General features: G+C 39.9%; 2 protein-coding genes across 10 annotated transcripts in view; one reads left to right on the top strand and one right to left on the bottom strand.

The window, feature by feature from the left end:
- The window catches only part of Eif2s3 (eukaryotic translation initiation factor 2 subunit gamma), a 21569-nt gene extending 19537 nt beyond the window's left edge, over positions 1–2032 (bottom strand). Inside the window, exons 1-2 of the mRNA XM_003466408.5 lie at positions 1832–2032; positions 1061–1124 (exon numbers count right to left, since the gene is read on the bottom strand). Coding sequence (XP_003466456.3) covers positions 1061–1124; positions 1832–1900 — 133 coding nt within the window. The 5' untranslated portion in view covers positions 1901–2032. The remainder of the gene's footprint in view (positions 1–1060; positions 1125–1831) is intronic.
- A 16470-nt stretch (positions 2033–18502) lies between these two features.
- Positions 18503–59892, top strand: Klhl15 (kelch like family member 15). Of its 9 annotated transcripts, none has more exons than XM_063243033.1 (5): positions 18503–18993; positions 25263–25306; positions 27363–27464; positions 34704–35415; positions 53999–59892. In XM_063243033.1, the coding sequence occupies exons 4-5, from the start codon at positions 34711–34713 to the stop codon at positions 55106–55108; spliced, it is 1815 nt and encodes a 604-aa protein (XP_063099103.1). In that variant the 5' UTR covers positions 18503–18993; positions 25263–25306; positions 27363–27464; positions 34704–34710; the 3' UTR covers positions 55109–59892. The 9 variants fall into 9 exon arrangements, with proteins under 9 accessions (XP_063099103.1, XP_063099102.1, XP_063099100.1 ...); XM_063243032.1 differs by having other exon boundaries at positions 27359–27464; XM_063243030.1 differs by having other exon boundaries at positions 25263–25424; positions 27359–27464.
- The last annotated feature ends 12197 nt before the right edge of the window (positions 59893–72089 follow it).

Below are 72089 nucleotides of genomic sequence, written 5' to 3'. Positions count from 1 at the left end.
AGCTGGGCGGGGTTGTGCATGCCTACAATCCCAGCACTTGGCAGGCTGAGTGAGGAGGATCACCAAGAGTTCAAGCATTAGCATGAACTGCATGAAACCCTGTCTCAAAAAAAAAAAAAAAAAAAAAAAAAAAAAAAAAAAAGGTATGAGAAGCTCTGACACAACAAAAAGGAATTCTTGAAACCAATAAAACAACCCAAATTTATTTACCATAATGCTATCAAGGATGGCACATAATTTATAGCATTTTCACATTCTCACAGTAAAGGATTTTTTTTTTAAAACAGCATCTCACCATGTTGTCCAGGCTGGCCTCAAACTCACAACTCTCAAGTAGCTGGGATTATAATCGTGCATCATGGTAACTGGCTGAATTTTACTTTTATCTACCTTGTACCGAACTGTTTGTAGACTCAAAATGCCCAAAACTTACTCAACATAATCTCTCTTTTAATGTTCTAGGTGCCAATTAAAAAAAAACCTTAATCATAGCTTCTACATTAAATAAAAATTTTATAAACTGCCCTTTCAATAATCCTGCATGACAAGTAGAGCTACATTTTCACCACTTCCTTCAGCTCCTGCCACATGATTGCATACTGCCTTATGCTATTAGACATTCCATATGTCTATATCTTTTCTTCTCATCTAATCTGTAAACTATACACCAGCAGCCGTTTCTTTCACCCCCCACCCCTAAAATTCTACTAGATGGTTTGCTGCCAAGGGCTCAAAAACAAAAGTTCTGGGGGCTGGGGATACAGCTCAGGGGACAGTATCCGCCTGGAAAATGCAAGGTTCTGCAAATGCAAAGTTCAATTCCCCTAAAAGAAAACAAAGTTCTTTGTTATTTTGTTGTTGTTTTCTGGACACACAGTTGCAGTATGATGCTTAGACTCGCCTCAAACTCTTGGGTTCAAACAATCCTCCCCCCTCAGACTTCCTAAGTAGCTGGGACTACAGGTGTGCAATCAGCTTCAACATCTACTCTTGAATATTTAAATTCTCATATTATTACACAAAAGGAGAGATTACTTAGAAACCTGAGTTATTATCTTACCTATATTAATTGTGGCTTGTCTGCTGATAACTTCATGTGAAAGTGGCGTCAACTTGGTGACATCCTGCAACAAAATATATCTACTTTAAAACATGATAGACAAACCAGAACTTTTCCTTTGTACTTTTTTTTTTTTTTTGTCTGAGACAGGGTCTCACTATGCAGTTCAGGCTGGCCTTGAGCTCACTTCGTAGCCTAGGCTGGTCTCGAACTCTCAACGATCATCTTGCCTCAGCCTCCCGAGTGTTGGGATCACAAGTGTGAGCCACCACGCCCGGCTTCCTTTGTACACCTGCTATGTACTGTACACCGCCATCGGTATAGCTCTCCTCTACTTTGAAAGCACCTTCCTCCTATAAGCAATTTTATATTCTGAAGGTAGTGAAGTCCTAAAAGGCCCTCATCGTTAGAAACCAGGAACCCATGCTCATTAAAGGAGGTCAGGGGGAGGGAGCCCCCAATCCTGGAGCTTTAGAGTGTCTTCGGTGTCCTACACTTACAGTGTAGACACCGTGTTCCCGGCCTTTCACAGGTAAAAACCTTAATGACATTTAACACCAAGGCCTAGCCGAATCTCAAGAGATCCAGATCCCCGGGTCGCACACCCCGATGCCCAGCTAGCTGCATGGCCTAACAGCAGGCGGCTTTCGCGCCTGGCTCCGGAGTTTCTTTCTACCCATGCTCCCAATAATTTGGCACTGCCCCGTCCTCCGGGAGGCTCAACCATCCCTACTACAGAGCTCACTACACTCTCTCAGTACGAAACCTCACCAAGGTGGCGAGATCCTGGCGAGAAAGGTGCGGCTGCCCCAGAGTCACTCCAGCCTCACCCCCAGCCATCTTGCCCAGAGAGGACGGAACTTCCTGCGGCCACCGCCTGACAGTACTCAGGCCCCCGCGGGCGGTGCGAGGAGGCGGAGGCGGAGAAGGCGACAAAGCCGAGGCCTGGAAAGGATACGGGTGCAACCGCAGCCGCACTATCCGGAATTCTACTTGCTTCGAGTTGTTCAGTCTGTCTGCAGGCTTATTTAAAGACACAGTGCTAAGATTCGCGTCTCTTTGTTACAGATTTGTTAGGTATTTGTACAGGCAGTGCTGAGGGCAGCCCCGCAAGAGGCCCCTGCGAGGCGGGTAAAACTACGCGATACTTGCGCTGACAAGGGAGAAGCCATTTCCGGTTCCTGTGGGGGTGGCTCAAGGAGTTTCTCGGAATTTGGGAATCTTAGGTTGTAAAAGTAGAAAGAGGGAATGTCCCTTATTAATTAATTTATTTTCCACTTCAATACTTTAATAAAGCAAGATCCACTTGGGGCCTTCTTTGGCCTGCGCTGGGCTCCGGGCCGTGAGGAGGCCTCCGGTTGAGTTGGGCACGCTCATGTCGCCGCGCGGTCACCGGCGCGCGTTGGGGAGGGCGCCCTCGCGTGGAAATTTAGTGAATGGCTTAGTGGTACTTGGCTGGCTAAAGGGCAAAGGTGTGGTTGGTTCCTCGTTAGGACTGTGTTCGAATGTTTTGCAACAGGTGGAAACTAGGTGTAGTGAGAGTGTCCCAAGTTTTTGTTTTTGTTAAGCCAGATCCTAGAAAACTCACTTCTTCAATGGAAAGATTATTAGTAAATCACTATTGGAGGGAAGGGGATGAAAAAAGAATTTTTTATACTTTTTTTTTTTTTTTTGGATACAGGATCTCCCTATGTAATTCAAGCAGGTCCTGAATTCACTGTGTCGCCCAGGTTGACCTGGAACTCCTGGCGATCCACTTGCCTCAGCCGCCAGAATTGCTGAGATTATAGCCATACGCCCAATGCCTGGATTGAATGAGTTTTATTTGGTAAATTTTAGGTACAGCAGTTTACCTAAAACAAGAAGTTATATTTTAATAAGTGCATTCATTGATTAAGTGCTGATAGAAACTACAAGCTAGTACTTTGGTGTAGGTCTTTATTTGGCTTTATTTTACCTTTCCTGCAGGTTTTTTGTATATATTTATAAAAAATAAGTACATTCATCGCTGGAAATTGGTAGATATACATATCACATCTTGATCTTTGTTTTTTTTAACTTCCCCTTCCTGTCTTCTCCCTTCTGTCTCTTTACATCCCCAGGTCCCTTTCCATTCTAAATAGTTACACCAGCCTGGGGTGGTGGCATATACTTGTTACTCCAGCACTCTGGGAGGGTAAGGCAGGAGGATGGAAAATTTGAGCCCAAGTGGACAAATTAGAAATTTGTCTCAAAAAAAAAAAAAATCAAGGTCATGAAAATACTCCAGTTAGTCCAGGGATTTAGCTCAACAGCATAAGCTCCTGCCTGCCAAGCGCAAGGTCCCTGAGTTCAATCTCTGATACAAAAAAAAAAAAAAAAAAAAAAAGACTCCAGTTAGACAGAGGTGATGGTTGCATATCCTCTGCAAATGTACTAAAAACTAATTAATTGTGTGAAGTTTCACAGGATGAATTTTTTGTTTCTTTTGAGGCGTTTTTTGTGTTTTGTTTTGTTTTTTGTCTGTTTTGAGATAGGGTCTCATTTTGTATTGCAGCCTGGCCTTGAGCTCACTGTGTAGCCCAGGCTGCCGTCAAACTCTCAGGGGATTACAGGTCTGTGTCATCACACTCAGCTAGGATGAATCTTTTTTTTTTTTTTTTTTTTTTGTCTTTTTTTTTTTTTAATCGGTACCGGGGATCGAACTCACGACCACACACTTGCAAGGCAGGTACTTATGCCGCTGAGCTAAATCCCCAGCCCTTGGGTGAATCTTAAAATATATGAATTACATCTCAAACAAATCCTTTGACAGTAAATAGGACATAAAACACTTTATTATCAGAAACCTATTAAAAGTAGAAACACAACAGTAAATAATGTTTATTAATAAAAATACTTTAAAGCCTATAATCTCAGCCTGCTCCAGAGACAGGGGCAGGTGGATTCCTCTAGCCCAGGAATTCAAGGCTAGCCTCAGCAACATAGCAAGACCTCACCTCTTTTTTTTTTTTGGCTTTTTCATTTCTATCGGTACCGGGGATCAAACTCACGACCGCCTGCTTGCAAGGCAGGTACTTATGCCGCTGAGCTAAATCCCCAGCCCCAACCTCACCTCTTTAAAAAAATTTTTTTTATTTTAAAGAGATTAAGACAAAAGAGGACAGAACAAAACATCAGAACAGAACAATGTAAGTAACACTGTACTTCACAAGACAAGCGCCGGTATTAACAGTAAGTAGGTGCCACAATGTCTCTTTGAGCATACCTTTACATACAGTAGTATCAAATATAACAAAATAGTATAAAACCATTCAAGAGAATGAAAGTATTATAGGACATTCAGAACTAAATAACCGAAGAGGAACAATGGCTCCTATATTATCTCATTTTCCATAAAAAATTTGTTTGTACTATCACACATAATAAAATCCAATAAGATACAACATGATAGAACCAATGAAAACAGAAGAACAAAAGCATGGTAGGACTTCAAAGCAAGATGATATTAAATCAGCAATGGCGTATTATATCTTGTTTTCTTCAAAAATAGCTGTTCATACCATCACAGATAATAAAATCAAACCAGAATAAACCATTCCAACTAAAAGACCTCACCTCTTTTAAAAAAGTTAACATTTTGCAGATCCAACTAAACGCATACTAACTTTTATTTGATCCAACAATCCAGTGAGATAAAGAATAGTCCCATTTTACCAGTGAGAAAATTAAATTCTAGAAACACTGAATAACACATACAAGCTCCCACATCTAGTAAATAGTAGAGCTGGGATTCAGAACAAAATATGAATACACTTTTTAAAAACTCAGATTTATTAGGGTGTGGTATCTCACATCTGTAATCCCAGCTATTCTGGAGGTTGAGGCAGAAGGACGGTGAGTTTCTAGGTCAGCCTGGACAATATAGTGGGAGCCCATCTAAAAAAAATCAAATTTATATATTTTATAAGATTACTGATTTTGAATATAGGATTCAATTAATTTTAATAAATTTACAGATATGTGCAACCATCATCATAATCAGATTATAAACATTTCCTTCACATCAAAGAGGTACCTGGTGTCTATTTTTGGGAGGAGGGAGGGTTGAGACAGGTTCTTGCTGTGTAATTCAGACTGGCCTTGAACTCACTATGTAGACTAGGCTGGCCTCAAACTTGTGGCGATCCTCTTGCCTCAGCCTCTCAAGTGCCAGGGTTACAAGTATATGCCTCTACATCCTCTTGGTGTCTATTTTCAATTAACCACTGTTCCCTTCTCCAGCCCCAGGCAATTATTGATGAACTCCCTATCTCTAGATTTCATTTTTCTGGACGTTTCATTTAAACAGAATCACAACTTGTGATGTTTTGCATATGGCTTCTTTCACTTAGCATAATGGTTTTGAAGTTCATTCCTTTTTCTATTGAATACAGTTGCATATCACATTTTATTGACCCACTCACTAATATTCTACTTCTTGAGTATTGTAAATAATGCTGCTGCTAATGAACATTTGTGTACGAGTTTTCATGACAACATATTTTCATGTCTGTTGGTATATACTTAGTGTAATTACTTAGTCCTGTTGTAAATCTATGTTTAACATTTTGAGATACATTTAAACTGTTTCCTAGGATTATAGGCATGGGCCATCATACCCGGCTGCTTTGCTGGCAATATTTTCTTCTTTGTGTCAATGTAATTTTTTTTTTTTTTGTACCAGGAATTGACCTCATGACCTTGGGCTTGCCAGACAGGTGCTTTGCCACTGAGCTATATCCCTGGCCCCTAATTCCTATCAAGTGACATGAAATATCCTTGTGTGTGATCCTGTGGACTGTACCCAGGGAGCACTGAGCTACATCCCCAGCCTTTTAAATCTGAGACAAGGTCTTGGTAAATTGCCCAGGCTGGCTTCAAATTGGCGATCCTCCTACCTCAGCCTCTCCAGCAACCGGGATTACAGAAATGAGCCACCATGCCCAGTTTCTTTTTAAATTTATTTTATTACAAACATCTCAGCATTGGTTAACTTTTACCCAGACCATTACTAATCACGCAAATAAATTTAACAGTCATTTGGAAAAAATATAAACTCCTCAAAAGGCTGCACCATTTTACATTCCCACCGGTGAGGTGCAAGGGTTCGGATTTCACCACTTGAAGCGGGCTGTAGGTGACTTCTTTTATTAGAGCCCTTCTAGTGCCTGTGGCTGTAATTTGAATTGCCCTAGTGCTAATGGGTGCTGAGGGTTGTTATCTAACCCAGGGCTAGGCTCAGGCGCTGCTAAACTCTGGTTGAGGTGTCTTTTCATGGCTTTATTGACCATTCTTATCTCTTCTTTGGTACAATTATCTATTCTGATGGGTTGGTCATCTTTTCACTGTTGATGGTGGTAGTGGTACTGGGGATTTAACCCAAAGCCTCCTGCCTGCCTGCTCTAAAACTGGGCCAGGCTCCCAACCCCTGCTTATCTTTCATTTTGTTTTATTTTGTTTTGGTTGTGAGAGTTCTTCCGATTGTGAATACACGTCCTTTTTTAAAAAAGTTGGTTCACATCTTTGTTTTTATTTGGGCATATTAGTTATACAGATAATGAAGTTTCATTTTGAATACAAATCCTTTATCAGATGTATAACTTGCAGCTGTTTTCTCACAATGTGTAATTCGATTTTACACTTTCATTGTTCTTTTTTTGTTTGTTTGTCTTTTTCGGTACCAGGGATCGAACTCAGACTGCCTGCTTGCAAGGCAGGCACTTATGCCCGTGAGCTAAATCCCCAGCCCCTATTTTATTCTTTCTTCTTGGTGTATTTGGAGTTTTGTTGTTGCTTCTGTTTGTTTTATGGTATTGGGGATTGGACCCAGGGCCTACCCTAACCTACATCCCCAGCCCTTTTTAATTTTTTTCTTTTGTGGCTGGGGATTTAGCTCAGTGGTAGAGAGCTTATCTGGTATATACAAGACCCTAGGTTCAACTCCCAGTGCCACAATAAGATAAAATTTTTATTTTGAGGCAGGATTGTGTTAAGTGAACTAAATTCGAAGGCTGGCCTGAAACTTCTGACGCACCTACCTCCCAAGGAGCTGGGATTGCCGGTGTGCACTGCCACATATGCTTTATTGTTATATGTGAAGAGCAAAAGTTTTTAACTTTGGCCAAGTTCAATTTATATATATTTTTTCTTTCATGTATCATGCTTTTTAGTGTCATCTAAGAACACTTTGCTCAACCCAAGGTCACAAAGATTTACTCCTGTTTTCTTCTTTAGGTTTATAGTTTTAGCTCTTACATTTAGATCAGTGAAATTAATTTTTGTGTACGGCAAAGGTATAACTTCATCTTTTATGCATGTGGTTATCCAGTAGTACTAGCACGATTTGGTATAAAGATTACCCTTTCCCTATTGAATTGCCTTCACACCTTTGTCAAAAATAAATTGACCTGGGCTTCATAGTAGGTGTTTGTGTCTCTCTTTTTTTAATCGGTACCAGGGATCGAACTCATGACCACACACTTGCAAAGCAGGCACTGATGCCGCTGAGTTAAATCCCCAGCCCTAAGGTGTCTGTCTATGTGCAAGGTCATAAGTTTGATTCCCAGCACTTAATTATAATAATAATGGTAACAATGATGACAATAATTGTATAAGTAAATTGACCCCAAATTAAAGGGTGTAGTACCCTCATTTCTGTTCCACGGATTCATATATCTACTCTTTTTCTCTTCTTTCTTTTTTCTCTTTTCTTTTCTTTTCTTTTGAGATAGGGCGTCCACTACATAGTTTTCAGGCTGGCCTTGAACTCACTACGTAGCCCAGGCTGGCCTGGAACATGCAGCAATCCTCCTTCCTCAGCCTCCCAAGTACTGCGATTCATACGTCTATCTTTTACCGGTACTACAATGTTTGCTTTTTGTAATTTTACACTATTTAGGAGAGGATTTTGCTGTTTCCTTATCTTCCTTCTTTTCTTTTCTTTTTTTAAACAAGGTCTCATTATATAGTCATAACTGCCTTTGAACTTGCTATATAGCCCATGCTGGTCTCGAACTTAAGAGCCTCCTACCCCAGTCTTCCAAGTTCTGAGATTTCACATGTTGCTTACATTTTGAAATCAAGAAGTGTAAGTCCTATGTTTTGGCTATTCTAGGGTGTTTCCATTTCCATATCAATTTTATTTTATATTTTTCCTTATCAATTTTAGGATCTGTTATGAATTTGTACTCCAAAACCCCTGCTAGTTTCTTTTTTCTAATTGTAGTAAAAAAAAAACCATAAAATGTACTGTTTTTACCCATTTTAAGTGTACAGTGGAGTAGTATTAACTGTATGCACATTGTGCAACAGTATCTAGAACTTTTTTTTTGTTTACAAAGAACAGTTTTCCAAACTGTTACATCCAGAACAATCTTTACAAAAGTGAAACTCTACCCACTTCTGTTGGTTTTTGAATAGGAATTGTTTACTTTTCTTTTTCTTTGTGCTAGGAGTTGAACCCAGGGCCTTGTGCTTGCTAAGCATACACTCTACCCCTGAACTGTACTCCCAACCTGACAGAGATAAGTTTGGTTTTTTTGTTTGCTTGATTTCTTTTGTTTTGTTTTTTTGAGACAAGGTCTTTCTAAGTAGTTTAGGCTGGCTCTGAACTCACTATGTGGCCCAGGCTGGCCTTGAACTAACAGTGATCCTTCTGCCTCAGCCTCCAAAGTGCTAAGACTCCAGGTGTGCACCACCATAGCCAAACTGATCATTTTGAATCTACAGATCAGTCTGGGAAGGACTGCCATCTGACAGCAGCAATTCCAGAGGGTATCTGCCTGATCTGTGCCTAGCACTCTATACCATCCTTCTGATGGTACAGATACAGTGCCACCAGTCCTGGGACTGCAGGGAGCTGCCTTCCTTCAACCAGGCCTGGGCCAACATTCATGTTTGAAGCTATCTGGTCAGCTCCCCCATCCCACACTGAGGTGGCCCAAACTGACTCACTTAACATCCCCTCTGCTCTGTATCTGCCGTTTTACCTTGAGATAATTATGTGATTACCATTTTTAAAGGTTTTTTTTGGTCTTTTTCCTTTTTATCGGTACCAGGGATCGAACTCATGACTGCCTGCTTGCAAGGCAGGTGCTTATGCTGCTGAGCTAAATCTCCAGCCCCTTAAGTTATTTTTTTAGCACCAATAAATTACTCCAGAGTCTACCTTGAGTCCTGTTTCTATACTTAACTACAGTTCCCAAACCCTAGAATTGTGCTGCTGGCAGCAGCAATTACTGGAGGCTTTTTTCTACTTCCTTTCATTGTGTATCACTGCACAGCAACTCTTCAAGCTACCATCCCTGGACTCTGGGACTCACACTACTCACACTTGGCCTGCATGTGTGTGTATGTGAGAGCGAGACAGAGAGACAGAGAGACAGGGAGACAGAGAGACAGAGAGACTGTGTATGTGGGGGGTGTGTGTGTATTTGCCTCCACATCTGAAGTGCAATATTCATGAATCAGTGTTATTTCCAGTAGTGGTGGTGCACACCTGTAACCCCAGCACTCTGGAGGATAGGCAAGAGGATCACCATGAGTTGAAGACTAGCCTGGGCTACACAGTGAGACCCTATCTCAAAAATAAATTAAATAAATAAATAAAAGAATAGTGTTATTTGCCTTAGGCCATAAAGTGCCAATGATTAACTTTTTTCTGTGGCGCTAGGATTAACCCCAAGGTTTTGTGCACACTAGGGAGGTACTTGAGCACTGCACCACAACCTAAGGGTTGTTCTTTTTAATATTTTTGTTTATAAGCAGGCACCGTCTATGTTATGTTCTAAGTGAAAGCAGTCAGTTAAAATGATGAGGCTCTTTCTGTTTTTCATTGACAATGGCCAGAACTTTTCCACCCTGCCTAGCATAGCACACTCTGTCTTACTTTTATTTCTCATGCTACTTCTTGTGTATCTCTTTGATGGTTCCCGATCTTCTTCTGAAGAATTCTCTCACACTGTACACCCCACGGCCCAGTCCAGTTACACTCAGCCCCTTGGTCATCTCATAGATACTTCTTGAACAGGTGGCTGGAATTTGGAAGCTCGGTGTTATTTTCATTGATTTATAATGAGCACAGAACATCCTTGGCTTGTTTTTAAAATGCTCTCTTTTTAAAAATTTCATTCATAAAATTCATAAAAATTTCATTCATTCATGATGTTGTCCCTATCATGTTTTGGAGAAAGTATATTCAGTAAATAAGGAGCAAAATAAAAGATAATCAGATACAGGTCTTTTGCAAAAGGGAAGGAGCCAAGAGAGGGAGAGAGGGAGGATGGAGGGAGAGGGGAGAAGGAGCTGAAAAGGAATGAGGCTGTGCAATGACCAACTCCCCAGGAGGAGTGTAGTCATTGTGTACTGCGCACATACGTACATGCACCGATCAAAACTAAAAACTGAAAACGAAAAAGAAAAAATCCAGAATGAGTACATTCCCTTTCATGGCGCCAGTCTTGAGTTGAGAGTGGATGTCTAACAACTCATAGCCGCTTTCTTTCCTGCCCCTAGCAGCCCACACTCTGTTCGGGAGGGCTCCCCATCCTTGACAGGATTAGGGTGGTCTGGTCTTTGCACTCTACCTTTCCTGCCCTCCGCCCATCAACCTGTTCCTCCTGAGATCTTCCATATCTTAGACAGCAACAAATCCATCCTATCAATTGTCCAGGCTAGAAACCTTGGCATCATCTTTGACTCTTCTTCCTTTTACCCCTATATTAGGAAGTCCTGTTGGCTGTGTTGTCAGAACATTTGCAGAGCTGGGCGTGGTAAAGCATGTCTGTGATCCCAGCACTTTGAGAGGCTGAGACAGGAGGATGGCAAATTGGAACCCAGCCCGGACAATTTAGTGAGATGCTATCTCAAAAAAGAAAAAGTGAAAATGAGTTAGGGATAAACAACAGCCTACAAGGCTTTATACAGTCAGTCTATTATCTCTTTCAGGTCAAGGCTTAAATGACTCTACCTATCCTGATTACCCCAGTTAAAAATGGAATCCCTCTCCAGTCTTTCCCACAGCACTTAGCACAGTAGAATAGGTCACATGGTTTGCTTATTTTATCACCTAACTTTTGTAAACTATAAGAGGGCAAGAATTTTCATGTTTTATACTTTGATGGATCCCCAGTGCATAAAACAGGATTTGAGAGTCAGACGTGATTACAAACGCCTATAATCCCAGCACTAGGGGGTTGAGGGGTGAGGCAGAATGACCTCTGTGAGTTTGAGGCCACCCTGGGCTACATAGTGAGACCCAGTCTCAAAAAAGCACTATGGAACCCAAAAGACAACAACAGCACTTGACACGTAGTAGGTGCTCATAAATATAGTACTTATGGAACGAATAGGTAAATGAGTGCAGTAGATTATAAATTAGTCATTTATGAAATTAAACATAAATGAAAATGCAACAATATGAAGATTATGCACCATGGTAATCAGTATAATCACATGGAAAGGGAACAAGATGAGAGGCGACATGGGCAGGTGGAAGCCCTGACTGGCACTGTCTACACCAGAAGCTGCCTGACCCTTGGCTCCTGTCCTGTCCTGTCCTGTCCTCTCACTGCACTGTGACCCTGCTCCAGCCTCAGTGCATGTCCACCGTGCCTGCTACGGCACCCAGGCCTGCAGTATATGGCCCTGGGGGTGCCTGGAACGCCTTTTTTTTGCCCCCCCCCTCTCTCTGGACTGAATTAACAGATCACTGTCTGCCTCTTCCCAGCCTGGATTACATCTTTTTTTTTTTTTTTTTTTTTTTTTTTTTACTGTAGCAAAACACTGAACTGGATTACATCTTAATACCCCATGTTGCCTAAACCTGTCACAGTGTGTTGAAGACTTTTTACATTTTGATTTCTTGTTAATATGCTGAACACTCTTGAGATACCAGGTCTGAAGGCTTCTGAGCCCTCCATGGTTGTCTGCGGGGAGCATCCAATTATTCTAACCACTGCCAGCCTGCATTTGCTTGCTAGGGCTTTAGGGATGGAAGAGAAAGAGTGAAATGCTGGGTTCCAGGACAGATCGTGTTGAGTTTTCTTGGCCATGTGGACATAAGTCAAGATGTCTTTGTTTTTCAGTACTGGGAATCAAACTCAGGTTTTCCCACAAAGCTACATCCTCAGGTGCCCCCCTTCTACATCCCCAGCCTATTAAATTTTATTTATTTATTAATTATTCTTCTTATTATTTTGGGTCTTCAGACAGGGTCTGTCTAAGTCACTAAGTTGCTGGGCCTCAAGGGAATTTGTTTTCCATGGGGAGCTCGTGTTCTATGAGACAACACAAATGGACCTCCTTCGGCACATTCTTTTCTGTGAGCAGCTCCTTCGTGTTTTTGCTTTGCCTTGTTTGATGTTTGTACCCACCTTTGGATCTTTAGGGATTTTTGTCTCCCAAGCTCAGCTCAGGGGATGGACTTGGGCCTCATGTGACTAGAGAGGAGGGCACATGGAAACAAGGATTTGCTCTTTGTCTTAATGAAATAATTCAAACGTACACACTGCAGGTGTGTTCTGCTCCTTGAACGTCTGCTCTGCAGGCTGTCTTCTTTTGTCTTATGTCTGTATCTACTTTTTGGATGTTTCAGGATTTTGTCCTCTAACGCTGAGCTCCAGGGATGAACCTGGGCCTTCTGTGATTGGAGAACAGGACAAATGGGGTGCAAGGGTCCCTGCCAAATGCCTACCGATTTGATTCAGAGATGACCAGTGCCAGGATCTGCTTAAAGAGATTAAAGCTTCTATATGATTTCTTTAGGTTTTTGCTTTGCCCAGGAAAGTGAAGTAGACAGACAGGATTGGTGAATGTGGAGAGGTGATGAGAGACGAACAGCTAGAGGTAATAGAAAGGATGCTGAGAGGAGCTAGTCTATGTGAACAATGACCAACGTGTGTAAGCATCAGGTGGGAATCCTCCAAGTCTAATAAAGAAACCAGTTTCCCAATAGTCATGCAACAGAAGGGCTCATCTTATTATCGTTAGGAATTATTTTTGCAGTGCCAGGGATTTTACCAGGGCTTTATGCATGTGACAAATAAATAATCTACCATTGAGCTATATTGTTAGCTCCAAAATTATTCTATTTGACTGTTAGTGAATATAAAAGGCAGGAACCTTAGGGCACCTTTGGACTATTTTTCTTTGCAAATCTAGACTGTGTTTTGAAGATTCTATCTGAGATAGAAACCAAGATATAATGTTTTTAGGATGATAGCAAACATCATGTTAGACTATGTTGGTGTTTACCACTTGGCATGGACCTGCAGAAGTGGGTACTGATTTGGAGGATACTAGTGGACCCTGAAGGTCAGAGGTAGACTGGATCACACAACATGCCTTAAAATTTCTAAACAATTAAGGTTTTATTGAGTGCTTGGCAAAATGGTCTTCACGAGGAACCAAAATGCATATGCAACTTCATTAGAGTTTCCTGAAGCTATCACTGTCATTCTCTGAGATTGGGGGTGCATTAGTTACCTAAAAAGTAATTACTGTAAAAAAAAAAAAAAGAAAAAAAAGTTATTACTGTGAGCTGGGTGTGGGGGTGCACATCTATAATCCCAGCCCTCTGGAGGCTGAGGCAGGTGGACCACTGCAAGTTCGAGGCCAGCCTGGGCTACAAAGTGAGTTCAAGGCCAGCCTGAACTGCATAGTGAAACTCTGTCTGGAAAACACAATAAATAAATGAATAGATTTTTTTTAAATTGGTACCGGGGATGGAACTCACAACCACATGCTTGCACGGCAGGCGTTTATACTGCTGAGCTAAATTCTCAGCCCCAATAAATAAAGTTTTAAAGGACTACTGTGACAACTCCCCTAGACTAGGTCTCTTTCTCTTTCTCTCTTTTTGGAGGTATTGGAGATTGAACCCAGGGCCTTGTATGCTAGCCAAGTGCTCTCCACTGAGCTACATTCCAACCTTTTGTATCCTTTTGTAAAAGGAGGTTTAATTTGGCTCTACCTTATTCTTGAGACAAGATCTTGCTAAATTGTCCAGGCTGGCCCGGGGACTTGCAGTTCTACCCTAAATAACTTATATTACAGGGTGTCTTCATCACACCACACCTCCATTTATGTACGCAGGAATGCATGTAATGGGGATTGAATCTAGGGCTTTTGCACTGAGCTATATAACACTTCCCCACACCTTGAGACAGAGCTCACTAAAGCACTGAATTGTCCATGCTGGGCTTGAATATGTGACTCTCCCGCCTTAGCCTAATAGGGTGCTGGGATTACAATCCTGGCACAGTCCTCTTTTTTTTTGGTACCAGGGATTGAACTCACGACCTTGCACTTGCCAGGCAGGCACTTATGCCACTGAGCTAAATCCCCAGCCCAGTCTTTTTTTTTTTTTTTTTTTAAACAAGGTTTCTATGTAGCACAGGCTGGCCTTGAAGTTGAGATCCTCCTGGTTCAACTTTGCCATTGCTGGTATTACAGGTGTGTATCATCATCCTTTGCTCAAAAGCCACAATTTATTAAAACACAAAACAACAAAACAAGGGAGCAAGGAAGAGGGAAAACTATTTTAGTTTTTGTTTTGTATTTTGAGACAGAGTCTCGCCATGTAGTTCAGGCTGGTATTGAACTCACTATATAGCCCAGGCTGGTCTCGAATTTGCAGGAATTCTCCTCCCTCAGCCTCTGGAGTGCTGGCATTACAGTCCTTATCACCATACCCTATTTTAAATCCTCAGAGCCCCCCCCCCCCTTCCAATATAACCATTCTAAAGCTTAAACATCCAACATGCCTCTGGTCATCAGACTTCCTTGCTGGCTAAAAAGCAATTGAGGAATGTGTATTCTCAAATTCTTTGGCTAGAGAGCTAGGAAATAGCTCCCACCTGCCCAGTGGTTCTCTCCCATTGTGAAACAATAGCCTCAAGGTATTTAGGAAACTCCCACCACTTTCGAACAACTGTTGAGGAGAGTACTACAGCCTGCACTTCAGAAGCACATTCCAGTCAAGGATGGGTTGTGTGACCCATCGTCTCCTAAGATTATAATGAAGCTAAAAACTTCCTATTGCCTATTGATGTTGCTGCCTAACTCGAGGAAACTCAGTAAGCAACTCACATATTTGTGGCAATGGTGACCATGCTGCCGGCAGGTCCTATGAAAGATATACAGTACATGCTACCAAGAATGGTAAGAGACCACTGAGCTAATGGTACGCATTTGCTATTCTATACATTTTATCATTGTTCTATACTCCTCCGATTGAAAACAACTGACTGTAAAACATTATGCCATGTTACCTCAGCAGCAGTCTTGGAGTCTCCTGGGTAAGGAGTCTCTTGATTACATTCAGAGGCTCGCTGAGTGACTGATCTGCTGCATCTGGGTTTGTGTAAATCTGCTCTAGGAAGTACGTGCACCGACGGAACTGCCTGCTGAGCGCTTCTCAGATCATCACCGTTGTTAAGCAACACCTGGCAGGCTGAAGACAGGAATTACTGCCGAAGAAGTTATTTATTGGAGAGTGTTTTACTTTCCTTAATACTGAAGGAGCAAAAATGTCCTTTTAACACATTAGACATTGTGTATATATCACATTGAATTTCTTGCTGGGTGTGGTGGCACATGCCTGTAATCCCAGGACTCAGGAGGTTAAGGCAGGAGGATTGTGGTGAGTTTGAGGCCAGCCTGGGATATGTAGCCTGAACTATATAGTGAGATCCTGTCTCAAAAAATTGCATTAAAAATATGAGGGCTGGGGGCTGGGGATTTAGCTCAGTGGCATAAGTACCTGCCTTGCAAGCAGGCAGTCGTGAGTTCGATCCCTGGTACCGATTAAAAAGAGAGAGAGAGAGAGAGAGAGAGAGAGAGAGAGAGAGAGAGAGAGAAAAGAATTTAAAAATATGAGGGCAAGGTTGTAGTCAGTAGTAGAGCACCTGCCTGGAATACATGAGGAAGGGGTTGATTTTCCTGTACTATAGAACAAAACAAGTTGAAGCAGCTGCACAGTTAACAATAACTTGATGGGGGTTAAACATAGAAAATATTCTGTATAGATGGACTGAAAGACAGCTTGATTTCAGAAAGAATAAATATCCCCCAAAGAGCAAACTTTGGACATAGTGAAACCTAGAAGCCACAGTGATCATGTAATGTCATAAGAGGAAGTCTCATAGGTCACAGTGCCTTGACATCACACATGGTCCCCTACTCACTGCCCAGAGCATCTCAATTCACACCTGAAGAAGGAGGTTTCACACCTGAAGGAGGTCTCTTAGGTAAGTACAGCTTACCATAGTAATGTGTAGCTTGGCTAGATGTGGGGTGTACCTATAATCCCAGCATCCTGGGAAGCTGAGGCAGGAGGATGAAAAGTTCAAGGCCAGTTTGAGCTACCTTGTATAGAAAAATAGAAAAGTGTGGGGGATTTAGTTTAGCGCAAAGGCCTTGGGTTCAATCCCCAGTAACACACACACAGCGATGTATAACTCAAAATGTTTGTCTGTTAATGTACGAAAATAAACATTCAGTGTTTTTAGATGTACAAAAATAATTGTTCAAAAGTTGAACTGTATCGGGGCTGGGGATTTAGCTCAGCGGCATAAGTGCCTGCCTTGCAAGCAGGCAGTCGTGAGTTCGATCCCTGGTACCGATAAAAAGGAAAAAGACAAAAAAAAAAAAAAAAAAAAAAAGTTGAACTGTATGATTTTTAAATTTATTTTGTTTGATTCTTTTTCATGTTGCTGGGGACTGGACCCAGGCCTTTGTACATGTTAGGCAAAGCAGCTTACCGATGAGCTACTATCCCTGCACTTACAGTTTAAGTTTTAAATTTGTTGTTTCAAGGTGATCATTTCTGAGGTAATTTGACGTGTGGTAATACATACAAACACAGCAAGATTTTTACAATAGTGAACGTAAGTATGTTAAAAGGGCTAGTGGAAAAGATGTAGAGAATGTGAACGACTTGAGAATTTCAGTTTATAGACATTTGAAACCTTACTTTATAGTTTTAGTGAGAAAAGCGGAGTTTATTTCCCTCTTTCCATAGGATTAGGGCGATTCTGTATTTTTTTTTCCCACGGTGTAGTCTACTTTAGCAAAACAGTACACCCGTGTGCTATTTTGGCCTCTTGGGAAACATGGCATGAAGCATGTTCAAGTTTGCTAGAAAGAGATAATGATCGCTTTTAGCCACACATCTCACGAAGAGTTCATCAGGATATAGGTCTAGGGAGAAAATGGCGACGGGTGGGGTGGCAGCAGGGAAGGGGGGACACAGAAATACCTCAGTTGATAAGATCAGAAATGGGCAATGGGTGACCAAATTTAGTGTTAGTTGTACAAACATTATCTTCCAACTGTGTATTTCTGACACCTACACTTTTCCCAAAAGAGATTTCATAATTTCACAAAACAGTCCTAGTGTATTTTTATTCTGAAAAAGATATAAAACCATTAGCTAAAAATTCTATAGCTGATTTGTTTAAAAACGAATAAAAATCCCTGCCCTCTTTAGGTTCTTTCTTGCATATTTTGGATGCAATCAGAAACAGAACAGCGTTTGTAGATCCAGCATTTATTTGTGAGGCGAAGGCATGCCAGTTTTTATGATTTTCCCCACCTCTGGGAAATTTATTTCTGAAACGTGTAATTGCTGTGCAATAAGCCAAGTGGAACTGTGACGCAATAACGTACTGCAAATTGCCTTACGAAAAATGATGTCATTTGGCGCAGATCTAATCACTTTTATAAGACAGAGCTATAGCAAAGCTCTTTCCTTGTCTTCGGTTTCCCATCGCGTCGCATGCGAGATGCAAAACATTTCCCGGGGCTCCTGTCAATCTACTTGTCCGCGGTGGGCGCACCTAAGTAGCTGGGGCCCACCGCTAGCGCTGGCGGGCAGGGACTGCTGAAAGGGAACGTGCAGCGCTGGGCGTCCCCAGCCCCGACGGCGGCGCTGCAGGGGAAGCCGCGTCGGGCCGGGGCCGCAGAGCTGAACTCCCTCTTTTCCTTCGTCGGCTGGGCTGCCGGGGCGGGACGGCGGCGGGGACGCAGGGTGCCACGGGCTCGGGACAGCCCTCCCCCACCCGGTTGGTTCCCACACTCGGTCCCGCTCCCGTGGCGCCGGAAATGACGCGCGCCGGGCTGAAAGATGGCGGCATTGGCGCTGTACCAGGGGGAAGGTAAACACCCGCCAGGCCCCGCACTGGCCCCCTCGGGGCGCCGGTAGGGGCCGAGCCCCCCGCCCCCCAGCTCTGGGCCTGGTCTCCACCCCGCGGCTTCCCATCCTCCGCCCCCCTCCTGGCGTGGGGGTCTTCCTTCTCCAGACTACAGAGCACTGGGCCCCCTACCGGCCGGCCCCGCCTCCCTGGGCGGGCCCCGGGCGGCTCCCCGGCCCGCAGGGGGCGCGAGGCCCGGAGCGGCCCCTGGCTTGTGGCCCCACACGCCCCGCCCCTTTCCCGCCCCTTTCCCGCCTTCCTCCACCCCCGGCGTGGGTGATCCTGAGGCTCGGCGCGCTTCGGGGCAGAAGCCCGGAGACGCCGCCGTCGACGTCGCCGCCGCCGGCGTTCCAGCCGGTGCTCACGGCCCCTTGGCCTCTTCCCCCGCCCGTGGCCCCAAGTCGGCCCTCCAGCCGAGCTCCGCCGGGCGCTGGGAGGTCCTGGCGTTGCAGAGCCGGCCCCGACGCCGTGCCGCCCCGCGCCTAGCCGCGCTGTCTGGACTCGGGGGCCGCGCTGCGCTGTCTCCTTGCCCAGGACTGGTTCCGAGGGGGTCGCGGGCGCGCAGGCTCGGCCCCGCCGGAGTGGCCCGGGAGCGGGCCCGTGTAGACGTGTGAGAAGCCTGCGGAGTGCCGTCCCGGCGCCTGCCCGCCCATCGGCCCGCCGGCCCGCTTCTTCCTGATGCAGACTGCCGTCCACTAGAGGCTGGACAGGACCCCCGAGGTGCGTAGCCGCCCCTGGCCGCCGGCCTGCCCTGCCGAGCCCGGGCTTCTTCCGTGGCCCCCAGCGAGGCACAGATGCCATGGCTCTCTCTGCACCGACCTGAGGCCAACGTTTGGTAGACGCCGGGACCCAGTGTGTCTTTGAGTTTACTTAAATTGTTTGAAATGCAATTATTTTTGTCAGAGAGAGCGAGAGAGAAAAAGGAAGAAGCATAATTCAGCCATTTTTTGCAGCACACAGCTGCAGGTACCATGATTATTTTTCCCCTAACCCATTCCTTCCCTTTAAAGATTGTATTTATGCCTGAAACAGAACTATGCGAAATGCCAGGCATAAAACGTGGAATCGGAAGGTCTGGGGTTTGCCTGGGTGACTGAGAAAACCGCGTACCAAGCATCGGTTTCCTATCTGTGAATTGTAGTCAGTAATACATCATAGGATAGTGAACACTGTATGAGGTCATATACATGAAAATAATCTATAGCTGTAAAGTGTAAAAATGCGGGACCTTTTTAAAAGTAACCTTTGCCAGACTGGTTAATGTTGTAGTGGCAACTGTTGCTGCTGCTTTATTTCTGTATTATAAGTGTAAGCAAATAAGTACAAAATAGCAAAGCTGCTGTGAATCGATAGATACATAATAGTCACGTTGCCTAGCCTTCCTCCTACGAAATGCTAACTGCTTATTTAAATAACGGTATTCTTTAACTCAAATGTTACTGTAGGGCTTTGCTTTTCATCTTTACAGGCCGCTTAGGCCCCTTTTCTTACTCAGAATATTTAACACCTTACATTTGGTTAGTCTCTTACATTTTTCGAATTTTTCTCCTTTGTTAATCTGACTTAATTGTAATTTGGAGAATGCTTTTTAGATGCATATGTCCTAATTTTAATGTCTGTTTTTCATATCTAGAGAATAGAATGCCTGAATATCCACTCATTTGAAAATTGCTTTTGAAGAGCTTATGAATGCGTTTATGTCTTTATGTATTCTTAGTAGATGTAAAAATGTATAGAAAATTTCAACTTTCAGCACTTGATGTAATATTTGCGTAATTCTTATTTTAAAAATATCGACACTTAGTAGGTGCTTTGAGTCAGTTTATCAAGTGGTAAAGGATGTTAATTTGCACTCATTACTGGTGATTAATTTGGGGAAAGAAAAGGATAATAAATATTTGTGATTTGAAAATCGAATTTATTTGCCAGAATTTTTATGTGTAACAAATTAGTATGGAATCATACTTACTTGGTACATCAAAAATGTAGTATAGTTTGGCTTACAAATGGTTCACAAAAAGTGACAAGTATTTTGGGGGATAGTTTTAGCTGACATGGTTTTCTGAATAGTTAGATATTTTATTACATTAATAATCACTTAGTCCATTATCAGTTGTCTTTTAAAGTATGGTTTTGTGTTCTGCAAAAAGGCAGAATAATTGTAAAGCAGGAGGGATTAAAATTGCAGAAGGAAGAATCAACATTCAAGTTTTTGCTTTTGGATTGATTGTCCTGAAGATAAAATTCTGGCAAATCGCTGCTTTATTGAGAATTTCAAGGTTTGACCTTTTCTCTGCTTTGATTTGGGTTATGTCCTAAAATATTGGAACTAGGGCTGGTGGGCCTCCTGGATCTTCAGAAAGGTTCCCACACTAGTTTTAGTAATTTTCAGGTAAACTGGCATTGTACAGTATAAAGGTGAATGATAAAATTTGTGCTAGTAATTTATTTAAAATTTCAATTTTTCTTAGAAACAGCAAATACCATGACAAGTCAAGAAAGATGAAAGGAAAAAATTTGATATTTTAGTGCCTTTAATGTTTTTTTCCTGCTTCTGAACAAATGATGTTACTAGCCCATTGTTAAGCTTGGCTTTTCTCAAAAGGTTTTGAGAGTGAATAACATTAACTTTGAGGAGAATGAGTCTTGATGTTGGAGGAGGATGTATGGGTTAGTTTATTAGCATATATTTTCTGTGAATTGGAATGTTCTAGCTTCAGTGTTTTTTTTTTTTTTAATTGAAGAGCAATGAAAGATAGTCACCGGTGAGGCATTCTGGATACTGACAAATCAGGAAGGTTGTGAAGTTAAGCAGACCCCAGCTCTGTAATCTTCCTGATAACTGTACCCTTGGATGAGTTAACCTCTGAGGTTTGGTTTTTCTTCTCGTTAAAACAGAAATAGTTATAGAATATGGAAGATCGTGAGGTTTAAATGTCTAAGAAGTGTTTACTAAGCACTTATTATGTGCCAAGCACAGTTCTAGGTACTGGGAATATACCAGTGAAACAAAGTATTTCAAGCAGAAAGCTAATAAATAGGTACCTTGCTGTTTAATAGACTATAGAGAAGAAGCAGAGGGAAAGGGATTGTATGAGCCATGGGGCAGATAGGTTTTGCAATTTTAAAAGAAGGTGTTTGAGGAAGGTCTGAGATTACACTGAGACAAAGCCCCCAAAGGGACCAGTGGGTACCAGTATAGAGTGATCCAGGTAGAGGGAACAGCAAATAGAGTGCCCTTAGGATGAGAGTGTGGGTGATTTTCAAGAAATAGCAGCGGTATAAGGCAGAGTAAAAGGAAATTATTACTGTCATTTAAGAATCATTGGAGCGGCTCTCACAGGTCATCTCTGCCATGGGGACATACTGCATTGCTCCTGGTTCCGAAAGTGGAAGACCATTTCAGAATTTGAGGTTTTAACTTGACAGCATGTGCGGTACTGGGGAGCGAACCCAAGGGAGCCTTTCTCATGCTAGGCAGGCACTCTATCACCGAACTACATCTGCAGTCCAGAAATTGTAACTTTGAACTAAAGAAGCCAGCAAGGGCAAAGTAGGTTCTCAGTTTTCTCTCTAATATAAGATCTTTAAAGCTCTTCTGGCTGAATCATTGAAACAAATAAGAACAGATAGAAAATTTTTCCCTTGTCCTTAATAAGATCTTTTAATTTAGTTAATGATTCTGTGTCCTGGACTTTAAAGATTTGGAGAAAGTCTATATCATAACACCAAGACCTCAGAAAGATTTAATTTAGTGATATAATTCTTGGAAAACTAAGTGCTAACGTTACATTTAGTGCTAACATTACAGGATTGGTGAATTCACCTTAGAATGTGACTTAGAAGATTTGGGGTTTTATTTCCCCATTAGAGGCTTTTCCTAGAATTCTACCTGAATGCATTCTCTCCAAGGCCAGGGAAGCTGTTTCTATGACCTCACTGTTAGACTACTACTTGTAGTGAGGAGTAAGCAGAGGAGTAAACAGAAGAGCATTCAATTATTCTTGGGGAAAAACAGCATTGAACCAGTGGGTATTTTTCTTATAAGTGTGTATTATAGGATGATGAAATGCTAAACATAACTGACAAGTGAAATCATTTGGATAATAGATGCCAACCTAGAAGTTGGAGGACCCAGAGCCTTCTTAATAGTTCAGTTAAGTGGCCATTTGCAGTTTGATGTACTGAGTTAGAAAGATATTTTGATGATAAGAATTTGCAGTAAGTATTAAATTAAAGTTATGCCGCTCTTCCTCATATTAAACTGAGTTGTTTCTCATTTTGAGTGATGTATCTAGGAGGGTAAAATGTCTGCTAACAGTTAAGTCTGTTTTCAGGGTTTTTTTTTCCTTTAGATTGGTGCTTGAGAAGTTGTCCGCTGAGATGATTGAATTTAAAATTATAAATTGTGGGGCTGGGGATTTAGCTCAGCGACATAAGCGCCTGCCTTGCAAGCATGCAGTCGTGAGTTCGATCCCCAGTACCGATAAAAATGAAAAAGACCAAAAAAAAAATTATAAATTGTGGGAAATGTTGTAATTTGGACATTAATTTTGTTTTATCCATAGTGAATCTTATATTTTTAATATGGAAATAGGACTTTTTTCATAGGCATCAGTTTTGATAGAACAGTTTAAGAATTAAAGTAGTATGAAATTTAAACTTTTCATTAGATAAGCTTATTAACCTGAGAATCTAGTTTTATTTTTTTTTCAGGGTCTTGCTTTGCAATTCAGGTTGGCCTTAAATTCACTATATAGCCCAGGTTGGCCCTGAATGCTTGGTGATCCTCCTGCCTCAGCCTCCTGAGTGCTGGAATTATAGGTGTACACCACCATGCCTGGAGAAAACCTAGTTCTTGTACAGAATAGTTTAGGGTTTCATACAAGTTTCCAGGTAACTGTGGGAAGAATGTGAAAGCAATAAATCCGTACTTATATCCTAAATATTGAGATTAATTTTGAAACAGCTTCTATTTAATTGGCTAGAATTTTGCCTTCAAATCAAAATGGCAGTCTTCTAACTAAAAAGGAAGCATTTAATTTCTTTGCCTTTAATCTGTCCAATTTTATCCCCACCCCCACCAGACTTCTTTCTTTACTGGTCAATAGAGGGTTTAAACTGTTAGAAATTTCTATGATGTAAATAGCACTAATAACCTTTCAGGCAGAGATAGGAAGAGGTTGGATAGGTGTGTATGTGTGTGTGTGATCACTTATTTCTTATTACATCTTCAGTGGTGCTAAAAAGCCTTTTGGTCCCAGGACCTCTGTGCTCTTAAAAAAATTTTGAGCCTAAAGAGCTATGATTTATGTGGGTTGTATTGATTTATAGAAATTGAAACTTTAATTATCTGTAATTCATTCTGAAAAATAATGCATTAAATGGTTACTGTCTTGGTTACTTTTCCTTCCTTGCAGCAACAAAATACCCAATACCCAAAATTAAGGAAGGAAAGGTTTATTTAGCTCACAGTTCATGGAGGTTTCAGTCCATAAGTGGCTGACTCCAAGGCAGAGTAGCGTGGCACGGGACAACAGTTCAAGGCCACAGAAGATAGCAAAAGCAGCAAGAGCACAAAGAAGGAAGCAAGCCTCTTTTCCTCCCTTATGTTGTAAGCAGGCCACCACCCCCTAGGGCAGGTGTAGCACTACCACCATCTCTGTGCCCCCCTCTTGCACAGGCTGAGGATGTTTACAAAGTAAGGACCTTGGCCCCTGCAAAGTCACTTAATGAAACTTCTAAGCTTCTCAAGTTGACACAATGAACAGCATCCTAGAGCCTAGAGGATATGTCCTCTATACCTCAGGATGTAGAACTGCCCAGTTACTTAGCTAAGCTTCTAGGCTTCTCAAGTTGACACAAGGTATCAACCATTACAGTTACTAAAGTCACATTTTTCTGAATATTTTCCAAAACAAAAACTGGAATAAAAATTGGATGAGAAGAGTAACATCATTTTATATTTTCAAAAAATTTTTTTGAGACAAGGTCTTAGTGTGTAACCCAGGTTGGCCTTGAATTCACTGTGTAGCCCAGGCTGACCTAGAACTCCTGATTCACCTGTCTCAGCCACCAGAGTGTTGGGACTACAGGCGTGGCCCGCCATGCCTGGCTTGCAAATCTTTTTAATGTGTGATTTAATAAGAGAGAGAAGGCTGCTCATCAGCTTCTGCATTCACATTATGCGAAGATACCTCAAAATCACAGAGGATAAAGGTGAAAGAGAACTTTTTAAAAAAATCATTTTGGAAATAGTAATTTTGACATTGGAAAGTCCTTTTGTGACCTTCAGTTTTCCCTGGACCACACTTCGAGAATTGTCTACTCACCATGCACAAAAATGTGAGAGTTTTTGCAAATGCTTCTACTATTGAGCCATGTCCCCAACCTTTTAAAAAAGTTTTGTCAGTGCTAAGTTGATGAAATAGGACACTCTTCAGTATTTCTTTCTTAGTATTAAAAATATACCTTGTAATTTGATCTAATATAGGTTCATGCACCTTTTGAAAAGAAATCTACCGTTTGAAATTCTGGAGATGGGCTGGGGATTTAGCTCAGTGGCACAAGGGCCTACCTGGCAAGTGCAAGGTCATTGAGTTTAATTCCGGGTTCAAAAAAAAAAAATTCTAGAGACCAAGCATACAGTGTATAAACTATCATGAAAAGTGAGGATGCAGAGTTTCTAAATGTCAAATATTGAATATCAGTAAATATTTTTTCCCAAAGTGAATTTTCCCAGCCGTCATTCATAGCTTATTTGAAGTTTATGTAAGTTTTTGTAATTATTTTTTTCTTAAGTTGTTAAAATTCTGTATTTAGAAAATTCTTATGTATAAGATTTTATGTATTTTTCTTTTTGTGATCTCACATTTTCCTTTCTCTAGTTATTTTTATTTACTTGTATGTACATTTTTGTGTTATAGTTGGTTTTGTTGTTTTAAACTTCATTCATTCTAAGTCTTTTTTTTTTTTTTTTCTTCGTCCAGGGTATGGATTGTGAACAACTTGGTTTTGGTTCACGTGTTCATTTGTAAGTTTGGTTGTTTGATGCCTTAAACCTTGATGTTACAGATTGTGCTATCCAGGAGATTTTAATGCAAGCCCCATATATAATTTTAAGTTTTCTTGTAGCTACAATTAAATAACAGGTGAGATTAATTTTAATATATTTTATTTGACCTATAAAATTATTTCCAAAATACTTCAACATGTAATTGATATAAAATTTATGAGATACTTATATTCTTTTTTTGTACAAAGCCTTCAAAATCAAGTATTTATTTTATACTTAAAGCACATCTCAATTTGCACTAGCCTCAGCTCTAATAATCTAGGGCTTTATGGCTAGTAGCTTTTAAAGTGACATAAATAATAGAGTAATTCTGGTTAGGGCAAAAAAGCCTAAGGAGCACATTAGTAAAGCTAAAAAATTATACTTGCATGATGAGAAAAAATGGAGAACAATGCCATTGCAAGACAGTGTCCAGAGTTTTGGACTGCCAGTACCTCTCTGGATCTCCTGTATACCTGCATTGTGGTACACCCGGGGGTGGCTTGTGGAAGAGTTGAAGGGCATCAAGTCTCTCTGGGCTTGTGGGTGTTAAAGAGCATTAGATAGGAGTTGGATGAAAGAGCCAGCGTTGATTGACCTCTGGAGGGGTTCCTTGCTCTGGGCTAGATATTTAATTTACATTAATTCATTCACTGCCCAACTCAGTAAGCTTGGTTTTATTAATCCTAGTGTATGAGTGGAAACCAAGATCAGAAGTTAACAAAATTTCTGAGTCACACAGGTAGTAAGTACTAATAAACATGCTGATTTTAGAGGATTCCCTCTTTCCAGCCATACTACTTTGTAATTTTTATAAATCAAATTCTAGTCTTCTCTCCCTCTCCCTCCCTCTCCCTCTTTCTTTCTCTCTTTATTTTTGTGATACTGGGGGCTATTCTACTGCTGAGCCACAGCCTCAGTCTCAGTCCTTTTAAACTTTTTAAATTTTGAGGCAGTTTTGCTAAATTGTGAAGGGTGTCCTTGAACTTGGATTTTCCTGCCTCAGCCTCCAGAGTTGCTTGATGATAGGCATAGACCGCTGCGCCTGGCTCTTTTTTTTTTTCTCAATGTTGGAGATTAAATTCATGGCCTCATGCATACTAGGCAAGGGCTTTATTGCTGAGCTAAACCTCAAGCCCTTGAATTCTATTTCTAACTAGTTGTATGACGTTGAATAAAGTCACTTCACTTGTGAACCTTTGTCTTCATCTGTGAAGTTAAGAGTTGATCTGGAGTCTGGGAATACAGCTCAGCAGCACAGCACCTGCCTGGAAAGTACAAAGTCATGAGTTCGATTCTAAGAGTTGATCTGGGTCTTGAGAACACGGGCTTTGATTAGAAGTGCTATTGCTAGGGAGGATGGTTTCTCTGAAGTTAACTGGGTCAGGTTTATTATTTAACTCCCAAGTTTAAGGTCAGGTCTACTATTTGGATTCCAGTCACACCAGGGAGAAGAGGGTGTAATGATAAGCCCTAAGATTATTGTATACTTAGGGACCATGCACAGTGCGAAGTGCTTTGCTTGTATGTATTCATTATTTAATTCTCACAACCTATGAGGTAGATTCTATTGTTTGTATCCTCTTTTTACAGATGAGGACATTAGGGCCTGGAGAGCCTAGTATTTTGCTTCAGCATTATACAGCTAATAGAGGTAGAACCAAGATTTAGTGCCTGGTACCTGGCAGCAGATTCTTACTGCTTCCTTCCGTCTGGAGAGACCTGTCATGGTGGCCAGCGGACCTTTAGAGTGTTTCACTGTTTTCTGCTTCCTTATATTGCTTCTCACAAAAAAGGAAAACCCTGTTGCTGCTGTAAAGCTGTTAGTCTTGCTGATAGGTACATTAAGCTTTTTCAGGTAGAAGTTAATGCATGTGCCCCAGCTATCACAAATTTTAGAAGTCAGTTTAAATTAAATAAATTTGATGAATGAATTGATAAGACTTTTTTTTTCTCTGTGATATTGGGGATTGATTTGAAGGCCTTCGCACTGAGTTATATCCCCAGCTCTTTTTTATTTTTGATTTCAAGACAGGGTCTCACTAAGTTGCCCAGGGTGGGCTTGAATTTGCGATTCTCCTGCCTCAGCCTCCCAGTGTTGGGATTACAGGCATGTGCCACCATGCCCAGCTTATTGGTAAGATTTTTAAAAGTAGCTATAGTTTATTTATGTTGCATATTCATATAAGTGTACTATATGTCTGTAAAATCATATAAAAAGTAGAAAAATAAATGAGAATTTTGTGAGTTAAAGTCTTGAGAGCATGTCTGATGCTCTCAGCTTTACAGGTGAAGAAAAAAGGCCAAAACCATTTAAGTATCTTAAAGATAATTTTGTTCTACAACTGTTAGAACCCTTGGTTATAAGTAGGAGAAATTAACTGCAATAGCAAAAAGAGGGAATTTAAGAATGTAAGCATTTCAGAACCAAGGACAAGTACTGAGGACTAGAGTCTGGCACTGAAAAGCACCCACTGTCCTATCATCTTGCTTTCCTTTCTCACCTGACTGCCTTTCTCTGATACTCAGCCCACATGGCAGGCAGAAGTGACTACCCACAGCTGCTCTTTGCCATGACTAATTTTAGCCATATATCGGCTCCCTCTTTGTTTTTACAAATTTTGGACAAAAGGGTGTTCACCTTGATTCATGTTCCCCATCCTGGCCTGGCCATATGTTGATTGGGCTAACACCAGGGAGTGGGAGCCTGTCTGCTAAGCCGAGAATGTATGGCAGAGGGACTCTTCTCTCCACCCCCTCCTTTCCTCTTTCCTTCCTTCATTGTCTTCTGATATCACCGTTGCCCATCTGATATTATCATCATCATATTATTGGAAACCTGGGTTACTTTTTTTTCTTTTTTGAGACAGGGTCTTGTTATGTAGTTGAAACTGGCCTTGAACTCGTGTCAATCACCCTGCCTCAGCCTCAAGAGTGCTAGGATTATAGGCATTAACCATCATGCCCAGCTAGATTACTGTGTGTGTGTGTGTGTGTGTGTGTGTGTGTGTGTGTGAGAGAGAGAGAGAGAGAGAGAGAGAGAGAGAGAGAGAGAGAAAGCATGTTGTATTTATTTATGGTGCTAGAGAGCATCTAGGTCCTTCTGCATGCTAAGCTATACTCTGTTCCCTATATGTTCGATTAAAATTTTCCATTAATGTATTTTCAGAGAGGTAATTAGCTGTTTGAGACCTTTCCAGATAGTAGTAATTGTTGGGTAGAGTGGATTACTTTAATATAAAGTGAAATATATAATACTTTAGCCACTGTCTATCTAACAGCTTAGCTGAGTGTGGTTGCACACCTGTAATCCCAGAATTTGAGGCAGGAGAAGTACTGTGAGTTCGAGGACAGCCTAGCCTACGTAGTGAGTTTAAGGACAGCCTGAACTATATAGTGAGACCCTGTCTCAACAAAACAAAACATAACAGCTTAATGGAATGTAAAGCAATGTACTCTCAGCTGTATGAGTAGCAATGTCGTCCTACCTTTTGTCACTAAATCTTTGTTAAATGTGATCAGTAGATCTTGACAAGCCAAGGTGATAACTGGTGACCTGAATGACCCTGAGTTAACAGATTTTTCATTTAGTTTAATTTGTTGTTTTTATTATTTTATTTCTCAGTACTGGTAATTAAACTCAAGGACCTTTGTACTGAGTTACATCCTTAGTACTTTTTATTTTTGATTTATAGACAAGATCCCAAGTTACCCAGGCTGGGATCCAACTTTTGATCCTCCTACCTCAGCCTCCCAACCTGTTGGGATTACAGATGTGCATCATTATTTGAATTATTTTGAGAATTGATAATTAGTTTGACAGTGAAGGCCTTCTACTAACTAGAATTCAGATATCCACATACCATACTGTGTTTCTCTTTGTTAAGTAGGTATTTTTCTACATATCTCTTATATCACTTAGAAAACTTTTAAGTTCATTAATTTTACCATTAAAACTTCAGATAGCCAGCTGTAATGGTACACATCTTTAATTCTAGCACTTTGGGAGGTTGAGGCACAAGGATCACAAATTCAAGCCCAGACTGGGCAGCTTAGCTATTCAGTGAGACCTTGTTTCAGAATTAAAAAAAGATAGGGGATGTAGCTATGAGAAGTTCCTGGATTTAATCCTCAGTACCAGAAAAAATTCAGATAAACACGACCAAATTGATAGCTTACTTTGAATGTGTTAGTAAAGTAGTTCTGACAAGCATTGGTTACATTGTATATGTTTTATATATGTAATCTGCTATATGCACACATACATTTTAAAATATATTTATATATTTCCTTGTGGGGTGTTCTAGAGATTGCACACAGGGCCATTGCAATGAGCTGTATTCCCAACACACTTTTTTTTGTAACTTTGAGGCAGGATCTAGCTAAATTGCTTAGGCTGGGCTTGAACTTGTGATCTTCTTGCCTCAGACTCTCAGAGTGCTGAGATTACAGACATGTGCTCCCCATCTGGCTTTACATGTGATGTGGTGAATGTTTAAATTGAAAAAAAAAATACAGTAAAAGCCACATTGTAGTTAGTTCCCCTCAAAATACCCCCTCTTTTTCACTTTGAATGCACCTTTCTGATCATTCTTGGCACTGTCTAAAGCAGTTCTGTAAATTTTGTGGGTTTTTTTTCTGCTACCGGAAATTGAACTCAGGATCTTGTACTTGACAGGCAGGCACTGTGCCTCAGAGCTATATTCTCAGCTAAAGCAGTCTGGAAGACCTCTTTTATGAGTGTCTTTAGTTGTGCTGTTATAGCTGCCTTGATGTCTTGGATCAGTTCAAAATATTTGTCTATTATGTCATTTTGACTTTAGGGAAGAACCAGAAGTCACACAATGCCAGATCCAGGGAATAAGGTGGATGAGGACACACCATAATATTTTACGGACTGATGGAGGATGAAACTGTTTGCTCATTTGTTGTGCTGTTTTTTTTTTACCCACATTGTTTGTTAAACACTTTAATACTGTAGTAATCCTGAGTAAAAACTGCTTTTTCTTTCTTTTCTCTCATTGTATATATATATTTGTTTATTTAAATTTACCAAGCATTAATAAATTTTTGTTGGTACATTTTATATATACATAATGGTAACATTCATCGTAGACAATCTGTACCTATACATGAAATATCTTGCTGCTTTCTCTGTTTTTTTTTTTTTTTTCACATGAGAACTGAGTGCTTTCTGTTGAGAACTCTGAACCTTGGCCTCAGAATCATAAGCATAGACCCAAGTTTCATCTCTGGTGATGACATTTCTTGAAAAGTTAGAATCTGAGTGGCACAAAATTGACACAGTTTCATGTTAATTCATTATTCATGATCTATGGTTTGAACAATTCTTTTATTTTTTGTACTGGGAATTGAACTCTGGGCTTTGCTCTTGCCAGGCAGGCACTGTGCCGCTGAGCTACATCTCCGGCTCATAATCTGTGATTTATGGGACAATGTACAACACACATCCTTGTAACCATAGCTCACAATCAACTATACTGACCAGACTGAAACATGTTACTAAGGTTTGATGCCCCCTCTGTATTTCATTTCAACACACCTCTTGTATTGAAGATCCTTGCCTTTTTGTTGGATGACACTTGGTAGTAGCATTCATATTTTTTGATCACACCTCTTATTTCTTAATCATTTTAGTATATTGCCAAACACACACACTTGTTTTATGGAGATTGGATGCAGGGCCACTCTATCACTGAGCTACATCCCTACTGCCCCTCCCCCACTTTTTGTATTGGGACTGAAACTCAGGTCCTTGCACTTGCCAGGTGGGTGCTGCGCCTCATCCCTTTTTGAAAACATTCAAGACAGTGCTTCCTTGGGTTGCCCAGGCTGGCTTGGAACTTGAGATCCTCCTGTCTTAGCTTCCCAAGTAGCTGAATGACAGGTGTGTACCACTTCCTGGCATGTAATATATTTTTCCTCAAATTATATATTAAACCCTCTTGTGGTCTACCTTTCCAAAATTAATAGGGTTTTTTTTTGTCTTTTTCATTTTTATCGGTACTGGGGATCAAACTCACGACTGCCTGCTTTACAAGGCAGGCGCTTATGCCGCTGAGCTAAATCCCCAGCCCCCAAAATTAATAGTTTTTAAAAACATTTTTTGACACAGTTTCTTACTCTGTAGCCAAGGTGAGCTTTGCACTTTCAATATCCTCCCACCTCAGCCTCCTGATGGCTGGGGATACAAATAGGTATCACTATAACAGGTTTTTTTTTTCTTTTTGTTTGAGGTGAGGTCTTGTTATATCACCTAGGCAGATTTCAAGCTCCTGGGCTCAAGTAATCCTCCTGTCTCAGCCTCCCAAGTAGCTGAGACTACAGGTGTGCACCATCATGACTGGCTGAAGTTATATACTTTTTTACTAATGAAGACTAATAAAACATTTGGTGTTAATTTCATCTTGTGCATACTTTGCTGTCTTAGCTAAGTGCACATTTAATGTGGTAGAATCAGAACTGAAAGGAAAAAATAAAAAGGCATCTAGAATGTCTTGATAAGATGAACACAGAGTAAAAAAAAGACTGAGAGAGGACAGAATTAGGGTTCTAGTTAGATGTACTGATTTTGAGATCCCAAAGAGGGATTGTCCCCCAGGAAAAGTATCTACTAAGTAAATTGATTTAGTGTACAGATTATGAAGGCCTTAAAGAAAGTAGATCTTAATATTCCCTTAATAGGGAGGTATAGTGTTTATATGAGAAAAAGGAGCAATGACAGAATCAGGGTGACATCACTGTTTAAGGGGTAGCTTAAGAGAAATGAGCCTATGAGGGAGATTGAGAAATGAGCAGCTAAGAATAAGGAAGACAATCGGGAACAGTGCTGTGGGGCTGAGAGTGAGCACTGAACCAAGGGGGTAAGCCAGGCCACAGAAGGGCCCACGGGAGCAGGGACTAGGAAGCGCCATTGGATTTGGGCCTGTCTTAGATAGGCTTTTAAAAAAGCAATAATATATTTTCTTTGCAGATAAGGCGAAATAAAAGCTGCTTGATACTCGTAACATCCCAAGATAGCTTGTTTTGTTTTGAGACAGGGTCTTAACTAGCCCAGGCTGGCCTTGAACTTACTATGTAGCTCAAGCTGGATCAAACTTGCAGTGATCCTCCTGCCTCTGCCTCCTGAGTGCTGGGATTACAGGTGTGCACCACCATGCCAGGCCAATAACTTTTTTTGTTTTTTTTGCAGTGCTGAATATGGAGCTAAGGGCCTCCTGCATGCTAGACTAGTGCCCTATACCACTGAATTCTGGCCATAGTCCCCACAATAACCATTTTAAGTATTTTTGGATTATTAGCCTTACCAACGTTTTGTTTTGTTTTGTTTTGCTTTGTTTGTAAAGTAGGGATAGAATCCAAGCCCTTTGCACTGAACTACATCTACAGCCCTGTTTTTCAACTTTTTATTTTTGAAAGAGTCTTGCTAAGTTGCTCAGGCTAGGCTTAAGTTTGTGGTCCTCCTGTCTCAGCCTCCCAAAGTGCTGGGATTACATGAATGCATCACCATGCCCAGCTTTGATTTGATTTTTAAATGGGTTATCTTTGACATTGAATAAAGATGATTCTGCCAGGTGCCAGTCAGTCAGTAAATGGGGGAGTGTGATTGATTGCAAAGTATGCATGTGGTAAGTGACAAGGAGGGTAACTGAAGATGGATTTTTCCAATTGGAAGGTCAGGTTTTACAGAGTAGAAACCTAAGAGAAGGCTTAGAAAGATCTGTAAGGGCCAGAGTAGCGGTAGGAAGCCTGGCAGTTGTGACCGTATCAGGAGGAGGAGGGAATTTGTGAAGCAACAGGAGCATGCAGGTGTGTGTGTGCACTGAAGCAGGTCCCACAGGGCACCATGTGTGGAAAGGGGTAGGAGGGCATTCAGGAGTGGGAGCGGGGTCTCAAGAGGAAGCTGGAAGCGGTATGAAGATTCAGGTTAAGAACGGTATACATGGTAGGGGGCTCGTGAAAGGGAAAAATTGCTTCACTTAATAAATAGTTGAAATAGACTGGTTTAGTTTATTCTGCTTTGCTTGGATCTTATTTTGCAATGCTGCAAATTGAATACGGAGTCTGCATGCCGAGCACGCACTATCACTGAACTAGCCTCAGCCCTAGATCTAATTTTAATTCCACCATTTAAGTCCTTTTTTTGATATCTCCAAGTTGGTTTAATTTCTTTTAAAATTACCTATTTATCTTTAAAATATGAGAACAGTACATCTCCACCATTTTTAAAAATAAGGTTAATCAGGTAAGTAAAGAGGAAAAGACAGATCCCATTACTCAGGGACACCATTTTGGTATTTATTTTTAAGAATTTTTCTCATCTAATCAAAAATACATATCTTTAATTTTTTGAGATATATTCGTATATGGCATTCTGCGTTTTAAAAAAATACCATTTAATAAATATCCTTTGTTGGAGTAAGTAGATTGCTGCTATCATTTTTAATTACAGTAATCCATCATAGGACTGCATCATATGTATTTAATAATCTTTTGTTGGATTTTCTTTATTTTGTGGTACTGGAGCTAGAATCTGAGGCCTTATGCATGCCTGGCCAAGTGCTTTACCTCTGAGCTACACCCCCAGCCCTGTTGTTGAATTTTTGAGCAATTTTTGTTGCCCAGATTGTCTCTGAGCTGTAGTTCCAGTGGTCTCCTGCCTCTGCCTGCTGAGTAGCTGGGTCTGCAGGTGTATACCACTGTGCCTAGCTACTTTTTAAATTTTTATGAATAAGGCTAAAAAGAAAAACTGGCTGGGTGTAGGTGGCACACATCTGTAATCCCAGCACTCAAGAGGCTGAGGCAGTAGGATCCCCTGAGTTTGAGGCCAGCCTGAACTATGTAGCGAGACCCTGTCTCAATACTTTCTCCCCAAATAGAAAAACCTTGTATATATGAATTGGCATATTTATCCTATTACTCCTTTTAGATAAATTTCTAGTTTTCAAGTATATATCCTGGTGTAATTTCTTTTTTTTTTTTAAATTTTTGTCCTTTTTTTTGCCTAATTTAATATTTGGCCGTGAAATTCTTTTTGTGTTGCTGATTTTGAGATATGTTTATATACAATGAACACTGTAAAAGTCAATGGGGTAGGCATGTTTTGTTTGTAAGTTAGCGATTTATCACCAGTGTTTGATAAATAACATATTTTATAGATTCTTTACCCCAGATAGGGGAGCCAAAACCATTAGTCTGAAAACATCAAGATTGCCTTCTTTCAAAGGTTTTGTGCACTTAGGACTTAAGTGAGCAGTAGAATTGGGATAATAATAAAAATTGTTAAAACTCTTAAGTCAGTGTTTTCTGAATGGATGGAAATGTGTAACAGCTTTTTTTTATTGCTTTTTTTCAGGTGATTCATGGCAGGGGACGTGGAAGGATTCTGTTCCTCCATCCATGACACCAGTGTCTCTGCTGGGTTCAGAGCACTGTATGAGGAGGGACTGCTTCTTGATGTCACTCTGGTTATTGAAGATCATCAGTTCCAGGCCCATAAAGCACTTTTGGCCACCCAGAGTGATTACTTCAGAATTATGTTTACTGCTGATATGAGAGAACGAGATCAGGATAAAATTCATTTAAAAGGTCTAACTGCTACTGGCTTCAGCCACGTCCTTCAATTTATGTATTATGGAACTATAGAACTGAGTATGAATACTGTTCATGAGATTCTTCAGGCTGCCATGTATGTTCAACTTATAGAAGTGGTGAAGTTCTGCTGCTCTTTTCTGTTAGCGAAAATCTGCTTAGAAAATTGTGCAGAAATTATGAGACTCTTAGATGATTTTGGTGTAAACATCGAGGGAGTCAGGGAGAAGCTGGATGCCTTTCTCCTAGACAACTTTGTGCCACTCATGTCCAGGCCTGACTTCTTGTCCTATTTGAGCTTTGAGAAGCTCATGTCTTATTTGGATAATGATCATCTGAGCAGGTTCCCAGAGATAGAACTGTACGAGGCTGTGCAGTCTTGGCTGCGGCATGACAGAAGACGCTGGAGACATACCGATACCATCATTCAGAACATCAGGTTTTGTTTGATGACCCCATCCAGTGTTTTTGAGAAGGTTAGTGCCTTTGAAAGCAGTAGACAGGCTATAGGACTAACTTAGTTAAGGCAATATGTCTTTATGCATATGATTGCTAATCAGGAGCAAAACAAGGAGTGATGCGCTTATAAGAAAATCTTATATATAAGAAGCCTGATTTTGTTGTAGCTTGTGCATTTAGGTTTTTTAAATAGATTTTTGTGTGTCAGAGACGAACCAGGTAGGTAGAACAGTTGCATCTTCAAAGTACTTTTACAGTTGAATCATAATTAATTATTTGATGCAAAATATTACAGATTTTCTTCAGCTTTTCCTTTTACAAAGTAATTAAATCTGAACTGGGTCAGCCTAACTATTTTTAAAAATTAAGTAATACATGCTGGAATTGGCATTGAGGAGTTTTGCAGTTCTGCATGGTATACAATAATATATTTTTTTCCTCCAGAATGTAGTAAGGACACACAAAATAGCTCTTGAAAACCAGTAGTCCACCCTAGTAATTTTCTTCCCTTCTGTCACCTAGTTCTGTTTCTGTCCCTGTTTCACTGTGAATACTAACTAAATTTAACCATGAAACCATGTTATATGTTTAAAAACATCATCTTGGCATTTCTAAATGAGTAGACTATAAATCCTTTATCTGTACTGATCAAACATCCCTGTGTACATTTTAACATATGAATAGTTCTCTCTTAAAAAGTCATTCTTCAAAATAGCCTTGACCTTTTGGTATGTAAGCATTTTTCATTTTGTATATCAGACCCTCAATTGTATTCCTTTCCTGCCCAAAGGAGAGAGAGCAGTTTCAGTAATTGCTTAACTTAATTGGTTTCTAATCACATGGTTACCTGTGGGGCTCTGTTTATCTCTTGCATCTTTTCTTTCTAGAAAGCATACAAAGGTTGGCCTGCACCTTTCATGTTAAACAATTCCTCAGCTTTGGTTATCAGACCTGGTGATAAAAATGTATTTGCAAAGGAGGGTTGTTTTTGCCATTTGAAAAATAAACAAATTTGTGCCTTTGAGTAAAGTTCAGCAGCTTGGCATGTTTTTTTCCCCCTCTGAAATACTGTGAAATGTCATTATATTTTACTTTTAATAGGAAACTCAACTTTATATTTGTCTTTGTTATCTTTTATCTTTGTTCTCAGAATATATTGATATAAAAGAAATAATTGAAACTAAGGGATATATTTCTTAATTTCCTTCTGTTCAGTGAGAAACAGCCCCATCAGCCATTTGTCTCTTTATGTTTTCATTTTTCACTATTGTTTTTATTGCTTTCTTTCCCACTGCTAAAACAAAACCCCTCCAACTGGCATCTGGATAGAAGTAGTCATGAAATAGAAAATACAAGTTACTCTCTTATGGGGCAGTTTGATAGTTAAATAGTAGAAGTAAGTGATTTTGTAAGAGCTGAACTGCAGAGCCTTTGTATATTCCAATTATCAGTTCAAGGCAGGTAATAGTGACAGTGGCTGAAAGTCAATACTGTCAGGTAACCTTGTAAATTATAGAAAGTCTCAGTTGAACTTGCTGATGGATTCCTTTGGCATCTAAAGCATGTTAGATGTTAGGAGTTACAAAACATGAAGGATTCCTCCTGAATTAGTGTCTTAGGAAAATTTAATAACAACCTAGTCACAGAGAGCTCTTTCAGTTTTTTGTGTTTTTATAAAAGTTTTAGTTTTATTTCAGTAATACTGATAAGTAGAGATCCAGTGATTCCTGCCTGAACAATATGTGGGATTTAAGTTTTATAAAAGGAATCTGTGATTTTCTAAAAATTGAGAACCACTAAGGCAGATTTTAGGCCTTCTCCCTGGAAATAAAACTCCAGAAACCAAATGAATATGCAAAATTTGATTGGAAAGTAAGAATTGAGAGTATTTTACACCATGCAGTGGTGGAGGATTTGCCTAGTGTGCAGGAACCTGGGTTCAGCTCCTACCTCTGTGGGAAAAAAAGGAAAGAAAATTAAAGTTCATCTATTTTTCTTGTACTCAACAAGCTGCAGGTCTCAAAAAAGTTCAAGGCTGGGGATTTAGCTCAGCGGCATAAGCACCTGCCTGGCAAGCACAAGGTCATGAGTCTGATCCCTGGCACCAAAGGGAAAAAAACAAAAGACCATGTAACATATGCATGGCCCCAGAGAAACATAGACTTAAAAGACACATTGCATCTCTGCTGGTCTTTTTTAAGTGAGATCTACATGAGGAAAAGTTTGATTTGTAGTTTTAATGCAGTTGGTGAAATTTAGGAAAATGAGATGTTATTGGGCATATTTTTCTCTTTAACATGTTTTAAACTTGCTATTATAAGGCTTTCTAAACACATAAAAGCTGAAATAGAATGATCATGCATACACATAGCACACAGGTTAATGGTCACTAACATTTTGCCACATTTACTGGATAGGTAGAGGATGTGTAGCCTTTGTGTAATTTGGTTTTGGTTTTGGCTGAACCATTTTAAATTGTAGACTTTATCCCTTTCTTAAGCATCTGCCAAGAGTGAGGATATTATTCTGCTTAACCATAAGTCATGTCACACCTAATGAAATTAACAATAATTCCATAATGTGTAATATCCAGCCCCTTTTCTAATTTTCTCAATTCCAAAAACATTTTTTTAGAGATACTGAGGATTGAACCCAGAGCTTGCATACTTAGCTATAACCAACCTCAGCCCTCTTTAATTTTTGGTTACAAGGTTTTGCTAAATTGCCTAGGCTGGGCTTGAATTTGCCATCTTCTTCCTGAGTAGTTGGGATTATAGGCGTGTACCACTGTGCCTCTGTGCCTAGCCAAAGTTTTGTTTTCCTCATTTCTTCTTTTTTTTTTTTGTATTTTTTGCCACTCCATCAAAGATTTTTTTAGCTGGTTTTCATGAACCAGGATTTATCAAGGTTTTCACAGTACATTCGGAGTCTTTTTTAATGCACCTTTTCCCATTTACCATAAGGATGTTTAAAAATAGGAAAAGTTGAATGACTAGTATGATGAGCACCATTAGAGCTGTTATATTTGCTATACAGTGGTACCTTGGTTCGTGAACTCGATTCTTTCCCTGATTCTGGTCACAAACCGAGTTGGATGAGAATTGAATCAAATTCTATGGTTAGGTTCAATGTTGACCTTAAATACAGTGGGAAACACTGTATTTACTTTCCAACCTTTGAAAATAAATAGTTAACTTCAAGAGACCTTAGTCCTAAATGCTTAACATACTTCTAAGAACAAGGACTTTTTCCTAAGTACAATTCAACCCCACCTAGGAAAATTAAGACCTGTGATCAAATAGCTAATCTGTATTTATATTTCACCAGCTGTCCCCCAAATCCACTAGAATCTTATCAAGGTTTATACATTACTTTTAACTGTTGTGTCTGTCTAAATTTTCTTGATCTATAACAGTCCTCTCATTTTTTTAAGAAATACTAGGCCAGGGCTGAGGATTTAGCTCAGCGGCATAAGTGCCTGCCTTGCAAGCAGGCAGTTGTGAGTTTGGTCTCTGGAACTGATGAAAAAAAAAAAAAGTTGAAAAAAAAAGAAATACCAGGCCACCCATTTGCATAAGTGTATCCCATATTCTGGATGTATCTGATTATTTCCTTGTGTTGTTATCAACTTAGTTCTTCAAGTCCCTTTAATTTGTGTTAATACATCTGCTTTCTTCTTTTTTTTTTTGGTACCAAGGATCGAACTCACAACCTCACACTTGCCAGGCAGGCGCTTATGCCACTGAGCTAAATCCCCAGCCCAACACATCTGCTTTCTAACATGATTTTCAGGAACAATTATAGGAAAATGTTGTAATGCCAAAGAAAAACCTGGAAAACCACTTAGTAACTGATCAAACTTAGAAATCCCCATTTTTTTGGTATTATGAGGTCACGCAACCCAATTTTATGACTAAAATCATCAAGAATTTTATTAACATAGTACTATTATGTGTTAGGTTTCTTTTAGTCATTAAATATGTATTGCTGGGAATTGAACCCAAGGCCTTAACATGCTAGGGGCAAGCACCCTACCACTGAGCTACACCTCTGCCTTCACTCATTTTTATAATGGTTATGTGTTGAAAACATTTTGGCTGTAGTAAGTTAAGCATATTGTTAAAATCAGCTTTGTAGCTGAGCATGGTGGTGCAGGCCTTTAATCCCAGACCTCAGGAGGCTGATTCAGGAGAATGGCCTTGAGGTAAGGCCAGCCTGGGCTGCATAGTAGGTTCATAGCCAGCCTGGAATAAATAGACCATATCTCAACTTCAGTTTTATCTTTTTGCTTTTTAAGATGCACTGCTAGAAAATGTTTTTGTTTTTTTACTTTTGGTTGTTTTATTACTGAGGATTGAACCTAGAGCCTTTGGACTAAATTACGTCTCTGGCCCTTTTTTAGTTTTTCTTTTGAGATAGGGTCTCAGTTGCCAAGTGGCTTAAGTTGGGCTCAAGTTTGTGATCCTCCTGCCTCAGCTTACCATAGTGCTGGGATTACAGATGTGTTCTGCACCCAGCTTGGTTTTTCTTTCTTTGAGACCAGTCTGGCAATGTACCCTGGGCAGGCCTTGAGCCATTGATTCCCCTGCCTCAGCTTCCTAAGTGCTGGGATTACAAGTGTGAACTATCATGCCTGACTAGAAAATGCAAATTGCAATTTTGGCTTGTGTTTATGGTTCAGATTATGTTTCTCTTTCCTAGTGCTGCTCTAAAATGAAAGGACTCAGTTTAGTAGAAACTGTGAATATGCATACAATAAACAACCTTTCACATATTTAACCAAGATCTCAGCCACCTATGGGTTCTGTGGAGTGGTTGATGAAGATAACTGTTAATGAGCACAGCATCTCTTTGTCAGGTCCTTTCTCTGTCTTCAGGAAAATCAAAAGCATCTGTCCAAAGCCTGCGGAAGGAACCTGTGGAAGTTTTTATTCTTCCTGTGATAGTTACTGCCAGATCTGATTGGTGGCTTCACAGAGAAGGGAAAAGGACATTCCGTGTCTCCCCAAGGAGGAGCCCCCACTGACTCCAGGAACCTGAATTATATCTTCTAGGTGTGCTGAGATCTTTGGGTTTATTCATATGTGTATTCTAGTGTTTATTCTTTTTCCCTGTAGCCATCTACTGGATTCTTCTCAGCTGAAAACACTGCCCTAACTTTTGTACTGAACACTTTGTGGAACCATCACCAGATAGCAAGGCTTTCAGATCTCCTGAGTTTCCTAGAGGCAGTGATAATATTTATACAAACACTGTATATACATATACACATACACATTATCTGTATAAATACACATACACATATTTTATAAATACACTGTAATATGTGTGTATACACATACAGATATACATAACAGGTTGCGTACTAAGTGCTGTACACATAGATAAGAGTCTACATCTTATCCTCACTTTGTAGATCAGGAAACTGGCTCAGAAAAGTTAGGAATCTTATTCCAGAACTAGTAGCACTGTCCAGACTGGAACCTGGCCAAGTCTGCCTGTTTCCCAGCCAAGAGACTTCCTGTTACAGCTGCTTGACTAGGGAGGGGACCCTAAAATGCAGAAAGCATACTGTTGACCAGTGATCCAGCTTGGGTCATTTAGATGTTATTACAAGGTTGTGAAAATTCGGACATGTTTGTGTGAGTGAAACACACCAAGAGAAATGTGATTCTGGGGTTTTCACTGTAATCAAACCTGAAAATTTAAAGATGTTGGGAACTCAAGGCCTTCACACTGAGCTCCATCCCTAGTTAACCCTTTTTTATTTTTTGTTTTGAGATAGGATCTCCCTAAATTGTCTAAGCTGGCTCAAACTTGGCAATCTTGCCTTAGCCTTACAGAGTGCTGGGATTATAGGCATGTGCCACCACGCCTGCCTCAGTTTTAAAACTAGACTACAATTTCTACTTTTGCTTATGCAAAAAGTAGAAAATACATATTTTCTATGGCATGTATTTTCATTAGCTCTGGTGGTCTTTGCATATGTGTTAACATAAGGCCTGACATTTGTTATTCTGAATTTCAGTGATGGTTTAAACAGTTTAAACTATGCTCTGTTTGGCCTTTCGGTTTTTCAAAAGCAATTATTCCTTTATTGAGAACATTTCATGAAGTAAATATGTACTTGACAAAAATGAACATTTTTCATATGTAAAAGATCTAATTTTTTAGCACAATTGTTAATTTAATGATTAAATAATCTTGTGTAAATTTTTGTTTTGAACACTAGGTCTCTGTAGTTCAGGCTGGCTTTGAGTTCACTATGTAGCCCAGGCTGGCCTTGAACTCATGGCAATCCTCCTGCCTCAGCCTTCTAAGTGCTGGGATTACAGCAGTGTGCCACCAAGCATAGTGATTTTTTTTTAGTACAATGACATTGGAACATTTCTGAACCCAGTACATCTTCAGTGTCATAAATATGCATAAGATAAAGGCAGCCTACTAATGATTCCCTTTGAAATTATATCAGTATGTAAATTAACTTCAAAATCATAAAGTCTCAATTTCCAACAGAAAAGCTCTATTTGAAATCCTATAAATAAAAAGCACATTAGTTTAGCTTTGTATTTAGGATTTTATAGTTACTTTTATTGGCTGTTTTATTAAGGAAATAGATTATATAGATGTATTTTGCTTTAAGTAAACCCATCATGTTTATTCTAAATACTTTGCTTTATAAACCAGCTCATGATATTCAGACTCCCGGGTGTGCTTTCTTTCTTAATCTGTTAAAAAATAATTCAGTGTATCTCCCCAAATTTGGATTTATACAATATAAAGTTTATTTTGAAAACTTGGAGGGTACTTTGGTTTCTCTTCAGATTGCATAAATCTTTTGCCTTTTAAAAATTTGGGAGAGGTACCTAAATACCACCCCCCCAAAAAAGGGCAAAGCTAATATTGTAAAGAGAAAAGGCTACTATATAACATTTGTATCTATTGAATTTGTAATAGAATGTGGATTTACTTTCAGTGAGACTATATTTGGGTTTAGTGAATCGTATCTGGATTTGATAAGTTTCTTTTAAAAATATTTACTTTCAGATAAATTTGTAAGCTGAAAAAGGTAACTCCATTATTAGCAGAAATTAATCTAAGGCTAAGAGTAAAAATGAATGCTTCATAAAAGCTTTCTAACACTTCTAAAAAATTTAATTAAGGAGTGAAATTTTAAAGCCACATTTTAAAATGACAGTAAGGCATTGTAGACTCATATAGAAACTAATGGAATTCTGAGGCAACTTAAGTATTCAAAGTATACCTTATTTAGAACATAGGAGCTTTTAGAGCTGTTCTTCACCCAACGCTGATCTTCCAAATGTTTTCTCTATCTGCATAGTTGATCTGTATAGCATTTACAATGCCCTGCAACATAAGAGGACATTTGTTGGTCTGATTCTCATGGTTGGGTAGTGTGGTATTCTGATTGAGGCACAACCCATTGGGAAAGTGTGGGTGCTATGTGCTCCTTTAGAATTCCTTCATTTATGTATGCACTGGAGCATGTTTTGACTAATCTAGTGCTTGTCTAATACCAAACCGTCCAGCAACCAACCTATTAGCTACAGTGTTAGCAGTTCAGACAAAAAACTTGGTTATTTTTTTTTAGTGTCTTTTTTTTTTTTTTTTTTGGTACCGTGGATCAAACTCTCAATCTCGTGCTTGCTAGGCAGGTGCTTAATGCCACTAAGCTAAATCCTCAGCTTTTCCTTGGTTTTCTGAGACAGGCTCTTGCTATGTAGTTTAGGCTGGCCTTGAACTCACTGTCAAGGCCAGGCTGACCTTGAACTTGTGGAGATCCTTCTGCCTCAGCCTCTTGAGAACAGGGATTACTGGCCGGCATCACCATGCCTGGTGAAATTCTTTTTAAAAGTTTGTTTACATCTAAAGATTTCAGCTAGAGCCAGATAAATACAGAAAAATAATTGGAAATTTCCCTCTGGTTGTAGAAGTATATGAAAAACATAAGTATTACTGTTTGATAGCAAAATTTCTTTTGAGAAGAAAATGTGAAATTTGATTAAAAATTCAGATAAATTATCTTTGAAAAACGTTTAAAAGTCCCCTTCAGAAACTGAAAGGAAAAACATGTATATATGCATGTATATGTATATGAAAATAGTTAAGATAATTATACTACTGATTTCTCTGAGTACACTGAAGACAGATTTGTGCTGGTATTGTTCAGACAATTGAATGCAGATTTGTGCTCTGGGTGAGTGATTTAGGGATGACAATACACAATATGTGTACCATTGTTGCCCCCTGAGTGACGTTTTGAAATTTTGTTGCAGTTTTTTTCTTCTTTTTTCTTTCTTTTTATCCTTGAAATAAGACGGATTTGGAAAAAAAAACCCCTTCAAATATTTAATAATATTTATGCAGCTAGAACTTAAAATTGTATAATAGTCAGCTCACTTGCCCCTTGGAGTAAAAGCACAAATGAGTGGGTTTTCTGTTGGAAACTAGGTCAGTGGGTTAAGTGTACTTTCTCAGTTAACTGAATTTTTTTTCTGCATTTGTCTCCTTTTTTGCAGACCCCTCCTCTCAGACCCTGTGGGCTTGGAGGATTGTAATTACCACAGGTGCAGTAGTTTAAAATCCCCCAAGGTGTTTTTCTCCTCTAAAGTGCCTGCATTTTACGTCTAGATACAGAATTCCTTTGACTTGCAGGTGTACTGGTTGCTGGAGAGTGACAAATCTAGGTGATAACTGCTGTTAGAGCTCTGGAAAAGACTACCCTAGTAAGGTGTATTAAGCAGACAGGAATCCTAATGAAAACAGGAGCTTAAACATTCAATCTGACTTGCTGGTCTTTTTAGTAAGAGAGATAAAAGCAAAAGCATAGGAGAATTGGAAACTAAAAAGGAAGATGTGATATCAGGCAAGGTAGTACATGATTCTAATCCCAGCACTCAGGAGGCTGAGGCAGGAGGATTGATGCAAATTCAATACCAGCCTGGGTTACATCGTGAGAGCCCCTGTCTCAAAAAAAAAAAAAAAAAAAAAGAGGAAGGCATGAAATAGAGGTAGCTGTGTTGACATGTAAAAGAAAACCTTTTTAATAAATGGAAGGGGAAAAAAGAAATCAAATGACACACAGAAAATGTGTAGAGTTGTAGCTCTGGTTCAGCATTTGCCTAGCATGTGGGAGGCCCTATCATAAGCAATGCTCATTTAGAAGTTAGTTTTAGGATTAAACGTTCAACTTGGATGAGTAGTCCTATAAATAAGGAAAATCCCTCTTACGTTGTGAATCCTAGAATTTAGGTGGCCTTGAACTCACGGCAGTCCTTCTGCCTCAGCCTTCCAAATGCTGAGATTACAGGTATGCACCATCACATGGTATTTACTGTGTAACAGTGCTCTTTTGCACTGAAATTGGAAGAAAATTAGACATCCTACACAGTTGTTTTTCAGTTAGCTATATTATTTTTTTTTAACTCTAGAGACAAATTGAAGGGATAGAGAATTTACCAAATCGTGTTGAAACTCTGCATTTTGTTGAGGGTGCCTCTCCTTGCACCCATTTGCCCTGCTTACTTTACTTCAGTACGTCACTCTTGCCTGCTTAGAATTGAAGATAAATTCTTAGGGAACTTTGTCTTTACTGTTTAATTGTATAGTTAGCCCTCCCATTCTTTGCATTCCCCAGATTCAACCAACCTTAGATTAAAAGTATTCTCCTTCCAAGAATTCTGCCATTTTCCTTGCTATTATTTTGTTTTTGTTTTCTTTGCAGTTAATTTCTAAACAATAATAGTGTAACAACTATTTAAATGGCATTTACTCTATATTATAAGTAATGCAGAAGTGATTTCAGTCATGGGAACATGTGTGAGTTAAATGCAAATCTTGGGTCATTCTGTAGAAGAGATGAGCACTCCCGGGAGGTCCTGGAATCCATCCCCTCAGATACTTAGGGAGACTATAATTACAGTGTTACTGAAAAGATTTATGCTTAGTACACACTGGCTTTTTTTTCCCTTAGCCTTATCCTGACCATTAAATTGGTTTTTCAGGACATAGGGATTAATTGTACATAGCTTTTTAAAATAATGATTTTTCACATAAAACAATATAAGCTTCAGTTCTAAACATGATGTGTGTGTGTGTGTGTGTGTGTGTGTGTGTGTGTGTGTGTGTTTTGCTGGCGATGGAACCCAGAGCTCTTGCGTGTACTAGGCAAGCACTCTCCCACTGAGCTACATCCCAAGTTCCCTGAATATAATTTTATAAAGATTTCCTATATCAGGGTAGTTTTACAATACAACAGATAATGACTGTTCCACATCTTACTGTGAGTGAAAATTATATCAAATGTAGCTATGGTTCCCCAAAACATAATTTGTTTTAACATTAAAGCTCCATGCAAGTAACTGCTCTGTTTCTGGATCTGTCTCTAGAGAAGATAGATCATGATGAAGAAGAAATGAGAAGACTGATAAGTAGGACTCTGTCTTTCACATATTTTCTTATGCTCCTAATTGGATTGTAATGGCCATTTTTGGATGTAGAAAGGGCCAACTAGGTCTATGTTTATGCAACTAACCTTATTTGTTTGTTTAATTTTTATAGTACTAGGGATTAGACTAAGAGACTTCTATATGCTAGGCAAACACTCTACCACTGAGCTACATCCCCAGTCCTGTCTGTCTGTCTGTCTATCTGCCTATTTGAGACAGGGTCTCATGTAGTTCGGGCTGGCCTTGAATTCACTATAGAGCCCAGGCTGTCTTTGAACCCATGGCGGTTCTCCTGCCTCAGTCTCTCCAGTTCTGGGATTCCAGGTCACACCCAGCACCTTTTTATTTTTGAAGATAGGGTCTTGCAGAGTTGCCCACACTAGGCTCAAACTTTTGATCCTTTTGCTTGATCTTCCTAAATACCTGGGATTTCGGGTGTGCACCACTGCACCCAGCAAACTCTTTCATAGCAGAGAAAATGTGTATATTTGGAGGCTTATTTGAGGTTATACAGTGAGGTTATACACCCTCGGGGAGGGTGTCAGCCTAAAATCTGGAATTTTGTCTTGTCTCCCCACCCCAACACATACAGACAGATGGATAAATTAACGAGAAGCATTTTGTTTCTTCAGTTTAAGTATATGGGACATTTAAAAAATCATTTGAGGACTAAACGTAGCAAATTAAACAACTGATAATATATGAAATTGGATGGTTAAAAACCTAAAAGAATTTTAGACTTTAGTCAGTTTTAGATTTTCTAAAATTCCAGATTTTTAACCAAATGAAGGTAGTAAACTCAAAAGAAATATTTATTTTAGTTACATTTTAATTCTCTCAAAACTAAGGGTGGTATATACCAACAGCCCCCCCCCCCACCTTTTGGCACCAGGGGAAGTTGGGGCAGGAAGCGGGGAGATGGTCTGGTTTCAGGTTTCGAGAGCACCCTAGATACCTTGTAGCTGAGGTTCACAGTAGAGTTCTCGCTTCTGTGAGAATCTAAGGCTGCCCCTGATCAAGGAGGTGGAACTCAGGTAGTGAGTGATAGGTACAGCTGTAAACACAGATGAAGTGGCCCAGTGTACAGCCCAGGATTTGGGAGCCCTTAGTATATACAAGTTACCTTTAAAACCTGAGTGTTCAAGGCTGGGATTATGTGTGAATGAAGAAACAGAATTTTTGCCCAGTGGTAAAGTCTATTTTATTTTTTCGTTTGAGTGTTTTGGTGGTTTTTTTTTTTTTTTTTTTTTTTTGTTGTTGTTGTTGTTTCAGGGTTTTTTTTTTTTTTTTTTGAGATAGGTTCTCGCTATGTAGTTCAGGCCTTGAGCTCTCATATAGCCCAGAGTAGCCTCAAACTTTCATTGATTCTCCTGCCTCAGCCTTTTGGATGCTATGATTAGAGGTGTATGCCACCACACCCAGTTAAGGCTAGCTGTTTCTTCTACTTACATGTTGACAGAAACCAACCCTGAAATTAATCATTTCTCACATTTCCTCTTTTGCTAACCATATGCATACACACACACACACACACACACACACACACACACAATTACATTGAAAGACATTTAAGGAGGAAATGACCTATTTAAAATTTCAGGCCACTGTGTTTAAGAAGTAGTACATACTTTCTAGCATTTTATACTCAGAATAAGAAAAAATGTTTTTTACAATACAAATTTTTAAAGTATCAAAGCAAGAAAAATATCTTTCTGAGTTTTAAAACAAGATAGCATTTTTATTTCTGAAAAAGAAGAAAAGTGATTCAGAACATAAAAAAGTTACCCTTTTATATCTTTCCTTCGAGAAGCACTTGACAACACTGTCCTGTGTGGCATGCATGGTGGAAGAAATGCCTACTCTATGAAAAAATGAGCCACGTTGGGGCTGGGGATTTAGCTCAGTGGCATGAGTACCTGCCTTGCAAGCAGGCAGTTGTGAGTTCGATCCCTGGTACCAATAAAAAAAAAAATGAGCCACGCATTTCACTTTGGCCAGCTCCCTTCATTAATGCATTTCAAATAATCCCATTTACACAGGTTTCAGGCTTATGCTTTTTGTTTTAAAGCAGAATGTATCTGTAATTCTTTAATTGGTAGTATCAGAGGTATTCCATTTCTATAATAAATTGGTTATGCTTATGTATTGTGTAGTTTTAGAGGAAAATCACAGTAATAAGAAGCTTTGGAAAAGGGGCAGAGTAGTTCAACAACTAGCCTTAGTAGAGAGAAATAGCTAAATTTCTTTGATTGGATGATATTTGATAGAACAGTTAGCAGTCTGAAAAGCCACAACTTCCACGACCAGGGGCTTAGAGGTAGAATGAATTGGATAAGGATGTGTAACTTTGATTTGGACTTTAACATAGCATTGGAATGACTATTGTAAACTCTTTGGAGCTCAAGTTTCAAAGGACCATAATAGAATGAATGAGGAGAGGACAAAGGAACCAAAAGACTGGGTATAAATTGAAAGGCTAGGAAATAACTCCTGGACCAGCTTGCTGGGATCTGCTGATGTGTGGGTTGGCAGGGGCAAGGCCATGACAGGCCATCTAGCCTAGTTTCCCTGGGATGCCAAACTCCCTCCAGTGCTTCTGATAGGTCATGTGTGGACCACCTTCCCGGACAGCCTTGCAGACTCTGACCCTGATTTGGGGGAAATATGCCCATAACCTTTTCACTGATTACAAAAGAGGGTTAGAGTCCCTATAAAAGCCCAACACTGACCTGTATAGAATTGAAGAAGGGCAAGTCCCCAACAGCTTACATTGTGCCTATATATCTAATTTTTCCCCTACATATGCTGCCAACTATGTAAAACTGCCCATTTTTTATTTTTGAGAATATTATGTGTACTTTTCTGTAGTTTTTCCCATTTAGCATTTTGAACACCTGTGTCAGCACATATGGATTAATCTCATTCTTTTTAATGACTCCATCTGTTATATACCAGAGTTTATTCACGCAGGGTCTCATTGATAGATGGTTTAAGTTATTCCAGTTTTTTGTGCACTTACAAATAACAATGCAGTGACCATCCATTTTCTTGGCAATTTTAATTCCAGAGTTTTTTCTCACACTGGCGGAAACTTGTCCTCCTAACTCCCACTTCCTGTCCTGACAGCAGTTGCTCTTTCACCTGTTTCCTCTTAGATGGAAACTTTCCTCACCTGTTCAGTCATTCTCCCTTTCAGTCCCTTCACTGTGACCCAGATGTGGTCTGCTTTGTCGATATCTTCTTGAAGATGTAGTGATGGAACCAAATACTGCCATGGTTGTAGTTTTACCCAAATAGAGAGAGTGGGATTGTCTGTTTTTAAATTTAGTCCACAATTTTATTTCATTAGGTCTGAAGGCTGCCATATCACATTCATTCATATTAAGGAGAGAGTTAAACCTTTACATATGGAATTTGTGGATTCCCATAACATCTGTTAAAAACTGGATTTCCTCCCAGATGCCTTAATGTTCAATTACTAATACGATTTCTGGTGGTTCATGGGTCCCTAGTGTTTCTCTTTTCTTTGCGATTAGATTTTGTTGATTACTTTGCTGAAGTTACAGGTTCTTTGTCTACCAGTGCTATTACATCATCAAAAATTAAACAGGAAATAGGTTCAGTCTTGGCATTAGCCGGTGAGTCTGTGTTGTCTCCTAGCATATGGCACTTTCTTATTTTCAAGTCCTATTTTTAAACAATCCAGGCTCCATCTCGGACTAACGAGCTTGTAGTTGGGAACTCTGTCTGGTGTTTAATCCTCTCCTGTTCTTCATGATTCCACACAGAAAACAGAAAGCAGTTAAGCAGCCCTCTGTGCGATGCTTCTCAGGATCCCCGGACACGGTTCATGAGATCAAATGACTTGAAGTTGGTGAGAAAACTAGCTGGTTTTTTTTCCCCTCAGACATCTTGGATTTAAGTTTCTTCTCAATAATTGTATTTGATCTTCAGTTTGGAAAGAATAAGACATACTTGCTGGAGAATAGAAATAAAATAGGAGTAAAGCTGCTTCTCTCTGTTGTTTGTTAATACTACATTAACCACCTCATGAGAGAGGAGGCTGCACTTTTTCTTCTACTTCCTTTGGTCGGTCTCTCGGTCTCTCTCTGTTTTTGTCTGTCTTGGTACTGAGACTCAACTCAGGACGTCACACTTGCCAGGCTCCTTAGCCTCTACTACGTCATTTATTCAGTATCTGATACTTTGTAAAGCTACAGTTCATCTTGTGCCTTTAGCCTCACTCACTATTCTTACAGTCCCATTTCACTCTTTATATTTGTTTTATGTGTTTTTTTTGAACCATCTGTCGTAAGGGTTTTTAACATCTGAAATCCAGAAAGCTGTCCGTGTAGCACATTGTATTTTTTACTTCCCTCTTGCCTCACCAGTGTTTCACAATCACATAGTCAGCATTATGTTTGTGAGAGCTTCCCAGCCTTCTCAAGCTTCGTTATACAGTGTCTGATCTTAGAAATGACCTAATTTTCTTTTGAAAAATTTGAACTCTGCCTATGCAATATATGTAGCTTTCTCCTTCATTTCTTTCTTGGTCTCCAAACAACACGGCTGCTTTCTTTAAAGCCTCCTACTTACACATCACCAATTATGTTTTACTAGTGAGGACTGGATCCAAAATTAGTTTTTCTTATTTTTCCTTTGCTTTATGAAAGCCTTAACAAAAAAATCATTAGATGGATTGATTTTAGGCGGAGTGACATTTTCACCAATGTCCTTGGTCAGTAATAATAGCTAATAGCTAAATTTTCTTTGCATACTCCCACATGGCAGACACCAGACTAAATCCTTTCCACATGGACTATCTCACTTTTTTTTTAATCTCACTTGTTTTTTGTCACATGGGTGCTATTATTATCCCAGTAATACCAAAGAGGAAATGGGTTTAGGATGTTGAGTTATATCCCCAAGATTGTACAACTGACTTAGAAAGTTTCAAAGTGAGAAATTTCCTAAATCAAATTGTTAATCACCATACTAGGCTACTGAACATGGTGCTTGATTACTCTGCTGGACAAGATGCTATGGCTCGAAACCCTATGTAGCAGGGGCTGGGGATTTAGCTCAGCGGCATAAGCGCCTGCCTTGCAAGCAGGCAGTCGTGAGTTCAATCCCTGGTACCGATAAAAAGAAAAAAGACAAAAAACAAAAACAAAAACAAAAACAAAAACCTATGTAGCTCTCAGACCACTGGCTGTGCACAGTAGGCACTGAAATATTTAATTTGAGGTTTATGATTCGTGATTTTCTAGAGTATTGCCTTGTAGCTCCTACAAGTCAATAAGAAAAAGAGAAGAAAAATAGCCAAGGCAGACTATTAAAGAATTCATAGACGAACTGATTGGAAAAGGAGACTATGAGAACATACACATTCTACAGTGACCCCTCTCCTGTGCTACAGATCAAAGCCAGGGCTTGCATATAGTAGGCAAACATTCTACCATTGGGCTCCATCTCTAGTCCTCTGAGACCCATTTTTTAAGTGGCAAGAATGATTTTTTCTGTTTTTATAAGCATATGCATTTATATAAGAACCAAAAAAAAAAAAACAAGGAATGCAAAAATGTTTGTGAAATTCCAGAGAATTACTACTAAAGCAATCATACATAAAATTTTTATTTAATTGGAAGAGTGCCAGGGTGCTGTTGCCCTTCAGATGATGAATATATTGTAAACATCATTCTGTATTAGTAAATAACCAGTGATATTATCCTTAGCAGCTGAACAGTATTCCATAGCTTCTCTAAGAGATTGAAGCTCACTGTGTTTTCAGTTAAGTTTATATATGTGAAGTACAAGTAGTAAAGAGTAGTTGGAAGGTGGTTATCTGTCATGTGGCAATATAGTCTTTTCTTTATTATTTTATTGAAATAATTCGTTTGCTGTTACTCATTCTTTGCTGATTTTTTTCCCCATAGTTGTTATTTTGCTAGGGAGAATTGAGCTAGATGCCCAATCATTATAATCCATATGATTGATTCTTTTTGTTAAGAACAGTTGCAGGCTCTTTTCTTTGAGAAGAGTCATTAGGCTCATTCATTGAACATGTTAAGTGTTCTAGTAAATGACCATGTGATTTAAAGATTTTTGTAAGGAATAATGGGAGCTGTATGCTGTAGCCTACTGAAAATTGAAAGAGCTTTGGAGTAAAATTGTCCTGGTTCAAGGTTCAGATCCCAGCACTACCATTTTTAGGTATATAAGCAAATTGGAAAAGTCACCAAATAGTCTAAGCCTGTTTTTTAAATTAGAAAAATGGGGATTGTAATTGGTCTTTCAAGAAGCAATAATTTAACATAGGATACACATACGTAAGGCCCAGTGCAGTAATAGTGTTAGTTTTCTTTCTCATACAGTTAGGCAAGGGATTCTCAACCTTATTTCATGCCTTTTACCTTAGTCTAGTGAACTCCATGAATGGACCCCCCTTTCAGAATAATGATTCTATAAATACTTGGAATTACAAGAGAAACCAGTTATTGAATATAGTTATAAAATTACTTACATTTTTGGATGAATCAAGGAGAGAGAAAGATAGCAAGGAGGAAAAAGAGAAAAAAGGAGAGAAAGATCATAAACCATGTGCTTGGTTTTGAGTCCTCCCAAAATGTCGTCTCAGATTTTCATCCAGCTTTTAGCTATTTTCTCCTCATTTTACCAGCAGCTCACTATGCCAGAGAAGTTGAATAATTCTCCCAAATCAGCTGTCTGGGTTTTTTGTTTGTCTGGTTTTTGAGACAGGATCTTGCTATGTAGCCCAGGCTGGCCTGACCTCATGGTGATCCTCCTGCCTTAGCCTCCTGAATGCTGGGATTACATGTGTGCGCTACCACACCCAGCTGTCTTGGTAGGATATCATGTCTGCCTACCACTTCAAATCTATATCCTCAAATCATTATTTGAAACTTTACTTTTTTTTAACCCTATTCCTACTTCATGGACATTTGTAGACTTTATCTGTATAAATCTCAGTTTTCCAATCACACTTAATATCCTTTTACTTCACCCTTTTCATATTACAGTCCGGCTTTGTCTGCTGTTCTCCAATATTCTACCTCTCTCACAAAGTATCCCTTGAGTGTTTTGGGTTAGTTTGATGTGCTTGATATAGAAAATGCTGCAATGCTTGGAGATGTGCTGTATACCTCCATACCTATTTTGTCAGCTGACTTAGTGTGTTGTGTTTCATATTCCAAAATATATTGTAAGTTCTTTGAGGAAATGGACCACATCTTACACTTATTTTTTTAATAACCCCAAGTTGAACCCTTAAAAGTGCTTCATAAAGTCTTGAGAGTCATCATCGTTACATGGTTCCAGCTCCAAAACCCAAAAAGGAGTTTTATCTATTCTTATCTACTGAATTGTTAATGTAGAGGTTGTTGGAAACAGACTAAATGTTTATGTCAAAAACCTGTGAGTTTTGCATGTATTTCTGCTGGGAATTTTTACTAAATCACTAATATAACTTTCCAAATTATATTTCCAATTATTCAGTTGTAGTTTTACAGTGTCTCCTGTAGTTCAGAAAACCACAGACATGGCTTTCTTTGCTGTGAACCCCGTATCTGACTTCTTAGATCCCACTTGTAGCCTAGGGCCTGACATAACAAGTACCTAATACATTTCGTTAGGAATTTATTTCTGCCTGGAACATAACTTGTGCATGGAAAATAGATTTAACTTGATTTGATTTAGTGGTAAAGAGGATTGAACCCAAAGCCTTCATACTGAGCTATATCCTCAGCTCCCTTTTTAAATTTTTGAGACAGTCTTGCTAAGTTACTCAGACTGGTTATATATGACTACAAATACAAGTTATAAAAGCCAATGCAAGGAGCTGGAGATTTAGCTCAGCGGCATAAGCACCTGCCTTGCAAGTGTGTGGTCGTGAGTTTGATCCCCAGTACCAATAAAAAAGAAAAACACCAAAAAAAAAAAAAAAAAAAGCCAATGCAATTTTAAAATGTCATAGAAAGTAGAAAGTAGGTAATTTTACCAGGAAAAGCAGTTTTAGTAAAGGAACCTAAAATAATGGTTTTAGTAGGTTTTGAAATCTTGTCTGCCATTGATGATTTTTCTTTTCGTTAAATTGTTTTATTTGTATTTTTAGGTTAAGACCTCAGAATTTTATAGATACTCCCGACAGCTGCGCTATGAAGTTGACCAAGCATTGAATTACTTTCAGAATATCCATCAGCAGCCTTTATTGGACATGAAATCAAGCCGCATTCGTTCTGCCAAACCCCAGACTACAGTATTCCGAGGAATGATTGGACATAGCATGGTTAACAGTAAAATACTTCTGTTAAAGAAACCAAGAGTCTGGTGGGAACTGGAGGGCCCACAAGTACCTCTTCGGCCAGACTGCCTTGCTATCATCAATAACTTTGTGTTCCTGTTAGGTGGGGAAGAACTAGGCCCTGATGGTGAATTCCATGCCTCTTCCAAAGTGTTCAGGTATGACCCAAGACAGAACTCTTGGCTGCGAATGGCAGACATGTCTGTACCACGCTCAGAATTTGCAGTTGGTGTTATTGGGAAGTTCATTTATGCTGTAGCAGGCAGAACCAGAGATGAGACTTTCTATTCAACAGAGAGATATGACATCACCAATGATAAGTGGGAATTTGTGGACCCCTACCCAGTTAACAAATATGGACATGAGGGGACAGTGCTCAATAACAAGTTGTTTATCACGGGTGGAATCACCTCATCTTCCACCTCTAAACAAGTGTGCGTGTTTGACCCCAGTAAAGAAGGGACCATCGAGCAGAGGACCAGGAGAACTCAAGTAGTTACCAACTGCTGGGAAAACAAGAGCAAGATGAATTACGCAAGATGTTTTCACAAGATGATTTCCTACAATGGCAAGCTTTATGTCTTTGGTGGCGTCTGTGTGATCTTGAGGGCCTCTTTTGAATCTCAGGGCTGCCCTTCCACAGAAGTGTACAACCCAGAGACTGATCAGTGGACCATCTTGGCATCCATGCCAATCGGTAGAAGTGGCCATGGTGTGACTGTGCTGGACAAACAAATAATGGTTCTTGGAGGCCTTTGTTATAATGGTCATTACAGTGATTCTATCCTCACTTTCGATCCAGATGAAAACAAATGGAAGGAAGATGAGTATCCCCGGATGCCCTGCAAGCTGGATGGTTTACAAGTATGCAATCTGCATTTTCCGGACTATGTACTGGATGAGGTCAGGCGTTGTAACTAATGACATCTTTTGCCCTCAAAAAAAAAAAAAAAGCAAACAAAACATTTGTTTGTGGTGAAGTAGTTAGGTAAAAAACATAAGGAAAAACCTCACCAGTTTTACTATCAAAGCCATTGGTCTAATATTGTAAGAATTTTTCATTCTGTGCTAGCATCCCTGTTTTTCTTTTCAGTGGCCTCAAACTCATGCAATAAGTTAATTCTAAGTGCTAGCTCTTGAAACTACTTCCAGAAGCAGTTTAATAGAATGCTCCACTTACCTGGGAAGTTGATTTTCTGCTTTAAAGATTTCTTTCAGATGTTAGCGTAGGAGTCCTGCATCTTCTAAGAGAAGACCCAATAAGTGTCACTGGATGTGATTTTAGTTCCTAGCTCTATCTGAAACCTTTTTGAACATTAATTTCAGTGTTTCAGTCTGTTAAATGTTTTGGTTTTATTATTTAAAAGTTTAAAACTCTTGACCTTTTTGCATGGCTTTTTGCTGAAAATGCAAAAATATAAATTTTCTACAAAATTAACTTTTTATATTCAGAACACTATTTCTAAGCTGCCTTCTCTTATCTGCAATGTGTTAGTGAAAGCATATCCATACTCGCGTACATCCTATAAATATATAAGGCACATCCCTTTTATGCGTGGTTAGGATTCTATATTTTTAAGCTAGTGCACTTGCACACACGGTTCGCCATACTTGTTGAATTTTAGATGTGACGTGTTTTCATGTACTAACATTTTTAGAAAGTGAAAATAACTGGAGTCCTCATTTGGTATCAAAGTAGCCAGTCTTCAGTCCATGCAGATTCAGTAATATTCGAATTTTTATATTCCTGAAATGTGTATGGATTTATGAAAAAACTAGCATTTTGTGTTTTCTCTTCAAAAGTGAATGTTAATGTTCTTTATCGATGTCTTTTCTTTTTGAAAATGTTTTTCTTTGCAGTCTAATATTGTCCTGTTTTTAGTGAGAATCGGAGTGGTATATGACAAGCTCTGAATCTGACCCTGCAGCGTGCAAGCACTTTTAAAGAGAATTTAGGTAATACCAGACTCCTAAATGCCCCTTAAAAGTAAGTGTAACTCCCACACTTTACATTCAGCAAGGCTGCTGCATCTGTTATTGAATGGAGGGTAGCAACTTTTAGAAAATTTGAGCTCAGTTTTGACTTAAAAGGTAAGAAAGAGAATTATAATGTTCCTGGTTATATCTGCTTATTTATTTCCTACAAAATATTCAGAGGCACTAGGTTTTGTTTTATTTACCAGAAGCTACTAGAGTGAAGGATAGTAACCACAAAATTCAGAATGGATCAAGAGTACCTGTTTAAAAGGAGTAGAATAGATATTTTAGAATGAATTGTATCTTTCAGTTCTAATCATGAGAGAGGAAATTACAGATGACATAATTAAGGAAGAATGGGTCATTTAAGCAGATGCCATTTTCTTATGAGTAGTCTATATTTGATACAGACTAAATCTACATTGGCAAAACTTGCCAGATCTTAGGATATTTGGTGCAATATTGCAATGCCTTCTATATGGCTGCTGTTGTATACATTTTCTAGTACCTTTTTCTTTTTTTTGCTGCTGCCACCATTGAACACAAAGTGGAAGCGTGAAGTCGCGGAAATGTGAAGACTTTGTTTTTTGTGGAGGGTGCTTTTTAGCTGTTAACTAGAAATACTTCAAAATAAAACCCAGTTTTATTTTTTTTAAAGTGTAGTGTTTTTATTTTTTGTAAGAGGGATTGAACTCACGACCTTGTGATTGCCAGACAGGCACTGTGCCGCTGAGCCGCTGAGCTGTATCCCCAGCCTTTAAAACCCAATTTTAAAACACCAAAATTTGGACATGTGTTAGCTTAACAATCAGGTACACAAATAGCTTTTTGAAAAAAGCAACATTGGCATGAGTTTCAGAAATCAAGTTAATAGTAACGTTCTTTTGTATATGAAATTTAAATTTTTTTTGGTCTTTTGAGGCAGGATCTGCATGGTAATGCAGGCTGGCCTTGAACTCACTATGAACTCACTAAGTAGCCCCAGGCTGGCCTCAGATTTGCAGTGATCCTCCTGCCTCAGCCTCCCAAATTGCTGAGATTACAGGAATGTGCCACCATGCCCAGCTTCTATGAAATTTTAATTTTCATTAATCAAGTATTTATTAATTTAGAATTTCTTTTTTTTTTAAGGCTAGTCAAGTGAAGCAGTGGGAATGGAGAAGGAACAAAGAAATCTGTAACTGGTTGTGATCAATTAGTTGTAAACACCACTGCACTTGGACCAGCCTAATTTAGAATTTCTAAAAATGAGGTTTGGTATCTTAGTTTTCTATGAAATGTGGGTGAAAGTCTTTTTTCTAGATTTTAAAAATAATTTTTAATTATTTTAGTTTTTGTTTTTGATGTTTCACTGTTTTCTTTTTTGTTGTTGTTGTTGTTTATTTTTTTTGAGACAGGGTGTTGTTGTGTAGCCCAGGCTGGCTTAGAACTCACAATCCTCCCGTCTCAGCCTCCCAAGTGCTGGGATTGCAATCACGTTCCATTTACACCCAGCAATTTTACTTTGGCAAACTAGGAATTGAGTTATCCATTTAATTTTTAAAATTCATTAGTTCATGTAAGATTTTGTGTGTATGGGCTCCTGCTTTAAAGAAAGAAAATAATGTCTTCATTATTTTCCTTGTTGATGTCTTTTGCCGGAAAAGACCCAAGATAGAGCCATCAGACAGGGTACCACATCAAAGGCTTTACACTCCAGTGGTGTTTCTCTTTAATTGCTTAGATATGATTTCAGAACCCCTAGGGGGTAGCATCTGAGCAAACAATTGAATATTCTTGGTCTTCCATTTTAAAGATGCAAGGCCAAGGTCAACGTTAATGTTTCGTAAAGTTGATGAAATTGTAACTTGAACTAACTCTGGGTTCAGCTTCATGTAAGTCATGTCTACCCTGATGTTAGCTATAATCAGTCATGAGCTTTAAGAATAGTTGCTGTTGCTTGAGTTCTGAATGTATGAGATAACCTTTCTGTTTATATGTATCTCTTATTTAGGTGATTTTAAATCCATGATGAACTTACATTCCCTTTTAAAAATTACGGTGTATTTGCTGCAAGAGATTTATTTTTGTTATACTAAACTACAGAAATTTTTTTTCATAGAATTTGTTTTCAAGTTTATTTTTTGTGTGCTTCATTTGGAACCATTTTTGTTTATATACATTGTATACACAAAATAATTGTTTTTTAAAAAAATCCAGTAAGAGATTTGAAAACTATACAGTTATAACTGTTATGATCTTTGTATGCGTTACTTTCACTTTACATTTTAAATGCCAGATTTCATAAAAATAGCGGGTCTGTATTAATGTCATCTTAATTAGTACTGTTTGTTCTCTTCCATGTCTTGAACCTCAGTTTGGTTTTAAAGCAAATCCTTGCACTACAGCCTTTTCATAAAATGCAACATTCTCACAGTGAAGGTTTTTGTATTAGGAAAAAAATGCTACTGGTTTTCAAAAGCAAAGCTTCATGAGTAGAATGATTAGCTTTTCTAGAGACAGCTTTCCCTGTGCCCTCCCCTCGCTGCTGTGCCCCGTGTGCGTGTCACTCTCATCGTGCAAGACGACTGAGCCCTTCGCTTACCTTTCTAAAGCAGCACCTTCGGACACCTCATTCTGGGAAGCCTGCTTGACTCGTAGGAAAGGACACACATTGGTGTGGGGAGAAGTGGTAAATATGGAGAGTTTTGTCTTAATTACATGAAACTAAGCTTTAAAATATTTTATAACAAATTATTTGAGCTGCATAATCTAAACATGTCAGACGTTCAGTGGAACTATTTTTATATATGTATATGTGGGTGTAGGTCATAACATTTCAGTTTATAATATAAATTGTTCTTTCAGTTTATAAGCTATATCTCAGAAGAGACTAGCTCTTTGGAGAATATGTAATTTAAAGTTTTAGACTGAAGTAAAACAGCATAGATATAGTGTAAATTAGATATAATTGAGGGCTATATGGCAGTAAAACTGCTAGTGCCAGTTTTCTTGTTTGCCTACTATACATTTTTGATTTTTTTATTCTGAACATTTTTAGAGATCATACATTTGTTCAGTCACATTTAGAGTCGGTTTGGGAATAAATATCTTCTTAAAAAGAGATTTATCTTAAAATTAAAAAGTCCTGAAAAATTAGTTTATTGAGAGTTTATAAAGTCAAATATTCAATAGGCATAGACTGGAATAGATAAGTTCATGGAAACCATATCCTGTCGGTATAGCATAAACCTTTGATATTACACGAGTAACACTGAATGGATGCCATCAGCTTTGTTCCTGCTTAAAATTCTTGGATTTTCTTTTTACATCTCTGGGAACAAGTGCATGAAGGTTTTACTAATCAGTATACCAGTAAGGATCGGGTGTTTGTTTCTGGAGGAATGTGCCCGAGAGGGAATCAGAGAGGTTATTTTCTACCTAATTTGTATATGCCCTATACCTCTTGGGCATACTTTGTCTATAGAAAAATATTTTGACCTTTAGGTACATTTTGGGCCAGTAGTCAAATAATCCTAGGGCCAATATAAAATCTTAGAACAATTTAAGGTTTGCCTTTTATATCTGTTTTGAAAGCCTTTACATTTTTGTCAGGTAATTTTTCCCAAGCCGTGGATATAATCTATTCAAACATGTTTATGCTATCCATTCTGTTTTTAAATTGAAAAAATGTTAAAGTGTTTATGAAGAAAAGTTTAAATAAAATATTTTTAATCTTTATTAAAGTATTCTCTGTCTGTTTCCTATCTTTAGTCCCTCCCACACGTCTAAAGTTCTTGAGTAGTAGTATATATTTTGTTTCTCTTAACCTGCCAAGGAAGTACATGAAAATGAGACTTCTACCAGTGCTTTCAGCCTCAGATTGAAATGAGTGCATTAGAGTGAAACTATTTATACTCTTATATGCAATGGAAATTTTATAACGAAGCCAAGTAATTAAAGTTCCACTAACGGAGTTTTGCAGTTGTGCAGAATGGAAATAACTGAGAAAAAGCATTTATTGGCCTCAAGCTTTAGTTTGGTGATTTTTAGATTTCCTTCAGCTTTTCATCCCTCAGTATGACGGATTGGACCTAGGGTCTTCTCAGTGAGGTACTTTCCTAGTCCCCTTTTTAAGTTATGAGACAAGGTCTCACTAATTTGCTAAGTTGCTGCTCACGGTGGGTTTGAACTTGTGGTTTTCCTGCATCAGCCTCCCAGAGTGCTCAGACTAGAAACCTGTACTACCAGGCCCACTAGCATTTTGACTTACTGTGTTTAAAGGTTCACGATGTTGAGTTGTTTGCAAACTCAACATCAAGTGACGAACTCAACTATGGCCATCTTTTCAGAATTGTGGAACAAATTAAGTTCATGAACTGAGTATCTTTAGTTACTTACCTCATTGCTGAGACAAAATATCTGATACCCAAAGTTAAAGGGAGGAAAGGTTTGTTTAGCTCATAGACCGTAGAGGTTTTAGTTCATGATCCGCTGCATCCAGGGCAGGGTGGCTAATGGCAGAGGGACAACAGTTCATGGTAGTGAAAGACAGCAAAAGCAGCAAGGGAGAGGGAGACAAGCCTCTTTCTGCCCCTTATGTTGTATGTGGGCTGCCTGCTCTAGGTAGGTATAGCACTCACACCCTTGATGCCAGCATTGGTTTGTGAATCAATCTTAAACTCTAGATTCAGCCACCTCCAAGAAAGCCCTATGACTGCATGAGGCTTTGGGGGACATCTATACACAAATTATAATGCCAAGGTACCATTGTATTTCTGAAACTAGGGAATAGGCAGAGGTGTTAGGTACACATGTCCATGTGTACATTCTTTCAAATGGACTCCTAGGAAACCTCAGCAAGATTTCCTAGCACCCAGCGTGTTTCTCCCCATCATCTCCTATACTCCATTCTGTTGAGTTCTCCTTTTTTTTGGTACCTGGAATTGAACTCATGACCTAGCACTCCCTAGGCAGGTCCTTGTGCTGCTGATCTAAATCCACAGCCTCCCTGTGAAGCTCTTTCCAGCCTTGCTTGCCTTTCCTCTTCCCTGCCTTCCCAAACCCACTTCCTTTGCAAAGCCCAGCTCAAATGCCTCCCTTCTGAAACCCATGTTCTCATCCATTGAATCACTTGCTGCTGTTTTTACCTCTTTTTTTTTTTTTTCCGGGAATTGAACTTAGGACCTCGTGATTGCTAGGCAGGCACTGTGCCACTGAGCCATCTCTGCAGCCCCTCCCCACTTTTAAAGGCAAGGTGTCACTGTGTAGCCCAAGCTAGCATAGAATTTGCAGCAATCCTGCCTCAGCCTTTTGAGTGCAGGGATCACAGGCATGTACCAACCATCCCTGGCTCATTTGCTGCTTCTACACTCAACACATTTGTATCTTCTGTTTCATTCTTTTGCATACTTGCTGAATATAATTCTTCCTCTTCAACTAGATCATGGTCTCCTTAGGTGAAAGGACCCTCTCTTTCTTTTTTTAAAAACTGTTTTGCTATGTAGTTCAGGCTGGTCTTGAACGCAGCAATCCTCCTGCCTCAGCCTTCCAAGTGCTGGGATTACAGGTGTGCACTACACCTGGTTTCTTACTTTTTCTTGTACCCTCTTGTAGCATGATACTTTCTTCACAGCAGAGACCAAGCTAAGTAAGTGTTCGCTGCACAGTTAACAGATTCCATGTCAGTTGTAAGCACTGTAGGGACTCAGGTGAGGGAGGGGTAACAATTACCCTAGAAGCAGAAGTCTCTGCTTTTTTTTTCTTTTTTGCACTGGGAATCAAACACAACCTTGTGCTTGCCAGGCATGTGCTGTGTCACTGAGCTGCATTCCTGGCCCTTGTCTCTGCTGTCTTGTCTACACACTTGCTACACAGTCACATCCACACTTACAACTTTTGTTCTGATGCCTGTCAAATCTGCATTTCTGGACCCAGTGTTCCTGCCAGTCCTGAAATGGCTCACGTTTCACTGGAATGTCAGATTGAATGCAAGCAGTTCTGAAGACCAAACTTCCCCCAAAACCTGCCCCTTGTCCTATGTTCCCAGAACCATTGCCTGTGATTATTCAAGTGATGAATCTGGAAATGCCTCTCCCTCAACACCAACATTTTAATTCACCCAGCTCTAACACTTTATCTTTTTTTTTTGTCTTTTTCCTTTTTATCGGTACCAGGGATCGAACTCACGACTGCCTGCTTGCAAGGCAGGTGCTTATGCCGCTGAGCTAAATCCAGCCCCTCTAACACTTTATCTTATATTTTCATTTATCTTTGTATTTTTTGACACAGGGTCTCACTCTAGCCCAGGCTGGCCTCAAACTAGCAGTGATCTTCCTGCCTCAGTCTTCCTGCCTAGAATGGTGAGATCTTCCTGCCTAGAATGGTGAGATTACAGGCATATGACAGCATGCCTGGCCAGCTCTATCACTTTAAACTTGCAAAGCTGCCGTCTCCTTTCCATCTTTATCTCCATAGTTCAGGCCTTCATCTTCTTGCTAGACCTCTGGAGATTTCTAAAGGCAAATCTGACCCTAAGATTCAGTAGTCATCAGTCATCCCTTTTCACCCTGGGGCTAAATCTCCAACTCCCTAGCGAACCTAACCTTGCAAAGCCGTTTATGTTTTGCCCCCTTTTTATGTGCGCAGTGCTCGCGTCCCATACTGGCTGCGGCTAGGCTGCGGGAGCTAGACTGCGGCTTCCGAGCAGGCTGGGGTTCCTCAGATCTCCCAGCTGTGGGAGCTGCTCGCTCTGCCTTTGAGGAAGCCATCCAGGACACCAGGGCCCTGTCCAGTCTCCTCCTGCCCCTCCGCTCAGTCTTGATTAACTCCTCCATCAGGCTCTTGGCTACACTCTAAGGAGAGGTACTGTGCTCTTTTTATCTCTGCCTTTCAAGACTCTGGCTTCATGTCTGGCACATGGTGGATCCTTAATAAAGAGAGACCCAGAAACTGGGAGTTTCCCCAGAAGGAGGGGCTGGCCATATGAGGACTTCCCTCCCTATTCCTTTCCGGTGTGAAGCTCCCGCTCCCTGCCGCACCTGGAAGGTCGAAGGTCGGTGCCTCTGGCTGGTGACTGTCACGTGCTTTCTTCTTAACACATCGGCATTGCTGATCCAGTGGCCAAAAGCACATCACAGCGCGTCTCGCGGAGCATCAATCCATGAAAGGCTCTGCAAGGTGAAGGAAGCGGGTGTTTGATGGCCATAATCTTGGAAAACGCATAGCATTTCTTTTCTTTTTTTTTGGAGAATCTCAACCAAAACAAGCATGCTAGAGGCTCAGAGAAGTCCTGCCGTTATCTCATTTTGATTTTGTTTAGCTCATCAGTGTAAACCAAGCATTTGCTCACTAAGCTGCTTTTTCTTTGTGGAATGTAACCGATCCATGTGCGCACTTGGAAAAGCCTGGTTAAGGAATATCTAAAAAACCAGCAAGCAAGAGGATGGCTATTGCAGCACTGTAATCTACAAAATCGGGCCCCCTTGGGGGCTGGGGATTTAGCTCAGCGGTACAAGCACATGCCTTGCAAGCAGGCAGTCGTGAGTTCTATCTGGAAGAAAGAAAGAAAAAAAAAATCGGGCCTCCTGCGAGGCCAGTTAGATTCCAGGTGAAAGTCAGCATTTCCCTGAGGTGACCCCTGCGATCTCACCTGCAAGGTCCTATCATCTCCTTCCAGGAGCAGCTGAATCTCTACACACAGCTGTGTAGTTTAAGGAGCAGGACTTTCAGAATGACCAAGTATGTAAGCAGCTGGGCAAATCCTTATCCATAACAGAAACTATAAAACTGATGTGTCAAAAATTTTAAATGAGCCAGCCATGGTGGTGCACACTTGTAATCCCAGCACTCAGGAGGCTGAGGCGGGAGAATCACAGCAAGTTCCAGGCCAGCCTGGGCTACACAGTGAGTTAAAAGCCAACCTGAACTATACAGTGAGACCCTGTCCCCAAAGTTTTTTAAAACGGTAAATTAACCAAAGGCATGCAGCAAATTGAGATGCACTTACCCAAAAATATCTACTGAATCTCAGAACAGTGCGAGTTTGCACTGTGTTAGGCTGGGGCTGCTCCCATCCCAACTCCCCTCATCCCTAGCTCTGTTGCACAAACTACCTGCATCATGGGAGGGGCTCTTTGAGTGGTGCAGGGAATCCTGCTCTCATAGCTGAACCTACCCTGAGCTTTTGGTGGAGACTGTAGATACTGCCCACGCAGCTAGCAACTGAATGAAAAAAGATCTGGGGAACGAGACAGTTAAAATGAGCCTTGACCAGATCCAGTGTTACCTTTTGTGGTCTGTGAGGCTGTACTCATGCACAGGACTGTGCATGCCCAAAGAGAACCCTAGCAAGCGTGAGGCCTTGGAAACACAGAAAATGAAAGCAAGACTAGAGTTGGACCTGTGCCCCCAGTCTGCCCACATGATCTTCCCTGGCTGACAAGTGCTTAAGCACCATGTCTGACCGATCACTGGTTGACCACTAAGGATGCCTCTGCAGAAGAGTCCCTAGGAATCAAGGCTTGCAAATCAAAACAAGAATGAAACCCAGGAAGGAGGGAGGTAGATGGGAATTAGATACAGAATTAGTTCAGGCACATCATTAAGTCAAAATAGCAAACTATCCCACATTGGGAGTGAGACAACACGGAATGCAGAGTTGCTGCAGTACGTTATTAGAAAGGAACAGAACATGCAAAGGCACAGTGAAGCATGGCTCATACACAAGAAAAGAAGGTGTCAATAAATCAATGTCAGTGAGTCAGTACAATTGGTTTGGTATCCTGTATTTTCATATAGAGTTTTATGCGAGACAATTTCATAAGCCATTACAATTTCTAGTGATTACTTGATGTGCCATGGAGTGGATATACCAGGATTGATCTAACTATGACTAATTGTAAGACACTTTTTAAAATTTTATTTTATTTTGAGACAGGGTCTTGCTATGTAGCCCAGGCTGGCCTAGAATTCACTATGTAGCCCAGGCTGACGTTGAACTTGTGGCAATCCTTCTACCTCCACTGGGGTTACAGATGTGTGTTACCATACCAAGCCATAAGACACGTTTTTGTTTTGTTTTGCTTTGCTTTGTTTTGTTTCATTTTGTTTGAGACAAGTTTTGCTATGTTCTCGACTGTTCTTGAGCTCCAGCAACCTTCCCATTCTGGAATTAGAGGTGCTTGGCTAGATACACCACATTTTTAAAGTTCTTTTTTTCATTTGAGCACTTTTGATTATTTCATTAATATAGTTTTTTCTAAAAATGAACTACCTTGCATTTTGTTTGTTTTATTGTGGTGCTGGGGATCAAACCCAGAGCCTTGAGTATTCCAGGCAAATGTTCCACCAAGGCTGTTCTTCAGCCTCCAAAACTAGTTAAAGTGCCTCATAAATGTTGCTAGATTAAGCTCAGGCATTTGTAGAACATGACGCCTGCGTCAGCACTGCCTACAGTGCTGCCACACCCTCACTGCTATTGGGCTGTGTGCTTCAAAGAAAAGGACCAAGAGCTGGCTGTGATCCTCACCGTAGAACACTTGCCCAGGGCTCAGCCCCCAGTACTGCAGAAAAAAATGAATACATAAAACTTTTAGCCATCAAATAGATAAAAATGTGTTTTATTTCTGTATCTTTAAAATTTTTTTAAAATTTCATTTTAAAGAGGATGAAACCAAGGGAAATAAAACAGAATAAAACCAATCAAAACAGACCTGTGTAAGTGACACAGAACTTCAAAACGTTACGACATCAACAATAGTTACCATAATGCCTCTTGTTATCTTCAAAATAGCTGCAGATAACTTCAGACATAGTAAAAATCAAATAGAATAGAAACAATAGAAACAAAACAATGAATGAAATAAAGGACTTCAAAATAAGCCAATAGTAAATCCAAAATGGCTATCATAGTATATCTTGCTATCTTTAAAATAGCTGCTCCTGCCATTGGATATAACAAAAACAAAACAAAAGAGAATAAAGCCCAACCCAACAAAATGAAAACAATACAGGACTTCAAAATAAGACAATAGGGAATCAACAATGGACACTACTCTCAGAGGGAGATCCCCCTGGATGCCACACTGTGTACTGCTATCCTCTGAACAATGGCCAGAACACTGACCCTGGACCTGCAAGGTCGGTAAAACACCAAAACATCACAGGCATCAAATTGCATTTCACCTCAGTACCTATCAGTATGGCCTGTGTTTTTCCAGATCAGCTGGTCACTTATAGGGGGTGGTGGGTGGAGTTGGTTCTTGTTTGCCAGCCCATGAGCTGGAAGGGGTTGGGGTCTGGCTGTCCCCCTGCTGGTGACAGCATACACATGGCGCTGGTTCGCAGTGGGGACTTGCTTCTTAGTGAGGCCTTGTTGTCTGCCCCCGCAGTCCACAAATGTCCTCCGTATCTTTCATTATGATGAGTATTGACTAATTTTTCACAGTCATTTGCCATATATTCTGTTCATGCCACTTAAGCATTTTTTAATGGTATTTTGGGGTCTCATTATGGATATTTTTATGATACTGGGGGGATTGAACCCAAGACCTTCACAGTGAGCTATATCTGCAGTCCTTTTTTAAAGTTTTTATTTTGAGACAGGTTCTCACTGTCACTAGGTAAGTCCAAATTTGGAATCCTCTTACCTCAATCTCCCCAAGTGGTGGAACAGGCCTATGCCAACAAGTCTAGGTCATTACAGATTTTTAAGAGGATTTTTCCTCTATGTTCCGTCATACTTGAGTACATTATGCCAAACAACAACTAAGTTATCTTTAATTCTTAGGTGATTTTAAACAAGCATATCAAATTTCATTAAACATGGAAAACAAAAGGGACAGGTTTATACGCCTGTAGCAGAATGATTAAGAGTCAAATACATTTGAGAGCTATGGAAGCTGATGGAGATATTGCAAAAAGTATGGTATGTATTCCAGATTCAAGAGTGAGCCACAGATTAGCAAGATCTTCTCCTCAAGTCTGGAGGTGAGAGGAGGTGCTTCTCAGGGTTCTGCCCTCCATCACGGAAATGCACTCAAACCTTTATTGGACACCTGCTTTGTAGCGCTAGGGACAGTGAAGTCAGAGGGAAGAGAAAGAAACCAAAGCCCATTCTTCCCACAGTCAAATGAGGGAGTGTAAACACAAAAGTCACCAAAAGCAGGAAAAGGTACTAGAGGAAACACAATGTGTGCATTCAGAAATGTACCGCTGCTGAGGAGGAGCAGGGCAATTTCATGGAAGGACTGACTTTCAACTTGGTTCAGAGAAGTGAAGTAGAATTTCTCCAGCGGGGGAACGTGAAAAACTACTTTGGAGAGGGGATATGCAGAAAAACCCACGGCAGGAGGCTCTGACCCAGGCACAGACCCAAGTCCATGCCTCTACCCTTCTAGTACACAGTGTACTCAAATGGTTCTACTCAAATGGTTCCCAGTACCATTAGAAATAGCGTAGAAGGGTGCCTAGCAAAATTTGTTCTGAATGAATAAATGGCTAAAGGTGCACTAAAGAAAGTTTCATCAAACTGAGAATTTTTGAAAAGACTGACAATGGAAAATTTATGTTGGTAAAGCTAGAGCAACTGAACATGACAGCACAAGCCTATAATCCCAGCACTCTGGGAGGCCGAGGCAGGACGATATCAGTTTCAAGTTCTACCTGGGAAGTTTAGCAATTTAACAAGACTATCTCAAAAACTAAGAGCTGGGGATATAGCTCAGTGCAAAGATGCTCGGTCAATCCCCAGGACCAGGCAGGTCTCCACCCCCAACAGCTGAGACAGTTGTCTCCCCGAGGGAACAGGATGACAGAACACATCTTGGTCACCTGCAGGAGGGAAGAGGATGCTGGCTCTGTTTCTGTTGATTTCGTTTGGGTTTTGTGGTACTGGGGATTGAATCCAGAGGTGCTCTTCCACCAAACTACATCCCCAGCCTTTTCTTTAAAAAAAATTTTTGTTTTGAGACAGGATCTTGCTAAGTTGCCTAGGTAGGACTCCAACTTGAAACCCTCTTGCCTCAGCTTCCCTAAGAACTGGAATTACAGGCAAGCACCACCACACCCTGTTGGGGTGTTGACCTTGCTACACCCCTTGATCACTGGCTTAGGGTTGTTGCCAGGGATACTGCTGCGCAGCACTTCAGGCTGAGGGGAGGTCCCTTGCTGCAGAGCTGAGGGACTTCGTTGCTCTTGAAGCCAAGCGCCATCCTAGTGTTCTGAATTTGGTGCTACACCTCTCCAGGTAGAGCAGCGCTCCTGTCTGCTGTGTTCCTCATGGACTGGAAGCACTCAGAAGCATAAATACTGTAAGAGTTAACTAACTTGTTAAGAAGTTAAGAAAAGAATTAACAATTTATTGGGACAACTTTTAAAACAAATCTTCATGGTAACATTTATATGAGTAAGAATTTTCAGATGAAAATAATTTCAGTAAAATAAAAACACACGCAATAGTACTAGGAACATTTTACCTGCACTATATAGACAATTGGTATCAAGCAGGGCATAGTGGTGCACACCTGTAATCCCAGCACTCGAGAGGCTGAGGCAATAGGATTGCCACGAGTTCGAGGACAGCTTGGGCTACAACCTGTACTACATAGTGAAATGCTGCCACAAAAAAGAAAGGAAAATCGGTATCAAGAAAGTCAATGGATTTGAGTTTCCTCAGGGAAATATTTTCTTCATGAAATTTCATCCATGTCATTATAATTCAGATTAAAATGTTTGGGCTTACAAAAATGGAGTCAGAGTATCCTCAGGCTCGAAATAAGGGGATCGGTTGAAACATTCTGTTCTTTAGTTGCTAGAGGCCCCAAACCAATATTTGTGCCAGGGGATATTGTATGTGTAAATGCGGCACGGAAAGCATATGGAATGCTTTGGGAATGATGAATTCTTCATCGACAGAGCTATAGGAGCAGATGTCAAGCAAAAATATATATATTCATGAATATTCTGAGGCTCTGAAGATTACTTTGTTAAAAGAGGATAAGAGAAAAATTGGATTTTACAGATCCCCTGTGAAATGCTGCCCAGCTTTCCACCAAAATATCCCATGACATTATCAGGAAAGGTCCATTAAAATACCGAAAGATTGACAGACAATATAATATAAAATTGTGAGCAGCCTTGAAAATAATTTTAAGGCAAATGGACTTAGACTGAGAAAAGCAGATCCATACTGCATCTCATAGAATATTCAGGCTTCTCTTCACGAAAGAGAACAGTGGGAGAAAAAAATTTTTAAAGAGATGTTGTTCTTGAGTCACCGACCAAATTCTAACCCAAACATTATTGTAGCCCTCACCAGCCAAAGGTCTTGCATTCCTCTCTTGGCTCCCAGGAGCTACACTGTGAGGCAGGCAATTTTGTTCCTGACATTTGGTCCCTGCTGCCCCCACTCCATCCCATCTACCACTGTCTTTTTACTTTGACACGAAGCAATCCTAGGAATGAACTAGGCAGGAAGTAAGGGCACACTGGTACTGGCTGAAGTATAAAGCAAATTATTCCCATTACTCACTGTGGGTGACTAGAGAAAGGGAGAACTGTTCCACTCACCACCTTGGCTTCTGGCGCTAGAGAAGGACAGGAGGGAGATACCATCAGGCTCCATGCAGAAGTACAAAGGCAAAGCCAGTTAAAAAAACCAAAATGTCAACTGGAAGCAGCATTGGTCAGTTTAGCACTTCCCATCAGCAGCTTTAACAAGGGGGTGGAGCCATTATCCATGTGGCTAGAAGTTGGACTAAAGATGACCTGTACAAGCTGGGCATAGTGGTGTAACTTGGAATTCCAGTACACTGGGAGGCTGAGCCAGGAGGGCTGAAAGTTCAAGGCCAACTGGACAACTTAGTGATTTAATGAGATCCTGTCTCAAAATAAAAAATAAATAAAGGCTGGAGATGTAGCTTGGTGCAAAGGATGTGGGCTGAATGCCCAGTCCCACACACAAAGACAATCCCCACACACTGATTCTGGAAAGATCTTCCTTTATTTGTGTGTAAGTGAAGAGGAAAAGCAAATTGGAGTGTACCAACAAATATCACAGGATAAAAGAAAATGTTGAAAGATTCAAGGAAGGAAAATACTGCTGCAAATCATTTGCTTTCTGGGCCAGAAGAAAAACTCAAATTGTTTAGTGGCTTCAAAAAATCGTAAATAATTACAACTGCTATGCCTAAGAAGCAAAAGGCGAGAGGTAGATGAAGGAACAAAAATTGGAAAGGCTAATGACTGTTGTGGCTCATATCCAGATGTCCCCCCAAAGCCTCATACACTCGTGAGGCTTTTCCGAAGTGACTGAACCTAGCGTGTGTGATACTGGGTATGTGGGTATGACTTCAGGGTATGTGATTAGTAAATGAGTCCTCTTATTGGTTAAGCATAGTGCTGGTTGTGGGAGACACAATTCAAAAGGCAAAGTAGCCTGGAGAGGATAAAAGGGAGAGGATTTTGCCTTTCTGCTTGCTGTCTTCTGCCGACCATGAACTGTTTTTCCTCTGAGATGTCCCCCTGCCATGCCACCTGGCCTTGAAACCAGATAACTATGGCCAGAAATCACTACAAACTATAAACCAAAATAGATCTTTTTCATTTTGACTTTGAGTGTCAGGTATTTTGTCACAGCAACAAGAAAGGTAACTAAGACAATGACTCAAAGAAAGACTGTCAAGAAAATTCCAAGCCAGAAGCAAAATTAGAATCCATATTGCAGTCAGCAAAGAATAGAAAGTATATTGAAGAAAACTTACTTATGATGTGAATGGCCTCCTTGAGATGCTTTCCCAAAATCCAGATGAAAATAGCAAAGAGGCATACGATACTGCCAAAAACCAAGATGGATGAAAAAGCAATTTAAGGAGAGAATAGAAGACTGTGTGTTTAGGTACATTTAGCCTCAGATGCTTGTAAGATACTCAAGAATGAAGAGGTCAAAAAAATCATAGGGCATATAAATCTGTATGACACTTAGAAGAGAGGTCAGAACAGGAGAGATACATTGATGATCATTTTCAGCTAGTATTTATTTTTGCTTTTGTGTACTTTTTCCACTATGGATATATTCAAAGATATACAAAAGTAGATGTTATAGTTTGATCTACAGTGTTCTCCAAAGCCCCATATGGTAAACCTTTGGTTCCCAGTGTGGGGCTTTTAGGAGGTAGATGAGATGCCTTCTGGTCATTAGGGTTGTGCTCTCCAGTCCACTGTGGGAGCCTGGTCTTTTTCTCTTTCTCTTGAGTTCTCTTTTTTTTTTTGGTCTTTTTTCTCTTGAGTTCTAGGGTCTATGAGGTGAGGCCTTTGGTCTGCCAAGTACTTCCCTACAATGGTGCACAGCTTCACCACAATGGGAAAAACAATGGGATCACTCAACCAGGGACTGAAACCTCTGAAACTCTGAGCTAAAATAAATCTTTTCTCTTCTGAGGATAAACATCTCAGGTATTTCTTACAGTAATTGAAAGCTGACAAAGTAGACCCAATAGTACATAATAATAAATCCCCGTCATGGTATGAATAATTGTTTTGTCATGAGAACAGTAATGTCTCCTTAAAAGGAAGATCTCAACTACCACTGGAGTCTCCTCATAGCAAAGTGAAAATACTCCAATCTATTTTTGAGAAGCATGGTGAATATACACTAAGATTAGCTGCACCAATGATGTACAGTAACCAAGATGAGACACTCATATTTTGTTATTGTTGGTTGGGTAATTTTTTTTGACACAGGATATCACTGTGTAGTTCAGGCTGTCCTTGAACTTGAAGCAATCCTCCTGCCTCAGCTTCCCAAGTGCTGGAATCACAGGCTTGAGGTACCATGACTGACCATGGTGGGCGTTATTGATCCAACAGTGGAGAAATAAACCAAGATTAGACAGTAGAAACAAAATGAACTAAGTTTCTAAACTCAGGAGAAAGTATTCAAGCCAGT

Source organism: Cavia porcellus, unplaced genomic scaffold (genome assembly GCF_034190915.1).
Source record: "Cavia porcellus strain 051 isolate PalLab524CR breed Dunkin Hartley unplaced genomic scaffold, mCavPor4.1 scaffold_33, whole genome shotgun sequence".
Taxonomy (NCBI): domain Eukaryota; kingdom Metazoa; phylum Chordata; class Mammalia; order Rodentia; family Caviidae; genus Cavia; species Cavia porcellus.
Note: the sequence above shows the minus strand (reverse complement) of the source record. Positions and strands in the feature narration are given on the sequence as shown.

Coding starts and splice junctions, on each gene's coding strand:
- Klhl15 (XM_063243033.1), top strand. CDS start 34,711: ATGGCAGGGGACGTGGAAGGATTCTGTTCCTCCATCCATGACACCAGT. Junction 35,416..53,998: donor CATCCAGTGTTTTTGAGAAG/GTTAGTGCCTTT, acceptor TTGTATTTTTAG/GTTAAGACCTCAGAATTTTA.